The sequence below is a fragment of the Lygodium microphyllum genome, chromosome 10 (assembly GCF_053477565.2).
Source record: "Lygodium microphyllum isolate KBCC chromosome 10, Lygodium_microphyllum_v1.1.10, whole genome shotgun sequence".
NCBI lineage: Eukaryota > Viridiplantae > Streptophyta > Polypodiopsida > Schizaeales > Lygodiaceae > Lygodium > Lygodium microphyllum.
In genome coordinates this window covers 113,602,490-113,674,578 of record NC_141144.1, presented here as the reverse complement: position 1 = coordinate 113,674,578, position 72,089 = coordinate 113,602,490, and the positions used below count along the sequence as shown (strand labels likewise).

Here is a 72,089-nt window from a genome sequence, read left to right as displayed (position 1 = left end):
CCCTCCCTCATGCACTCCACCACTCTAGCTTCACTCCCTCTCACACTCCTCTCCCCTGCCTTGCATCGGCTGAGGGGGAGGGTTATCAATAAAAAAAATTGCACAAAATTTAACCATTATCCATTTACCTTTTCCCGTGAAGGGTGTTCTCGTGCGGCCTACGGGTTTTTAGCCTCGGCCTCCTACACTCGATGCGGTGAGGTGTTTATTGAAGCACATGGGGTAAACACTTAGCCACCAATATTATTCCATTGTGGGAGATTACTTTCCACTACTTTTGCGTGAGATGTGCAGGTTTTAGGGTCGGTTAATATTCCAGGCAAAAATATTACAGTATGGACTGGAAAACCTCCCTCTTATGTGCATCTCCGTGTCTTTGGATGTGAGGCATTTTGCCATGTGCCTAGGGACAAGAGAAGTAAGCTGGATCCTAAGAGTGTCAAATGTATTTTCCTTGGTTATGGAGATGCAGGCAAGATGGGTTACCGTCTCTAGGATCCGTAGGCGCGGAAAGTCGTTCGCAATCATGATGTAGTCTTCCATGAAGACAAGATGCATAGGCAGCCTGAGAGAGTTGTTGAGATCCGCAGGGTCATGTTTCAGGAGGAGATGAGAGCTCCCGCGCAGCCAATTGGATAGCCTACAGCTACAACAGATGCTCATGGTCAGGGTGTTGGACAGGCAACTGGGCAGGCAGCAGAGCCTGCCGTGAGATGGTCTACTAGAGACAGATGTCCACCTGATAGATTTCAGCCCTCGATGCATTATGTCTTGGTTACAGATGTAGGAGAGCCTTTCACTTATGATGAGGCTATGCGCAGGGGTGACAGTCACTCCTGGGAGAGGGCTATGCAGTCTGAGATAGACTCCTTGCATAAGAATGAGACTTGGGATTTGGTTTCCTTGCCTAAGGGCAAGAAGGCTTTGCCATGCAAGTGGATGTTCAAGCTGAAAAGTACCCCTGGACACCCCAAGCCGGCATACAAGGCTAGATTGGTAGCAAAGGGTTTTAAGCAGGAGCATGGTGTGGACTTTGATAAGGTTTTTTCTCCTGTGGTTAAGATGACCACCCTACGCTTGGTCTTGGCTTTGGTTGCTCAACTTGACTTGGATTTATACCAGATGGATGTCAAGACGCCTTTCTTACATGGGGACTTGCATGATGAGATTTATATGGAGCAGCCTAAGGGCTTTGCAAAACCTGGCAAGAAGCACCTAGTGTGCAAATTGAAGAAAAGTCTTTATGGCTTGAAACAGGCACCTAGGGAGTGGTATCATAAGTTTGATGCCTTTATGCAGTCACAAGGCTACAACAGGAGTGCTATGGATCCATGTCTTTACACGAAGAAAGCCCGTGATGGTTCTTTATTGATTTTGGTCCTCTATGTGGATGATATGCTGATAGCAGGGAAAGCTCATGATGAGCTAGATGTTCTTAAGGCTCAGCTCAAGAAGAGCTTTGAGATGAAAGATCAGGGACAGGCCGCTCACATACTTGGTATGCGCATTAAACGCGACAGGCATCAGGGACTCCTCTACTTGTCACAGAGGGAGTACATTGATAAAGTCCTTGAGCACTTCCACATGCAGGACGTAAAGCCTATTGGATGTCCATTGCCTTCTTATGTGAAGGTATCACAGGCTTATTGTTTGTAGATAGATGAGCAGAGAGCCAAGATGGCTAAGATTTCCTATGCATCCGCAGTGGCAGTCTTATGTATGCCATGATAGCCACTCGTCCAGATATTGCCTTTGCAGTTGGTGTTGTGGCACGTTGTATGGCTACACTTGGCAAGAAGCATTGGGATGCCATGAAGGGTATCATGAGGTACCTAAAGGGCACTGCAGATATGTGCATATGCTATGGCAGCCAGGATACAGGAGTCATGGGGTACACTGACTCTGATTATGTAGGACATGCAGATAGTAGGAAGTCCACTTTCGGCTATGTATTCACATATGCTGGAGGTGTTGTTTCTTGGATATCCAAGGTGCAGAAATGCACGGCCCTTTCTTCTACAGAGGCCGAGTATGTTGCAACCACTAAGGCTTGCAAGGATGCCATTTGGTTGGGTCGTTTGGTTGCTGACCTTAGTATTATTGCTATCCCTACACTGCATTCGGATTCTATGAGTGCTATTCAGTTAGCCAAGAATCCGGTCTTCCATGCGAAGACGAAACACATTGAGGTGAGGTATCACTTCATACGTGGGGTCATTGAGGACAAGTCTGTTGATCTTGTTAAGATCTTGACTGACCAGAATCCTATAGATTTACTCACAAAAAGCCTCTCTACAGAGCGCTTTGCCTTCCTCAGGAGGTTGATGGGCGTGGGATGAGATGACGTCTTTCCTCATCCTGTTGTACATGTGTACATGTCGTACTGTCTTTTCTTTTTTCTTTTCACTCCTCACTAGGGCAGATTCGCCTTTAAGTGGGAGGTTGTTGGGGTAAAGGTGCCTCTGCCTAGCCGCCCGTGTATTACTACATTGACAGTCACCACCACTGCACACTGCAGGTGGCGGGCGCCCGTCATCGTCACTTTATTCTTTATTCTTTTAGTGAAAGCTTGAATAAAGGAAGGCCCGGTCACACATTGTGATTGTTGGAGTTCCCATTTCTCGCCTCTCTCTTTCTTGCTCTTACTCTCCTGCCATAGCTCTCGAGTGCAAGCCTCAATCCTTCTCACCTTTCACTACCATTGCTTTGGCAGCATGCAAAGGCTGGAAATTATGGCAAATGGATGTCAAGAATGCTTTCTTGAACAGTGATTTGGTTGAGGAAGTATATATGGAGTAGCCTGAAGGCTATGTTCACCCAGACTTTCCTACACATGTATGTAAGATGAAAAAGGATTTATATGGATTGAAACATGCACCTAGAGCATGGAATGCTCAGATTAGCAATTATTTACAGCAATATGGATTTAGATTGGGTAATGCAGATCACAGTCTGTTCATGAAGAATACATATCATGAATATGTGTTTCTAGTGGTTTATGTAGATGATCTTATCAGCACTGGAGATGATGAAGAGGGCATTGCTGAAATTAAATCATGTTTACAGTCTGAATTCAGAGTCAAAGACCTTGGTGAACTAAAGTATTTTCTTGGGATTGAGGTAGTCTCTACGCCTCAAGGTATATGGTTGCTATAGAAGCAATATGCTCATGACATGTTATAGAAGTATAGTATGGCTAAATGCAAGCCTATGGAGACACCTCTCTTGATCAGAATGTCAAGCTACAGATTGATGTTGGGAATGACATAGAGAATGTGACCATGTATCAATAGATGGTGGGTAGCTTGATATACTTGACTATTACCCATCCCGACTTATGTTATGCAGTGGGGTTGAGTAGTTAGTTCATGCAAAAGCCTCGCAAACCACATTTAGATGTAGTCGGGAGGATCATGAGATATGTAAAGGGTACTATAGATTATGGGCTATTTTATGCATATGGAAAATCCCTTGACTTGATAGGGTTTATTGATGCTGATTAGGCTGGTTGTGCCTATGACAGGAGGTCAACCAGTGGTTATGCATTTGGATTAGGCAACAGTATGATCAGTTAGCAGAAAACTCTAAATATACACATTACTTCGTGCTTTTTAGGCATGTTTAGACTAGCACTTTGTGATAGTCTACCAATGTTTGGCATGTTTGGGCATGCAAATTGATCTCAATATGTTGGAAAATTTATGCAAGAGTATGAGAGAGAGAGAGAGAGAGAGAGAGAGAGAGAGAGAGAGATCATACCTTATGTTACTTGCATAAAAGGGCATGTTGGAGATCTCTCTCTCTCTCTCTCATATAAAAGGGCATGTGCTATTGCATGCATGCAAGTACACGTACATGCACATGCACATGTTCACGTGCACGTGCACACGCACACGCATACGCACATAGAAAAAGAGCATGCGCTAGAAAATGAGAAGATAGTGGCAAATGGAAGTCTCCAATATGAGTTGAGAGGGTAGGTTGGATAATCCTGTAGAAGGGCGTGCACTAGCACATGACAGGATAGTGACACCTGAGAAATTGCATAGAAGGGCATGAGTTGGCACATGAGAGAATAGTTGTAGGTTTCCTACAGAGGCTCTCAACCCTAGCAACAACCACATCTCATGCTCCCTCCCTCCTTTGCCTTCTTCAACCTCCCATCTCTCCACTTCCTTGACCTAAGATACAACACCTTCTATGGTTCCCTCCCCCCATAGATATGGAATTTCCTTGCCTTGTGTGTGGTTTCTACTCTCCCTTGTAGGCCAAAATCCCATGCATGCATCAAACATCCCAAGAGTCCTCCTCTTCTATGCTAACTTAACCCACCTCTAGCTTGATGTGGTCTCCTCCAATAATAGTAGAGGCAACCACAACATGACACCCCTAAGCCAATGCACATGGATATAGTTTCTTGTCTTAAATGAGACAGACTTGGCTAGCACTATTGCTAAGGATTTTTGGAAACTACCATCTCTCACAACTTGAACACTCATCACATTACTGAGTGACCACTTGGTTGCTAGCTCACTGCCTACATCCATGGTATCCTATGCCTCCCTTGTCACTGTCAAGAATTGCATGGTGGGGGGACTTGCTTGAGTTGTTGCACCAAACACACACCATACACAATAGAGGAAGCTCATTCAAAAACATAAGTAGAGAGATGGAGGTTGGTAGATCTTCTATCTAACATGCTACCAATCCAATTTGCAATTGTGTATCCAAATACCTATACATCCTTGCCTCTAACATGTTACCAATCCAATTTGTATTTGTGTATCCAAACACCTATACATCCTTATTTGCCTCATAAAAAATTCCATAATATAAAGTGGACTTCACATACCTCAATATGCATCTAACCACATCCAAATGAGGCGTTCTAGGCATCTGCATAAAGTAACTGACAAGGCCAACAACATAGCTTAAGTCTCGCCTTGTAATAGTCATGTAAATAAGACTTCCTACTATCGTCTTGAACATAGCAGGTTCTTCTATCTCATCCCCAAAATTAGTACTCAACTTCACATTTTGCTCCAATGGTACCGAAAGAGGCTTACATGCTATCATACCATACTTGGAAAACATATCCAAGCCATACTACCTTTGGGATAGCCATATATCGTCATCATATCCGATCACTTCAATACCACAAAAGTACTTAAGCTCACCCAAATCCTTCATCTCAAACTTCTCCTTTAAAAATTTGTTAACTTTAGTAATCCCACTATCATTGCACTTGTAATAGTCAAGTCATCCACATAGATGACTATGATGACCAAGCCGGCATCTCCCTTTTTCTTCACATAAAATGAGTGGTCAACATCAAAAACATAAAAGCCAATGTTGACAAGATACTCTTCAATCGTGTCAAACCATGCTCTAGGTGCTTGCTTTAGCCCCCATAGAGCACTTTCTTTAATCTACACACATATATGGGATGCTCTAAATCCTCATAACCCATTGGCTACTCCATAAACACCTCTTCTTGCAATTCACCATGCAAGAAGGCACTCTTGACATCCATTTGTTTCAAATACCAACCTTTGGATGCTTCCAAAGTAATCACACATCTAACAATTTCCATCCTAGCAACTAGGCTGAATGTCTCTTCATAATCTATGCCATATGTTTAAACATAGCCTTTTGCAACCATCCTAGCCTTATAACTACTAACTAAACCATTTGGATTATGCTTGATTTTGTAAATCCACCTACAACCAATAATTTTTTTGCCCTTAGGCAAGGGTACAAAATCCCAAGTCCTATTGGCTTCTAATGCAACCATCTCCTCATCCATTGCTACATCTCAATGAGCATAACCAACAATATCCTCAAAATAAGTGCGCTCAACATCCTCAACGGCCTTTATCATATAAGCATAATGGTGAGGTAGATAACCTTCAAAACTAAATCTTTTAATAGGGTATCCGACCCTGCTGGACATACATACCACTAGATCAGTTAATGGAGCCTTTACATTGCCATGTGCTCTCTGTATACCTAATGTCTTGACTAAAGGAATACCAAGCTCATCATCCAAACTCTTTGAACCATTGGAATCTCCATCAAATCCCAAATGACTAGTAGATGTATCATTACCATCCAACACTTTCTTATTTCCTTTGTCTTTACATGCCATGCTTGTAGATCCACCTGAAGATGTGGGGCTACTCCTTAGTCTCCTAGACCAAGGGCTAATTGTAGATATAGTGCTAGATGATATTTTTGGTCCACTAAGGCTTCATAATTCTTGCTTTTCTTTTTGCACATAACTATCATGATCATGACCATCTAATGCATCACCACTAGATTTATACTGACTGATCATCTCATTAAAAATAACATTCTTGCTCACTATGAACTCACCTATGACAAGGTTATAACAATGATACCCTTTCTACTATAAAGAGTACTCGATAAAAATACTTTTTTCAGTCTTTGGATCATCAAGCTTCTTCTTTCACAATTCATCTGGCATATTAACATATATAATACAACCAAACACTTTCAAGTGTGATATATTAGGCTTCTTACCTGTAAAGCATTCTTCGGGGGTCATCCCATAAACTACAACTATGGGAGTTTGATTCATAATATAGACAACAGTACAAATAGCTTCAAACTAAAAATATTTTGGCATATTCTTTTCAGCTAACTATCAATGCCCATGCAACTTTTGTAATGTGCCTATTTTTTCTTTCTGCAATCCCATTTTGTTGTGGGATATACGTGCAAGTGAACTATCTCTTTATCGCATGAAACCTCAAGAAGGCACTAAACTCATTAGAGAGGTACTTTTCCTCTTGATCCGATCTCAAGCACTTAACTTTCAAGCCTATTTTGGTTTCAACCGTAGCCTTGAAATTTTTAAAGTGCTTAAATACATCACTCTTTTCCTTCATGAAATATACCCACAACTTCCTTGAACAATCATCAATGAGGGTAACAAAATATTTGCTTACATTAAGAGATATATTTTGTGTAGACCCCAAAATATTTATATGTACAGTATCAAGTATGTTTTTACTCACATCTCTATCATGAAAAAAGGGTTGTCTTGCATGCTTACCAAATTGGCATGCTTCGCACACTCGTGAAATTCTGTACCTCTAAATGCGGACAACCTTGTAACTAATCCTTTGGATTGCATTAATTTCAACCTTTGTATATTTGCATTTCCAATACATTTATGCTATATTTCAATGTCTGCAATGACCACTCCTTTCCCTTTAGCATACATAGCAACATTCATAGTAGGAATTCTAGTATCTAAAGTGAACATGCGACCAACTTGCACTTATCATTAAAGTCTTCTACAAAATAACTTTTTGCATTAAATCAAACTTACAACCCTTGCTCTACCATTTGGCCAACATACATTAAATTCTTTGTGATTGATGGCACATGTAATACAACTGACAGATTGTTTGTCTAGCCATCATGCAAGGACAAGGTAATCTTTCTAATGTGTGAAATTGGATGGCAAGAATCATCACCTGTCTGCACATATCCTAGATATTGTAAATCATTTATCTCTTCAAACCATTTAGCATGACTGGTCATATTATTAGATGTACTTGAATCAACATACCATATATTACCATGTATCCCCTTTCATGTAATAGCATTCATCATATACTTCATAACAAACAGATGCTCATTTTTGTCTTCATTCTATTATGAAGATGATGCATAGTTTCCTTGTTGTAATTTATCACTGTGCATATTATCCTTCTTACTATAACAATGGGTTGCAGTATGACCTATTTTTCCACAATAATGGCAAACAATAGCAGAATTCCTAGGACCTTTGTTCTGCCATCCACCTCTTCCTTTATAGCTCCCTTTGCCTCTAAAGTTTCCATGACCTCCTAAAACCTACATTTTATTAAATTGTTGATTTAACCTGTTTTGTTGGTTATCACTAGCACATCCCATACCACACAGCCTCTTGAAGAGGATCTACAATGTCCCCTTCCTAAACTTGAGTAAAATGCTTGGATCTATTCACTATTTCTTTCAGATAAGTCAGGTTGCATATTGATCTCTTCGATAATCATGAGAGATACCAACTCATCAAAATCTAGAAATGGCTTCCATATATATATATATAAAAGTGACAAATGATTTTCAAGCCTTCTCATTATTAAGGCAACCCAAAGTAGATGAAACCAAATCATCATCATTAGGCATTGTATCAATTGCTGTCAAAGTATCTACGATGCTTCTCGCCTTCAAAACATACTCATTGACATACATTTTTCCTTTCTTCAAAGTATTCAACTCTTGCTTGAGTTGAATCTTCATGCCTTTGTATTTACCGAAAACATGTTTTCAAAAAATATCCAAGTTGCATGAGAAGTTTCTACATTCTTGATATGCCCCAACATAGTATTATCAATGATTTTGCACATAGCCAATACATCACTTTTCTGTCCTTTGCATTCTATTCTTTCCATGCCTTTAATTCATCTACAATTGTGCAAGGTTACTCAGCTATGGCTCCTTTTTTTCACCTAAAACGAACTCATAAAGGCCTTTCCCAATAAGAAAGTTTGTCACACGGAACTTCCATGATGGCCTTGGGAGGTTAGTCATAAATATATGCATGCATCACGTGGGTTCATGTGGGAGCTTTCGCTCAACCGCCAAGACCCACAGATCGCTTATTGTTTCAAGTGTTCCAAGCAACTCTAATGGCTACCTCTCACATAGCCGATGCACCATCGATCATATGAGTGTAGTGAGCTTACCTTGATGCCGATATGAGTTGCCCTCTCTTGCATACACCGATAGCTCCACGATCCTAGATGCTAGCTCAAGCATCCTCAAGTCCCCTCCCTCTCCAAGCTCCATTCATCATAGCCGTGCGCACGAGAGAAGAGAAGAGAAGAGAAGAGAAGAGAAGAGGAGATGGTGAAGAGCTTCATCCTCTTGATCCCTCACTCTCACTCACTCACTCCCTCACACCCTCACACTCCCTCTCTCAAGAGTACACACAAGCAAGAAGAGGAGAAGAAGAGAAGAGATCTTGTTGGCCATACACCAAAGAATGAGCTTCCATTCACTTTTTGAACTTTATATATACAAACCCTAAAACCCCATGGACGCCCATCCCTTTTTACATGACCGGCCATTGTGGAAGGTCACTTTTTCTAATTCCCTCTTTTTGCTTTATGCCCTAGGCCTATATTCGACTATTCTTTTACAAGTGGCACAGGAGGGAGCATGGCGCTCTTTTACAAGAGTTTTTGGAGTTTTTGAGGCGCCTTTTATTTAAAACTACGCTTTTGGCCCCGGCTTAGCTTTAGAGGCCGCCTGCGTGTCTTTGCTCCTTTTCCATATTCTTTCCACTTTTTCATTCATTATTCTGCCTTCTTGGCTTGGGGTTAACATTACCCCCCTTCAAGACGAGTGCCAGTCCCATGGCACTCTTGTTGACTGTTGGTGTTTAAGAGGCAGTTGGTGAAGCAGTCATGTAAACTCGGGTGCTCGTGGAAGCATGGTAGTAAGGTTGGTTGGAGAAGTCAAATGGATAGCTAGTGGTTGATGGGGGCCTCCGAAGTCAGTGGTTGGTTGCCTTGGTGATGCTTGAAAGGACAGGGTGCGGTGCTCTATCTAAGGAGGGGGTGTCTATCTTATTGTGTAGTGCATTGTGCTTGTGTTGGTGGAATGGGGAGTTGGGTCTAACCACAGGGTAGCCTGGGTGATATCCCATGCTTGGGGGCCCCGTTCGTGCAAGGGATGCAGTATGAGTAGCTTAGGGTGACAGGTCTAACCATAGGAGAGTGGACCTCCCTAGGTATGTCTTGCCCTTGACGGGCCCTAAGTGTAAAGTGGGGGAGCAAAAGGGGCTAGGGGGTTAGGGGCGGAGCCGGTCGACCAAAGCCACCGGGCACACCTAACTTGAGGACCCCTAGGTGCAGTGATTGTGCTTTATGTGGTGCTAAGTGCTTGTGTAAGTGAGTTATTTTGGTTATTCCATGTGTAATGTTCCACTTGCTCTTCCTTGGATTTTTTTTTTGGGTGGTATTACACTAGTACAACGACAGCCTGTACCTAATCTTCCTTATCTGATTCAGGCAGAGAAGGGGGTTGGATGGATTTGCTCAAAAATTGATGGCTTTGCATGTACCCTTTGAGGTTCATGCAGACGTGGAGGAAGGTGGTGGAGAGAAAGGGATGGTTGCACCTAGTGAACTGGCTGTCGTTCATATCCTCTAGGAGAGCTAGAAAAAAGGAGGGGAGAAGGCTAGCTCTCATCATTAAACGCACCATGGCGAAACTGTTAATGGCGTTAGGGTCAAAAAAGAGGGGAGGCAAGCCATGCTCATGTGGAGTCGGGTCCTGCTTGAGTAGTAGCTTAAGTAGCCTAAGATAATTACAGGTAGTTATAAAGGCTGGATTGGGACATGAAGAGAAGTCCGCGAGAAAACGCGTCATGGAATCATTTAGGCTTTCCTAGTAAAAAAGGAGGGCAAGCTCGAAGGAGGCAGCATTGGAGTTGTAGATGGTGGGGAAATCATGACGCCCATGGAGGGTGGCAACAAAATCCACACCTACCCTACGAGGATATGCCATGAATATGGGGTCATTCCTCTCATAGGGCAGGGTGTTACAAAAAGCCATCCAGGCGAGCATGCTAATATTGCACACTTGCCTCCTCCATAGGGGTTGGCAATTGTAGCCCTGTACAGTATGTGGTATTTTGAATACCTTGTCGTGCCAAAAATCTGCTTCCTCCATTCCCCACAGAGTGGGGGTCCTCTCCCTTTCTTCCAGCCATTTTTATCCCAGTCAGCTCTGCTAGTCGCGATCACCTCCTCCATCACCTTGATCGGTAGGACCCTCCACAGGCTGTTAGGAATGAGGAAGTTGAAGGTGAAAGGGTCTTTTTCATTTTCTTGCCGTTCCCAAATCACCAGCTCCATGTGGAATCCAACAGGGAGGTCATTGGGGTACGGTGGGAGGGGTGCGGACGGCTGCACGACTGGTTTGGCTCTTAACTGCTTCTTGGTTTCTTCAACTAATTTTCTTCGTCTCTCCCTTAGCGTGGTTTGTCTTTTCGAGGGTGGATCAATCTGTTGCTGTTCTTAAACATGTGGCAAGGGGGGTTGTGGGATTATCTCTTCGCTGGTTCTCCCCATAATGAATTCAAGGTCAGCCTCCTCCCCCTGTTGGTCTTCTAGTTGCACTCCTTCCTCAAAGCCCAGTGTATCCAATTCCTGGGGGTTTAGGCCAGCCAGTAGTAGGTACTTCCGTTGCTCTTCTAAGCTCAGCTTAACCTCCGCAGGTTGGGGTGACATCTGTAGCCCCGCATGTAGGGCTCTACATGCGATGCTCAATTTTTTATGCACCACCTCCAACGACTCCTTTTCCTCTAGCTGGGTCGTATCTTGAGGAAGGCTTGTTGCTGGGCCTTGAATGCTGTTTGGGTGGTGTGTGCTTTACTTTCTGCAAGGATTTTTTCTTTCTCCACCAAAGCGAGGCACCGCACCAGTGTCTTCACCCATTTCTTGTTCTACGCGGCCCATTCCTCTACTCTTTTGTTCATTCCTTCCATGCTCTCCCCCTGCTTCTGTGCCAGGGTTACGAGCTTCTGCTCCTGGGCTTTGAGTTCTCTGCTCATATTCTGGTGCTCTTTCCTTCCCAGGTGCAGTTGATCGGTCATAGACTTGATCTCCTTTTACTGTTGCTTCTTCTCTTGCTTTCTCTCCTCCTCTTCGGCGTTTAGTTCCTCCATCATTTGCTCGATGTTGGCAGTTTTCGCCTCCAATTCCCCATGTTGCATCAGGAGGAACTTGTATTCCCGCTGCATCTGCACCAGTTCTTGATTCTCATCCTCGAGCCGCTGTTTGTAGCTTTCTTCCATGTCTTCCTTGGCCTTTAATTCCTGCTTGAGGTCAAAGATCTATTGTTGTTGCATGGCTATTGTGCGGGTTTTCTCAAGCTGGAAGGCGGCTACTAACTCCTTTTCCACCACCAACTCAGCCAACCATCCTCTTTTCCTCCTTTGCCCTCTCCAATTGGGAAAGCAACTCGGCGACGTACTCATTGTAACTGGCTAGTGGCATCATTGTTGTGTGGGTTAGGGTGGTCGAAGCTTCCACTCTCGGATGCTTCTGGTCCTGTCTCGACTTGGCATCTGCGGGGCTGGTCTCTTTTTCCTCGTGGCCGTGGTTTCTGTGCTCTTTCCCTGGGCCATTTCTTTACTGATAAAATATTGCATCCAGGCCACGAAGTTGGAAACCTCCATGCTTGTGGGGAAGCTAGGGGTGAGGGTGGTTGGTTTACTGGAGGGTGCCAGGAGGGTGGGGATAGGATGGAGAAGGGCCTTTCCTTTGCCTTCAAGGACAGCGGGCAGTGCGACTTCTGGTACCTGCGTGCTAGAGCTAGGCCCTTCTTTCCTCAGCGGGCTCCAGGCTCCTGGATCATCAGCCCTGCACTCTTGCTCAATGGACCGTCATGTGGCTTCAGCCAAGTCCTCCTCCTCCTTCCTTCTTAGTTCCTCTTCTTCCTCTACAGCTCTTATTTGCCTTTCTTTTTCAGCTTTCCTGAACTCTTCCTCCAGTTTCTCCTTTTCTTTATGCTCTTCTCTTTTTCTCTTCTCAACCTCCTGTTTTGCCACCTTTTTAGCCCTCTTGACTTCTTCTTTTGTTTCTTCTTCTTCCTATTTCTTCTTCTTCTCCCTCTCCTCAGCCTCCTTGAGGGATTGTCTTTTTGCCTTTTCCAAATCCTCTTTCTCCTTCCTGCGGCCTTCATTCGGCTTCTTTTTCTTCTGCGCTGTATTCTTCTTGGGTTCCTTGGCCTGCTTTTTGCTCAATTGCTCTTCTTGCCCTTGCCCTTCCTTATCAGTCTTGGTCTTGTCGCTGGACCTCTCTTGGTCCTGATGAGGGGGTGACATGTCGGGTGTTTCTCCTTCCCCTTCTTCTACATCCTGCGTCTCTTTCACTGCCTCCTGGATGAGCATAGTCAAAATGCTTCCATAGGCAATGAATGAGTCCTTGGACAAAGCCTTCTTTCTTTCCGTGGCCCTGGAAGCTAGAGACTCTCCTCATGCGGGTGTGCTTCCTAAAGCCAGTGCTTTAGCCACCTGGTCAATAGTTTTGCACACATATAGAAGCATGGTGCAACATACAAAAGCGATTCACCTTCTCCTCCATTGCACCATCCATTCTTTTTTCTACCCCATTTCCAACCACCACATCTCCAGTCAGTCTATCATCATCGTTCAGCGACCATAGCATATTGTTGTCTAGATCCATCATTGGTAGCCATTGTGAAATATGCACTAGCGCCTTAGACACCAACCAACCTTCAGCCATGCTACCTTTTGGCCGAGCTTGTTGTCGCACAAAGCCTTTCAAGGTTTTCATGAAGCGCTCCAAGAAGAACATCCATTGTGTATGGACAGGTCCAGCAATCTCCACTTTATCTACAAGATGCACAAGAAGGTGGATTTATATCGTGAGTATGCTGGTAAGGTAGGTATTTCTCAAAGAGACAGACGGTCTCCACTGCTCCCCGTCTCGCGTATTCAATAAAGGACGTCTTAATCTCCTTCTGTGAGATCCATTGCACCAAAGTCAACAACCTGTAAATGACCCCGCGTATTTTTAGAGTAAGGCATTCTCCGATCACGATCGGTAGTACAAATTGCCACAAATGAGAAAGCATTATGAACAATGGCTACACTCCAAATGGCAAAATGCGCACGCCAATTACAATCCATTCGTAGTACAAAGCTGACATATCTTATGCCAGTCATGGGATTTTAGCCCTGATAATTGGTCATCTTTAGAAAATGCAAACCTAAGAGAACGCATCATATCCGTCGGAGTGCAGATAGACTTGACTACTTGCTTCACAATGCGCTCTTCTTTAGTGGATAAAACCCAAGGAGCGCGAGGTAGCTACATGTGACCATCAGCACTCAATTGGGCCAAAGTGCCTCCATCTTGCCTACCTCCTTCAAATCCAATCGTGCCCCTACAGTGTCTCTCTTTCCTGTGATGTGGTCCCATAGCAAGCTGCCCACATTCTTGAAAATATGCATGGGATCCAACAAGTGGTTGATCTGTGGGTCCAATATGGCAACTCGTAGAAAATTGAGAACCGTTGCATTCCGTTTGGATGTGACTCTACGTGGACCATTTTCAGCTCGTACCAACTTGTGGCATTCATACATGTCAGAGGTTGTCCAAGAAAACCTTCCTTGAGTTCATGACCCTCTGGCAAGAAAGCGGTGTGTCCTTGATATACCATCTTCTTCATGGTTTGTGACCTTCGGGAGTCTAATTGTGGCCCGCACAATGAACATGCATGATAACCTGAGGTAACCACCAACACCTCTATCCAGTGGATACAAATTTGAAAGAGATAAAATATAGATATTACCAACGAGAACGAAAGCCTATTTACCTGAGCGCTCTCTGAATCTCGAAATGTCATGCATCATCCACATGAGAATGGCTCGAATATTGGCGGACCATCGACCATCGCGCTTGCTCATATCTTGCACGATGACCCCCTCCTCCCACAAAATCTTAAGCTCATCAACTAATGGACGAAGGTACACATCCATATTTTTGACTTTGTAGTGGCCGGGAACTAGTAAGCTAAGGATGAGATGTCATTTCTTCGTAGAGAGCCATGGAGGGATATTGTAGTTGACAAGAACTATAGGCCACACACTGTAAGAAGTTGAGCGTAGACCGAATGGGTTCACGCCATCCATTGCAAGACCGAGCCGAAGATTCCTTGGCTCTCGGACAAAGCCTGGGAAGGTAGAGTCAATGTGGCTCCATGCGCATGAATCCGCTGATATTTGTTGAACTCCATCTGTGGACCTATTCTGTGCATGCCACTTTATCAAGCTCGCCATCCCGGACGTACGAAACATGTGGTTTATGCGGGGGATAAGTGGAAAGCGTCTAAGAACTTTTTGAGAAATTGCTTGCCCTTGCAAGTCCTATCGATATCTGTGAGCACCACACTTTGGACATGTCTCCATAGTCTCGTATTCTCCTCGAAACAGTATGCAATCGTTGATACATGCATGGATGTTGTTGTAGTCCATGCCAAGCTTTCGTAAAATATGTCATGCATCATCACGAGACTCAGTCATGGTATTTATAGGTGGCAATATATGATATTTCAATAACCTGAAAAAAAACATAAAACACCTTGAAAAAGCACAAATATTTTTAATAATAGTGTCGAAAAGAAATCAACGAAGCGTACGTACAAGGTACCTGAACAACTCGGTCACACTCACATCGCTCCACCCGTATTTTGCTTGCACACTTAGGAGTGCAAGCAGTGTCTTCAGGTGAGATACTTTGCATCCATCATATAATGGTATGGATGCTTCCTCTCTAAGCGGATCAGAAGTCTCGACATCCATGGGAATCAATACATCGATCATTGCCTCCATCTCAGGCTCCAAGATTGTAGGTAGGTCTGGATGGCTACCTGTCTCCTCTGGTATTGACGGTATAGATTGGGTGGTAAGTGGTGGATTAGCTCATGCACTCCATCTATCGCACGCCCACAAACTCTTCTAATTGGCCGCAAAGGGTGCACTCCTCCTTGGGACGAGACGTCACCTGCTTGGATAGAAAATTTGCCACCCACACCTAATCTTCTTGTATATGGTATTCAATTAGCTTGCGAGTACAATGTATGATTGATATTAACTTTTCTCACTGCTTGCTAAAAATCCGCAATCACCTGATCAATGATCTCAGGTTGAAACTCGCTAAAGCGCCGTACGTGTTCTATAGACAATTGACGTTTTCGTCTAATTGCCAGCTTGCATTGAGAGCAAGGACATGGGACACGCTGATTAAGATACACCTCGTGATCTTGAACAACAAGACTTTCATCATTTTCCATTTTGTCTACGTTACGACAAACAATTTGTTTTTGTTATCATTCTTTTTTTTATTTCTTAAATTATTCTCCTCTCCTTTCATCTCTCTCTCTTTTTCTCTTTCTTTATTATGTTGTATGTATTTCCTCTCCCTCTCTCTCGTTCCTTCTTCTTTTTTCTCTTCCTCCCCCTCTCTCATTTTCTTTAACGATCACGGCTACGACTATGATCAAGACCACGACCACGACTACGTCCACGACCATGACCACGACTACTTATATAGAGATGAAGAGAGAGACAAGAGTTAGGGAGAGAGTAAAGTTAGAGAAGAAGATGAGAGAAGTGAGAGAGGTAGAAATAGAAAGAGAGAGAGAGAGAGAGAGAGAGAGAGAGAGAGAGAGAAAATAGATAGGGGGAGAGAGAAGGATTTAGGGAGAGTATAGGAAGAGAGAAAGAGGGAAGATTGAGGGAGAGAGAATGGTTGAGAGAAGAGAGAGGAGAAAGAGAGAGAGATCCGACTAGAGCATTTGACACCCATAGCCAACACACCATGGAGAAAACAAGTACAAATTGACTACGACCACGACTACGACTACGACTACGACTACAACCATGACCACGACTATGACTATGACCACGACCACGACCACGACCACGACCACGACCACGACCACGACTACAATTCCCCTTTACCATTTACAACTCACCCACCTTCTCTCCACACTATTGCACACTACAATCTCTATGAGGGCATGAGATTGGGATCTCTACAGATACCAAAGCATGATCTGTAGCTTAATGGTCGCATATATACTACTACTACTCATGGAAGAAACCTTAAAATAGTTATTATGCTCAAATATATGCTTGTTAGAGCAGAAATTTGTTCCTAAGACTATTCTAAGGATGAAAGAGGGTTAATGATAAAAGATTATCCTTCCTTGCAAGTGATTTTATATTATATTTGTTAATTAAAATTGATAGTTGAAGATGAGTTTCCTAAGAGATCTTGTGGTGATGTTGTTTTAGTTTTTGCGAAGCATTAGAATGATGCTGTTTTAGTTTTTTGTATTTGTCTTTTTAAGAAGAGATTGATTTTTATGGAATATCCAAAGTTATTTTTGGATTTAGTTATGAAAAATGAATGTTTTTCTAAAATCGATAGGCTGATTGCCTTCGTTGTATACTTCTACAAAAGTTCTTGTGCCCTCATAGGTGGATATTTGGTTACACACTAAACCTCCCCCAAGGTTAGTGGCTAGATCCCTTCACCAAGGGGACAGTTTGAGCGTGGTGGAGGCTAGGACAAGCCCCATGTATGAGAGGTCTCTTTGTAGGAAGAACATTATGCTAGGAGGAGCAAGTGTTCTAGGGTTCTCTAACCATATATCCCTTAGGTTTGTTGAGGATCGGCCTAACCCCTATGAGCCTAGGATGAGCTTATTGTAATGTCTTATTTCCTTTTCTCTCTTTCTCTCCCTCTCTCATTTCCTCTCCCTCCCTCACCCTCACCCTCTCTTTCTCTCTTTCCCTATTAGGTTCAATGATTTTTCTCTATTTTTCTTTCTCTTCTCCCTCTCTCAATTTTTTCTCTCTCCTCTCCCTCTCTCATTTCCTTTTCTCTCTTTCTCTCCCTCTCTCATTTCCTCACCCTCCCTCACCCTCACCCTCTCTTTCTCTCTTTCCCTATTAGGTTTAATGTTTTTTCTCTCTTTTTCTCTCTCCTCTCCCTCTCTCATTTCCTTTTCTCTCTTCCTGTCCCTCACTCACCCTCACCCTCTCTTTCTCTCTTTCCCTATTAGGTTTAATGATTTTTCTCTCTTTTTCTCTTTCCTCTCCTTCTCTCATTTTTTCTCTCTCCTCTCCCTCTCTCATTTCCTTTTGCTCTCTTCCTCTCCCTCTATCATTTCTTCTCCCTCCCTCACCCTCTCTCTCTCTTTCTCTCTTCCCCTATTATGTTTAATGTTTTTTCTCTCTTTTTCTCTCTCCTCTCCCTCTCTCATTTCCTTTTTCTCTCTCCCTCTCCCTCTCCCTCTCTCATTTCCCTGTTATGTTTAATGTCTCTCTCTCCCTCTCCCCCTTCCTCTCCCTCCCTCTCCCTCTCCCTCTCTTTCTCTCTCATTTCCTCTCCCTCTCTCAATACACACGAATTTATATACCAAAAACAAGTAAAAGAGAGAGAGAAAACTCCCTCTCCCTCTCTTTCTCTCTCATTTCCTCTTCCTCTCTCAATACACATATTTTATACCAAAAATAAGTAAAAGAGAGAGAGAAAACTCCCTCTCTCTCTCTCTCTCTCTCATTTTCTCTCCCTCCCCCTCCCCCTCTCCCTCCCCCTCTCTTTCTCTCTCCCTCTCTCTCCCTCTCCCTCTCTCTCTCATTTCCTCTCTCTCTCTCTCTCTCTCTCTCTCTCTCTCTCTCTCTCAATATACACAAATTATACAAAAAACAAGTAAGAGAGAGAGAGAAAACACAAAACCAAAGCAAGAATGGACAATGCACTCACCGTAAAGACTCGAAGAAGGGTTTGGCAGCTCCTCTTTGCGACGGCGGCTCCTCTTCGCCGTCCATACACCTACTCCTCTTATTCATGAACGACGGCGGTGGTGGCGATGAGAAGCTTTCTTTCTCTCTTTCTCTCCCTCTCAGCAAGATGGTCGCTCTCCCTCTCGCTCTCTGTTTCGTGAATGCGCGAAAAATGACGCGCTCGGGTTTCGGCCCGCGTTTTTTTGGTCTAGGTACCGTCGCTATTTGCATCGCTAACTGCGACACTAATAACGACACAAATAGTGATGCCGCCATTTATTGTCGCTAACACCCGTCACTATAGGTTCATATCCTTGTAGTGAGTGGTGTAAATTTTTCCCACATAAAAAGCACAATCCCTTTTCTTTACGCTCTCTAAAGAGGTCCACTAGGATGAATTCTTGGCTCCCTTGGTTGCCTTGGCATGAAGCATTATTTGTTCTATTTTCAACTTGTTTTATGTTGCTTGCTATCCAAAAATTTGATCATTGTTTTGAAGTATTAAATGGCAGGTAAGTGGGTATTTTAGGGTTGTTATGAGGCACATTACTTTCCCTGTAAGCATCTCCTTGAAGACTTGGTCTAGCTACAACTCTAGCTACTGCTCTTTATGTCCAGAACTATGTTGAAATCCAATATCCTTCTTATATTTATCGGTATACATTTTAGCCAGCTCTATTACCTAAAAAAGTGTAGTATGCTTTTGTGCCATTATATTATTAAATAAATTGGGCTCCAATTCATATATATATTTGTGTAATTTAGTGTCATCAAATAACACTTTCCACATACATAGTCAATTTGAGAAATCAATTTGTGTATTCTGTCATGGACAAGCTACGTTGGTCTAGTTGGTACCACCTTCTAGCCAAATGCTCCGTCTCAATCGAAGAGACAAATACTTGCACCATGTGTGCCTTGAAGTCCTCCTACCCATGGATAGGCTAATTTTCACACCTAACATTGCCCCACCAAGTATATACAAAATCCTCAAGATGGAGAGTTACAAAAGTGAATCTTTTGCTCATTCATATTGGGGTAGAGATCAAAGTAGGATTCCAATTTGGCTATCCACTCCTCTAAATCTGATGGGGATTGCCCATTGTATTTGGTTAGGATTCAGATCTCTTGATCATAAGCACCTTGCTAGCCATTCAAGCCATATTGTCCATTATAAGCATATTGCCCATTATATCCATGATATGCATGCTGCCCATTGTGGCCATGTTGCCCATTATATCCATGCTACCCATGAGTATCACGTTGCCTATTTTGAGGTTGAAATCTACTCAAAAGTGGGGGTTGACTTCTAATGCCAAGCTGCATAGGGAAGGCACTCATCACCAGCTCTTCATTGCTATTAAATGGTTCACCCACTTCAAAACTGTTGATGGGAAGGCCTATACTCACAATAATATCAAGTTGCAAGTGTACATTGGTTAGGTGGGGTGGGATGCCTTGAATCTGCCTTGAATCAGGCTAAGAGTTGTAATCAGAAGGTGGAGTGGGCTACCTTGATTTTTTTCTATCTCTACTGTCTTTGTCTTATGAATGATTAGTGGCCATTTGAGAGACAAGCGATGTGAGACTATCTAAGATTTGTTGGGTCTGAGCTTGAGCAAGCATGGCTTGTTTGTCGGAAAGAATTATTTGCTCAATCAACAAATCCATCTTGGAGAGGTATCTCAGTGGGCCATATGATTGATAGGCTTATCTAATTTTGATACCACATCATTATGCTTGGAGACCATGTCATTAGGCCTCAATGCATGGAACGTCTCATGTTGGCATATGATTTGTTTTGGATACACATACACGACACTTATCACACTCACAGCACCATATTTTCAGTTTCTAGTTTTTAGCTTTTCATTCAGCACTTTTATTTTGGATAGCTGGACCTCATCAGTTGTATCACAGTTTGTCTCATACGCCAGTTTTGGTCTTTAGAAGACGTTAATATAACTTTCTTTCTTTCTTTTCTCTCTCCCTCTCCCTCTCTTTCTCTCTCATTTCCTCTCCTAAACAAGCAAAAGAGAAAGTGATTTAAACCTTAAACAAGCAAAAGAAAGAGAGAGGGAGACTCACTGATGAGATATGGCGAGTGTGGGGCGGCTCCTCTTTGCAATTAAGGCTCCTCCTCTCCTTCGCGTACAATGGTGGCGGCGGCGGCGACAGTAAGTCTTCTTCCTCTCCTTCTCTCACGACGGTCGCTCTCTCCCTGGCTCTCGCTCTCAAAACACAAAACGTGCAAACACGAAATAAAGCCGCGCTCAATTTCGACCCACTTTTTTCCCTGTGGAGCGTCACTATAAGACTTCCCATTCAAGTGACTCTTCCTCAAAGTCATCCCCATTTAGCTCTTCAACTGTAGGCTCTCTAGCATTAGTAATCTCTCTCTATAAGTTACCCTAAGCCTTGCCTTGCCTTTGTTTCATGCCATTATGGGTGTAGTTAGCTAGACCCATTGTCAATAAATTAAGCATAACTTTTGATAGCCAACTCCAAATGGAGTACTTTTTTATTCAAATCTAAGAGGACAAAATCCTCTTTGAGATGAGCTATCAAGCTTTATGACAACAAGTGTTTAGAAAATTATGCAATGCAATTTCTATTACTAGGAGGTGGGCAAAGTTTTCGTCGGGTCTAGTTGTGTATCCCTTTAGGGTCTTAAGTGATAAGGGAGGATCGCCTCTCTAATATGCTACTTTGCTCTAGCCACCTTTAAGCATGCTATCACAAGAGATGGATCACCATATCTTTCACTCTATGCAAGCATCATCACTAGTTCTCCGACACGAGAGACATTCTACTTGCCAAGGATTGCAATACCAACAAGACATGACAATGAGGATTTTTGTAGTGAATCGATCAATGACAAGAAATGTACATGTTTGCAAGGATGTCTAACATATTCTAGAGCATGATTGGTGTGAAGTAGGGTTGCCTTTGGTCTATTTATTGATAAATAATGTTTACTTTATAGATAGGATTGGAGGAGCAAGAGTGTTGCTGGCAATTGTAAAAGAGCGGGATAGATGGGTTAGACATGAGGTTAGCATGGGGAAAATACATGATCATACTGATGGGATATGTATGGTGTCGAGAGACTTAGTTAAGGCATTGGTTATTACATAATTAAGTCTCTTTACCTTTCTCTCCAACTGTCATGGCTTCCTTTCTTTCTCTCTCTCTCTCTCTCATGTTATCACTTTTTCTCTCTCCTCTCCGTACTTTCTTTCTCTTCTCTTCTCCATCTCCAGTCCTCTTCATCACAATTGGTATCATAGCACAATAGTTTGGGCCTTTTCTTTCTCTTTTCTTGAGATCTACTTTCTTTCAGGATAGTAAAACTGTAGTTTATTCAAGTACACAAAGGTATTACAAATAAGTCGGCAACCTTATTGAAGGAGAAGCAAAGCTATGGCAAGAGCAAACGGCTTATTTGGAGGTAACTAGGCTAATTTAGCAAGTCATCACTTTTAGAGGTCCCAGGTCTAATTTGGAGCTCCGAGAGTTAGAGGAAGTCTAAACCTCAGTCACTTTTCACAAGAAGACATTCTCTCTCTTCTCCCCAAGCTGCCATGGATTCCCAACCAAGAATCTTGTAATATCTATCTTCCTCCTATTCCAAGGCATCAAAAGCATTGAGTAGGGGATTCTAGGCATCATAAGCTCTAGATCAAGCAGGGGGATGACTAAGATTGATGACTTAGTCTCTAGGCAACCCCCTAAATTTTGTGGCAGCTAATTTATGTCGATGTCCCTACATAAATCAATTCCATCTCCAACACTAGTCAGTAGCTATGATGCTTCTCAAGGCTTTCCATAATCATCCTACTGCCTCTTGCTCAAGATTTTGGTCTCTCTTCTTCGACCTTGGGACCTTTCCTTTTATGAAACCCTAAATCATAGCAAGTAGCCATAGCTCATGGCTTGAAGCTCTCTTGTTCCTTGAGATTCATCAGCCTCTAGTCTCTAACTGGTGCACAGATCGGTCGCCGTATGCGTGCATAGTGAGCGCCAAAAGGTCCCCAAGAACAAAAGAACTCTACTTTTTACACAAAAACCAATGAAGAAAGCTTGCACGACATGAACAAGAGACCGCTTGGTTGCAATCTCCCCCCATGCCTTGTGTGAGCGCTCCACAAAGCATGTATTTTATATATTATTCATCTTCAAGCTCAAATAATAGCCCAATTTACAAAATAGCACGCTTTAGCTTTTGAGTTTGCTTTTGTGCCACTAAAGAATTAAAGCTAATGGGCGCCCAAGAAGTCAAGCGGTACCCAAATACAATGTCCAATACAAGTATTTAAAGCGTGCGCCCACGCGCATACAAAAATAATAAATAAATATCAAGCGCTTTAATAAATAAGCGCGACAAAATATAGGCGCCATGCCTAAGATACGCGCCCATAAAAAATTGACGATAATTTGAATACACGCTATCCTCCAATGCTTCCCAATGTCACCTCTGCTCGCTCTACACATAAACTGAAGCATTCACAATTGTTAGAAAAATAACACAATTAAACCGACAAAAGTGAATACCTAGCAGTCTTCAGCTACAAAAATAAATTGATTAGAAATCAATCCTAACCTTAATTTATTACGAGTGTGCACTCTAAACTCATAAATGTTTATTAATTTAAATATGTATTTTGCGGAATCACCCGCTACGGAATCACCCACGTACACATAAAATTAACAAAACGCTCGAAAAGGATAGGCGTCCCCATCGACTTTTCACACAAAGAATCCACTTTGTGTACGAGCCTCGATAATAAAATTTTACGGAATCCACCGCAAAACCTCACGGAATCCACCGTGGAATATGCCTCTTGGCATCACTAACACTCCTCCACAATGGGTCTGCTTCAAGAGCCAACATTGCATACATTGAGGAGGATTCAAGCATCAAGAAACATTATGGGATTAATTCTTGAGGAACCTTATCAAGAGGGCTAATCTTGATGAACCGAACACTCAAGAGAGTTGAAGACCCTTTTCCATTGAAGCTCCACCAACCTCCAAGTGCTCATGACTCTCCATTGCATGGGATTGGACTTCAAGGAGCAATCAATTATCATGCATGAAGCTCTAGTTTGGTCCGAACTCCATTAATGGGGTAAATCATTGAATTTTACCTAAGATTCACCCAATTCACTTTATTAAGTACTCTCTATTCATTGAAATGGAAAGATTTCAGTAGCCAATAGATCATCCCACCCTCTAATTGCATTTGTGCATTGAAGAGGATTAATTTGTAATGAGAAAATCCATGTAGCCATATGTTCACTAATTATCCCTGATCATTATAAGTTCATTGTAAATCTCCTAATCAACGGTTGTCCAACTCGTTGTGTTGATTAGTGAGAACCCCAAAAATTTGTAAAAAGGGTAAGTTGGCATTCAATGAGTCATAGGATTGCCAAGGTAATCCCTCCCCATTTACCTAGTTGTTTATTCCATGCATCTCATGTAAATCCCAAATTTTATTTCCTATCAAGTGTACTTCATGCTAGTTGCTTAATTAAAAACATATTGCCATGTATACTTCGGTAAAGGAAAATGTCAACGCTAAGCAAGATGGTAAGGCATATATATATTCCTAGGCCTTTTAGTCCTAAAAGTGATCCACATGTGTCTCTACACTTGTCTCCTCATATTACCTAAGAAATTGTATCACCCCTTGTAGCTTCTCTCTACGTAGTTTGGCTACTTCCCTAAGTTGAGGGCTTTTCATGCTTGCGGTCAATATATAGACTCTCATTAGTATCTAAATATTGTTGGAAGGTTGCTCTCTTGGCTTTGGTGGATCTTCATGAATCAGAGAAAGATCATATTTGGGATATATCTTCTTCCCTTATTATAGAGCTTCTCTCTTACTTAGAAAAACTTATGTTGTAGTCATGTCAAGACATTTTAGGATAAAGGGTCCCTCTTTACTTTGATCCTTGCCCATACACCATGTTCAGTGAAAGGCTTATCCATCACCCTAAACACGAAATATAGGGGAACAATGTCACTAAGTGGTGATTCCCCCTCCTCCAAATCTATCACTCAAATTTGTATTTCTCTCACTTTCCTCCTTTTTTCATTTCCCCATTACCTTGGGTACAACAAGGTCTTTAGTTCTTGCATTATCTCTCTTGCCCCCTCCATCTTTTTGACCACTTGACCTATTTTGCCTTTACCTTTTTTGGAAGCTCCTCTCGAGTCTTCATAATCTCATCAAGGTCAATCCACATGTATTGCGAGATCTCCCCCTTATCCATGCTGCTCCTTGTTACTTGAGGGCTTGATATCTTGCCCCTATAAGTGGATTAACAATTCAAAATCTTTGATCTTTTGATATTGTTCAATCTTAGATATTTGGTCAACGAGCTTTTACTATGAGGCTTGGATCTTTTTGTTGAACTCTTGCATGATTCGATGAGTGCTACATCAGCTTGTTTTTTGTGCTTTAGTATATCCTTTCTCATTTTGATATGTATTTGTCTACATTCTTGGTTGCACTCTTACTTCTAGGTGATATTCTTCTTCATTTTCTAGTTTTCAAATTGTAAATTTTGAGAGAGAGAGAGAGAGAGAGAGAGAGAGAGAGAGAGAGAGAGAGAGAGAGAGAGAGAGAGAGAGAGAGAGAGAGAGAGAGAGAGAGAGAGAGAGAGAGAGAGAGAGAGAGAGAGAGAGAGAGAGAGAGAGAGGAGGAGGAGGTGGTGGTGGTGGTTTAACACAGTAGAAACAATTCGAAGTTGCCCATCAAACCCTTAGATGCCCCTAAGGAGAGAGAGGGAAGAGATAATTTAGAGAGAGTGATTATAAGCTAGTTGTTGGCATGCATGATAACTTTCCTTGTATTATTGCCTCACCAGAAGTGGCATAGCATTTATTGTTTGTCATTTTTAGAAACATGCTTATCATGGTCATTTCTTTCTAACTATTCGAAATGTACCAATATAAGGATTGAAAATGATAATTATAAATGCATGGATATGTTCATACATACATTTATTTAGTGCTACTTCAAATTTGAAGCGAAGTTTGATTCCTATCAGAATGTAGTGTGTGAATGGTGAAATGTGACAATTGTTATTGCAAGCACGATATTCACATGTGCACACTGTGCTCCTTTCCCATTGCATCTTGGATGGTATTGCACTTATTATTAGATTGTTGATTGTTTGGATATTCTAAGCTTGCATTCTTCTCTTATTATTAATGTTGTTGTTCTTATTAAATCATATGATATCATCAAATAGGATATAGTACATACATCCATGGAGGTGATGCTAAATGACAGACGGAGGTATTGTTCTGTGGCTTTATTGTTCAAGATTTCCATTGTATTCTTACAGAGTCATAACAATCAAGCACACATAAATACATTATTATTTCCTACATTATTATAGAGTCTTAAAAAATGATATTTTGCAAGGATGCACAAATGCAATTATTGATTAGCAACAAATTATTGATAATCAAGACAAGTGGTTGGTGGTTGCTTATCATGTTGAAGGCATGCTAAAAGGGTACTCAAGGCCTAAGCCTTTTTCAAAGTCACTCATTGGTTTACCTGGCATGTTGCCAGTAAACCATGGTTAAATTCAATTTCCCGTAGTGGCGCAAAAGCTTAATCCAAAGTTAGGTTCTTGCCTTGCTAGCGTAGGTAGAGGGGTTCTACCGCCGGTAGCCGGTAACTCACGGCCCCCACTGGGCGACCCGCAACTGCCGGTGGGGTGCGCCGACAGCGGCCCTAGTCGGTGGAGAAACGGGTGAAGCCGGTAAGAAGGGTGACCGGCCAAGGCGGTAATGATCTTCTCTCTCAATCATCACAAACATAACCTCTCCCCTTCTCATTTTCTCTCCCCCGCTCTCCCTAAGCTGTGGCCATAGCCAAGCTGCGTTGAAAGCCTTTGTGCAGATAGGGAAAGCTAGAAAGCCTTGTCAGCAGACAAGCTATTGCCGTCCGCTGATCAACCTGCTCCATTGGTTCACGCCTTGTTGCCAGCCATCGTGTCGACGAATGGGGCAAAACTAGGGTTATTAATTGGCAGACTCGGGGACATTCCTGCATTATTGATCCATTTGAATGGAGCTTGATCATCGGGACTGGATTCTTTCTCAATGGATCATTTAATCACGATCCCGGATCATGCTCTTGTTGAAAGGTAAATACCTTGATTGATAATCATTGCGGTAGATAGTGTCCGGTATCAGTCTCGCACGCATTATCAAACACAGTATTATATGCCTGGAAGAAATCACATACACGCTTACTATGGGATCGGCATTTGGCCAAGAGCAAGAGAACAGGTTACATTTTGATTTTTCAGGTCATGGTTGTCTGATCATACGGGATATGGAATTATTGGATTGAAGATCAAGGTTCGGATTCTGGAGGACGTTCTGGTTTGGACTGTGTAGTGCCTATGCTTTGAAAGTGTGCAGCCAGTTTTCTGATAGGCAGCGTTGAAGTGTAGTTATATTACAGGTGAAATCATGTCAATGCTGCTAGGAATGAGAGGTCCAGGTCGCGATAGTGAGGGGCAACCAGTGCGGGAAAGCATTATTCAACAGCCTGGGTCATTCTATAATGGCAATCCTTCATCATCTATCTGGGGCAATAACCCCCCCACACCTCCAAATTGGCGAGATTCCTCGCCAGCTAATGGTGTTTTTCCTTCGTCTACTTCAACCTCAGTGTCTGTCTCATCGTCATCATCTGTGTGTGGTTCTAGCATGGAACATCAGTCGCACTGGCAGCAAGTTGTTTTCAATGCGACTGGAGAGTTAAAGACGGAAATAGATAAACCTAAAGACAAAGATGTGCCTACCACAAGAAGAGCAGCAGAATTCATGGTAAGGCAAGATAGGCCAGAACAAATATTTGGTGCAGCACGACCATCCATATTTAGCACACCGATATCTCCTTTCAGCTTTGGATTTCCTCCTCAATCTAGCTCTATAAACATTCCAAAGTTGAATGATGGGCTGGATGCATCTCAAATTGCCAGCAACCATAGGGTTTCTCATGAATCCCTTTTTGAAGGAGGTGGAGGATATGTCTTTGAGGCTTCATCAGGGGCACATAATGCCCTTAAAAATCAGAATAACTCATCTACAAGGATCAGTCCAGTAGTGGAGTTTTCTGATCAAGGTTCCACAGCTTCATATTCCATGGAAAATCTGATGAAAGATTGGGAGTCAAGGTTACATCTGCAGAGGGGAGTACCGAACAATCTTGCTACTCCAGCGAACTTGCATCACACATTCAAATTGACTGAGGAAGACAAACCAGTGTCATTGGAAACTAAGCTACCTAGTGCAGCATGTGGGAAAGCAGTGAAAAATAGCAGACCTAGTACTGATAATGAAAAATTATGCACTGCTGAACCTACAGCCCATGTGAAAGCGGATGATGTACCAATAGATGTGGGTGGATCACAAGCATTACCTGGTCAGAAGGATGGCAAGGGGGTCTTTGTTTTTGGTGCATCTGGAACCAATGTGAGAGCTGGGCCATCACAGCAGAAATTTTTGAATCCTTCTGGGGCAGGAGGTATGTCAAAGTCACGATTTGGCAAGCTCAAGAAACACCCCACTTTCACAAAAGGGAAAGGAGCAGGCATAGGTGGAGCTACTGGAGTAGGACAAGCAGCTCAAGAGGTTAGTAGAGATGGTTCTCCTCTTTCAAGTGTGGGAGCTGATTTCAAGGACACCTCACCTTATGATGATGAATGTTCTCATTGGTCAGAGCATGACATTGGGGCTACACATGAGTCACAGTCCACATCTCATCGGTCAAAGCCAAAGGTCACTTTGGGCCTTGGATTAGACAGGTCAAGTATGCACTCTGCAGGTCATTTCAACAGAACATATAGCATAGGAAGTGATGATAACCATTCTTTTTACAGTTTGAATGCAAGTGTTTTCATGTCTTCAAATAAGGATAACCAACAAGAAGAGCAGCTGCATACAGTTAGCCAGCGTTTGAATGGTTGGCATCCTTTTCTCCAGCAAAGTGACCAGAATTTTACAGGTGGTGGCAGCCAAACTACAGAGGCCATTCCAAATCTTACCAACCTTAAGACAACATGCAGGCCAGGAGTGGCAGATGGTTTTGTGGAACGTGAAGCCACTGATGACCCACTTTCAGATGAGAGCATTGCCAATGTGATTGCTGAAATGGCCAAATGTGGGTCCCCTTTAGGAAAGCAGGAGAGGCCAGGAAGTTCTCTTGAGACATGTACACAAGAGGGGAATACACAATGCCCTAATGAAGCATCTGCTGATGGGATTAACTCCTCAGAAATAATGTCTGCTGAGTCAAAATCTTACAGCGAGTTTTCTGTTGAAGAACTTCGACAACGGATTGCAAAACTTGGTGGAGCCGATCCAGTAAGACATGGGCAGAAAGAGGATCAGGATGCAACTGGGGGCCAGAACAATGCTACATACCCTTTCGTGTTTCGTGCTTCCAGGCCATCCAAGGCTTCAACTCATACTGTGAATGGTGATTCCAATTTTGGGCCTGATCAATTTGTTCCTACGTTTTCATCAGTGAACAGAAAAGGTGAAAATGTCAATGCTGCAGAGTTACACAACAGAGACAAAAATAGTAATTTTGAGAATTTGCAGGGGCCTGGTGCTGGGTCAGCAACCTTTTTTAATCCACCCACTACTCCAATGAGCTTTGAAGTAGGCAGTAATGAAAAGGGATCATACAGTGCACAAACTCCGTTGTTCAGTTTTAGTAACACATCCCTTGCGGGAGCGTCAGTCTCAGGCTCGCATCCAAACTTAACTTCATTCAATGCAATGCAACAAGCTTCATTTGTGAAGCCTCACAGTGAAGCTCCAGTGGGAGAGTTTGCAGGTCCTCCTTCTCCGGAATCGTCTGCATCAGACAGTTCACCCCCTAGAAGTGAACAATGGTCAACAGGAGATGGATCATCATTTGGCGAACGTCGGCATTTTGAATTCAGAGGGATCAGCAAGGGTGTTCACGGTGGTGCATCCATTGGAAAAAAAAAGGCCCGAGTGTCCTCCACAACTAGGAGGCTTGGCAGGCGACCTACAAACAAGCAGAAGAAAGGTGCCCAAGGAGGTTCATATGCAACTCCTGCCAAAGAGGGTGCTGGCTCTCCCATGGATTTCTCCCCTTGTGTAGGGGAAGCTGTACCACATTCAAAGTTGGGTTTATCTGATGCAGACGTGGAACAAGTTTGGGATGGATGGGTGCCTTCAGCTGAGAGTCAAGGTGTTGAAGAAGTCAGAGCTGCAGCTGCTAAGTTAAGTCTAAATAAGGAACAGGAAGAGGATCAGGCGCGACATCAGGAGTTCAGATTCACTGGAGATCCAACTGGATGGTTTGAATTTCCATGTCAGAGGAACCCAAAATGGAAGAGAGCAGCACGAGAAGAAGGGCAGAGTGCAAGCAATGTGGTGGGCAACCTGTGGGCAAACAATAAGAATGGGAAAGAGGCTGAGTACCCTTTTATCACTACATCAAATGCTGATGCAAGCAGTCAACATGGCTTCATTTTTGGGAGTGATAATGTCCGCTCTTCTTTGTCTTCACCCATGCCTTTGAAACATTTTTCCTTAAGCCAGGTGGAAGTAACAAGAGAGTCTGGGAAGTATCCCGACTTTCATGGGGAAGCAGCTCCAAACTCAGTTACAGGTGGGCCCAATGCTCAAGGATCAACAGTTTTTAGCAGGGTGTCTGAGCTATCAGTGTCAGCTAATCAAGGACCTTTCCATGGCTCATCAGTAAAGGGTTCTGATGCATATGGTGTTTTTCAGCAGTCTGACTCTGGGACACCTTCTAGTCCTAGTGCAATGAAAAGTGCAGCAGCGGAGCAAGTATGTGAACGGTGGCGTTTAAGGTCAGTGACATTTAAAAGCTAAGGTTGTTCAAAAGCCGAAAAGGTCTTTTAAAAGTTGTGGTTTCTAGCTGTCTGAAAGTACATGATTTGTGGCTTATGTTAAAAATCTGCTAAAATTCATGAATTACCTAAGCAGGGGAAACAAAGCTTATGCAGATGGGGATTTCCCCAAAGCTGAAGAATGCTATTCTCGTGGTGCAAGCAGTGTCTCCCCAAATGAAACGTCGCAGAGCTGCATAAGAGCCTCTATGTTGTGCTACAGTAATCGTGCAGCCACACGCATGGCTGTTGGTAGAATGAGAGAAGCTCTTGCTGATTGTATGCGAGCCATGGTTGTGGATCCAAATTTCCTTCGAGTAAGAACACGAGCAGCCAGGTAATTATGTTTGTATACAACAACATCAACTTAATGTTCAGGCTGTTGGTTCAAATGTCTATTTAGTAAGACACTTACACTTCTCGCAGTTGCTATTTAGCACTTGGTGATAGTGAGGCAGCTGCAAATATGTTCAGAGAATGCCTGAAACATGCAAAAGAGGGTACCAAACCTGATGCCAAAATTGCAGCAGAGGCAATGGAAGGAATAAAGAAGGCTCAGGTATTGTTGTGCTCTGTTCAAGGGCTTCATGGGCGACATGTATGCTGTTGAGGTCAATGACAGCTTTAAAATAACTATGTTGATAGACGTGTGATCAAATCTGATAGTTTTCAGTTAGTTAGTTGTGGTGAAGGCATGCCAGTGTTACTACTGCCTGGCGGATATTTAATGTGTTCCCCCAGCACTTCAGAACACACCTATTGAAAAGAGGGTTAACATTTTTAACCAAGTTATTCAGCTAGAATGTGATTGTAGTAATTTATGCTTTGCAGCATAGAGTTTATAACAAATTTGAAGTAGTCCGATTTTGACATGCTTGATTCCATGCATTTGTTGGAAGACAGATTTTCTAATTGAACATCGTGACATATTTTGACTTATTCAATTTCCATTTCTCTATTGGCTAAAATACAGCAAGTAGATGATTATTCAGTCAGAGCATTTGAGCTTCTGCAAAAAGAAAACTCTACAGATTCAACAGCTGCATTACGCTTGCTCAATGAAGCATTATCAATTAGTACTTACTCAGAGTTTCTCCTGGAGATGAAAGCACAAGTTTTATTTTCGGTGAGTAAGGAGATTGTGTGATGTTGTTTGTAAGCTTGTTTAGGCAAAGATTAGATTGATGCTGGAGAGATTTGGATAATGGTGCTAATTATTCTTTTGCAGCTTCGAAGATACGAGGAAGTTGTCCAGTTGTGTGAACAAAGTCTGATCTCTGCAGAAAGAAATCATGGTACTGCTGTTATCGACCAGCAAGATGCTATTTCAAATGAGGCATCTTCAAGCATTGAGAATGCACTGCTTAAACTTTGGCGTTGGCGGATGATTGGCAAATCTTTGTTTCATCTGGGCAAGCTGGAGGAGTCACTTGATCTGCTTTTGAAGCACGAGGAAGGGCTTTCGACCTTAAGACCTGAGAAGTAATCACTCAATTCAGTCCAACACTGTGCTGTGCATGCTGTGTAAAGAAGCCTGTAGCAGCACTACAACTTTTTGCAATGATGTGTGCATGACGTTTTTCTCATGGTTGCTTCTTCATACTGAGATTTTGTTATTTGGTTAGGGCTGCAAGCATAGAGTCTTTGTCTCCACTTGTGTCTACCATCTCTGACCTATTGCGCCATAAGGTTGGTTGCGCCCCCCTTTTGTTTTTTACATTTCAATTACCTGGAAACTGAATTTTTTGTTCCTCATCTGTACATCTAAGTCAAACTTTCTCCAACAGATTCAAAAAAATTGATATTTGAATTTCTTCATAATGTCAGATCAACATTCAAAACTGTTGCATGAAAATTCTCACTAGTGTCTGTGGGTTCTGCAGGCTGCTGGAAATGAAGCTTTTCAAGCAGGTAAACATTCTGAAGCAGTGGAGCATTATACTGCAGCCTTGGCCTGTAATGGGGAATCACGCCCTTACAATGCAGTGTGCTTTTGTAATCGTGCTGCTGCTTCACAAGCTTTGGGTCACATAGCTGATGCTATAGCGGACTGTAGCCGTGCAATTGCTCTGGATCCGAGTTATCCTAAGGTAGGTTGATCCATGGAGAGGTCGTAATTCATTCACTGCCTCTAGAAAACTTATCAAAGTTATCAAATTGACATAATTTCCTGAAAATAAATTTCCAAAAAGGGTTTGTTTTTAATTTACAACAGAACCTGTTTGGAAATACTTACGAATATCAAGTTTGATCTCTTGGAATCTGAGAAACTATGGCCTAGAGATGGATGTGTGAACAATAATTGAGTAGGGTTTCTGCAAGATTGTAAGAGTCAGAATGAAGTTTGGGGGCAAAAAAAAAGTAGTTCAGTCTAAGAACTAAATGTATCTACAGGTGAAATTGGTTCTCTGAAACTGAATTGAGGTCTGATAATTGAACACTTAGAATTTTCCTGTGCATAATTGTTAAGTTGGTTTTTGTCTGTGAAAGTTTCTGACTTCTAAGACGCTCAGGTAAAGTGTTTAAGTAGGTGTAATTTGTAAATGTAGACTGAAACTAAGGTATGGACCGTGGAGCCTTATGGGATCAGCTCAACTCTCAAGCTAGATCCTTTCTCTTTACAAGTTTGCAGGATTTTATCCTTATGCATGTTCGCCGGTTGAAGACTGTGTGGAAGTATGGAAGAAGCTTACCTCTTTGTATTAGCACAAGACATTTGCCCACCAGATTTCCCTTGAGAAGAAGTTGTGGATGCTCAGTATTGATGACTCTTCTTCCATGAAGGAGCACCTCAGTAAGATGGAGGACATGAGGGGTGAGCTTGGCTCTCTTGGTCAGATGTATCCTCTGAAGACATGGCTATGATTTCTTTGACTTAGCTACCATCTCCTTGGTTCGATGTCTTCTACACCAACCTTATCTTGTGTCACGAATTCTTCATGACAAAGAGCTTACTATAGTTGCAGAGGCTCTTGCATAGCACATTTGGCATTAGGCTATGTAGGAGGATCTCGATTCTATCAAGCATAATTAGACTTGGGAGTTGGTTCCACGTCCATGAAAGCAAAATACGATTGGTGTGAAGTGGGTCTATAAGACTAAGTACCTTGTAGATGGTTGAATAAAGCTATGCTTGTTGCCAAGGGTTTTGCTTAGGGGGCAGGTTTGGACTATTTTGAGACTTTTGCACCTATAGCTTGGATGCTTACTATTCGAGCTATCTTGGCTCTTGCAACCCATCACTCTGACTTGTTTATTAGATGGATGTCAAGTCTGCCTTCTTGAATGGTGTTCTTGAGGAGATTTATGTTTCACAGTCTCACGATTTTCTTGTGCAGAGGAAGGAGGACCATGTCTACAGATTGCAGAATGCCTTTTATGGCTTGAAGTAGGCTCCTAGAGCTTAGTACCGGAGGATTGATCGATTCTTTCTACAGAGTGGCTTTCATCAATCAGCTCATGACCCCAACCTATACTACCAGGTTGAGGGTGATAGGTGTGTTTTGATCATATTGTATATGGATGATCTTATCATCATAGGGAACTATGCTCAGGAGGTTGATTGGACTTTGGAGATTTTGAGACACGAGTTTGACATGATAGATCTCGGGATCCTACACTTCTTCCTTGGATTGGAGATCTATTAGACGGGAGAGGGCATCTTCATTTCCCAACATAGGTACATCTCGGAGTTACTCTCGGAGTTTGGTATTGTTGAGTGTCAGCCTATTTCATGCCCCATGCACCCAAAGTCCAAGCTTTTGGCAGCAAGGGACTCCCTTATAGATGCCACTTGTTATAAGTGTCTTGTTGGCTCCCTCATTTGGCTTATTCACACTCGGCTGAATATTTCTTTGTGGTGGCTTTGCTATCTTCTTTCATGAAGACTCTCGCTTAAGAGCATTGGAGAGTGGCTTTATGCATTCTTTGTTATTTATAGGGGACTCGATTCTATGGGATCATGTATGTAGGGGGGTTACTCTTTCTGGTTGAGCGACTCTAATTGGGCATGTGATTTGGATCTAAGACAGTTCACTACAGGTTATGCCTTTCCCTTGGATTGAGAGTTATCTCGTGGAGCAGTAGGAAGTAGCCTACTATGGCCCTTTGTTCTATAGAGGTAGATTATTATGCATTATGTTCTATAGCTATGAAGGCGGTTTGGCTTCGCCACATGTTGGTAGAGATTGGTTTTCTCTAGCTTGGACCTACGGAGTTGTGTATGGACAACTAGAGTGCTCTAGCTTTGGCGAAGAATCCTATGTTTCATGCTCGCACGAAGCACATTAAGGTTCAGTATCACTATGCTTGAGAGCGGATTTTGGATTCTGAGTTAGCAGCGGCCTATTGACCCATAGAGGACAACGGAGCGGATCTCTTCATGAAGCCTTTACCCCAGGCTTCTATGCTTTATTACATGAGGTTTTTGGGTCTTCAAACACTCCCTAGATCTGAGAGGGGGTGTTAGCCTGCCTATTTTAGTCATGTCAACTTGTCATCTCTTGGTTGTTAGCTCTTGTTAGAGTCTATTGAAGACATAGGAGCTTTGGTAGTTATAGGTGCATTTCCTTCAATTGTCAACTTTATGTGTGCATTTCTAGGTCAATTTTTACTTTTTCCAGTTTGCCTCCACCTATCAGACATTGTCCTTGCCAGTTGGGATTTTTTTGTGGCCACTTGATATTTTTTTGGCATTTTTTGTAATATGACTGGTATTAAATGCTGGTCGGCCAGCATTTATAGTACTCTCAGGGGTAGCTCGATCAGTTTTGGGCATTTATGGCTGTATATGGCCAGCTAGCCCCATTCCCCCCCCCCCTTCCCCCCCCCCTTCCCCCCCCCCTCCCCCCAACCCGGCAACTTGGCAATCACTCACTCTCAATGGTCTTTTTTCCTCCATTGGTAGGTGCAAACTCCAATACTTCGTGCTTGGTGTTGCCATTGTCATTAGCCTGATTTGGTGCCCTTTTTGATGCTATGGGCTACATGCAATGACTAATCAGTCCATCCTCTTTGTATTAGCATTCTTCATCAGTCAATGTAGTTTTCTTCCTTTATCTTTTACGGGGTGTGTGTGTATGTGTGTGTGTTTCTCCCTGTATTCATGTTTCTCTTCCATTGCGCACTCTCACAAGTCATGCATATAATATGTTCACAAGACACGAGTGTATTGACATGAGAAAGTTATGAACTTTTGGGAGCAATATTCATAATGGATAGATTGCACTTAGAAGTGAGAACACCACCTTAAAGACCACTCGATTAGGATTCTTTTGTTGAGAGTAGTCATTTCACAGCTTCATGTGCGCCCAATCTGCTAATGCACAGGTGGCTTTTTTTGAGTTTATCCCATCTTTTTGTTTATAAAAGGAGGGTTATGGCCTCATTCTTTGTCTTGTACATGCTTAATCGTTGATTGTGGGGAGAGGGAGCTTGTGTAGTGTGTGAGCTAGCACTCAACCATTGTTCTCTTGATTATCATAGTGGATTCCTGTTTCTGTTTATGAATTGTGTATTACCTGTTGCTTTGTTCTGCTATTGCTTATTTCTCTTCTAACATGTATCAAATGTTTAGGTTGCTTGTGTTAGAATTTGCCAATTCTATGGGCAACACCTAATGTTTCATTTAGTTAGTTTACAGTGTGAACACAATTAAGCTAAGGATGATTCTTGTGATGAACATGCATTAATGAGCTCATTTTTAGATGATGATACGTTGAGCTAAAAACTCATTACATCTTGATTAACTCTCTAAAATAGTCCCTAAACAATAAATTACCATAAGTTTTATTAAAGAGGGAGCGGTTCTAGAGAGTTTTTGTGTTCCACATGCAAAATCTAATTTGGAAGGATCATTCCATGTCTATAAATAGACAAGTGGCCCACCATTCAACCCCATCCTTGTCTTGCAAGTTTTAGCCATCAGTCCTCTTCCATTAGTTGTCCAATCCCCAATGGGTGCTACTATGTGGTCTATAGTTGTTGTCTAGCCTCCCATTGTTGCTAGTGATTAGCTTTCATCTTCTACATCAGGTCGTTTTTGTGTTTTCAGCACTTTTCTTCATTAGCCTTTGCTTCGACTGGTGGTTGCTGCATTTGAGATCCGTCTTTGGTGGGTGACACACATCACCACCTCCCTCAACCCACTCCCATCACTCCCATGAGAGCCATCGGCTGTTTTATAGCTCTTCCCTTGAGTATATTGTATATTCTCTCATTCATTTACAACATTGATTCATTCACTTCAGAGTTCTCTTTCTTCTTTGTTTACATTTGTGTTTTTGCGTTTTGAGTTTTGTGTTTTGTGTCTTGTATTTTGCGTTTAGGGTTTGAGTTTTGCACATCATTATCCGAGTCTTTGTGTTTTAGTCATGGTTATACATTTTGTGCTCCCTTAGTGCAAACCCTAGCATATCTTCACATGGTATTAGAGCTAGTGCTCTTGTAAAGAGTATCTTGTAGATATTGTGGAGGCTTAGTTTTGTGGGACTCGCAAGGTACATGAATGACACGTAAGTGATTCATAATGTCTTAGACACCTTCTCTGGATTTCATGATGTCTTATTGGGCTTCTCCATCATTGGAGACTGAGAAGACATTATGGACTCTGTAAGGAAGACGACACTCTATCTTTACCTTCACCTTCTTTTTCTTCTTTTGTTCTAGATTTTAGTCTCTTGAGAGAGGAGTTTGAAGAGTACTTGTACATTATGTATAGTTCAGGTTATGCCCCTCCTACCAGCTTTGTTATTCCATTTGGACCTGTTGGTGCGGTTGGCCTCCTTTTTGATCATGGAGGATATATGACATTTGGGATGACTGGTGACCAATCTTCTTTATCTCAGCCAGACCGAGTGTTAGGTTCTTGTACTCCCTTTGAGTCATATGAATCAAAACCCTCCACTGTTCCTCCTTTTGGCGTGTAGGTTCTGGATGATTTTCTATATGTAAACTTCAATAGAGGGGGCTCTCAAAGCAGACATCTTTCATTAGGTATATCTACATCTTATGTTTCATTTAAGCATGTAAACCACTCTTCTCAAATACGTCCCATCGTATCCTGTTCTAATCCACACCTTGATATACTCTCTTCTTCATTCCAAAACCTTAGATTATACTCCAATACACTAGGAGTTGGATCCTTCGTCTCTGCTCCTAGCACTTTTTCTTTCTCCATACCATCTTCTACCTACCCTCACTTCACTATCCCTTTGCACCCTCATACATCGTTAGGGGAAAATGCCACCCTTTAACATTGTGCCTTTCACATTCTTGCAAGTGAGCACTTCTTTTCACTCTTGCAGAGAGCTGTGATGGACATCCCCCTCACTATCCCCAATCACTTACCTTCCCACTTATTGACCTTCTAGACCTAGGGATTTCTATCCTTTGCTTATGGTGCGTTTCCACACACTCCATAGGTCACTTCCATGCAAGGATTTCCATCCTCTACCCCCTGTGTCTGTCTCTCTCCTCCATGGGCTCCTCATGCGGTTACCATACCCATGTCCAATTAGTTCGTACCCACATTTGGATCCATTGTGCACACTTCTTGCATGCACGGTGGGAACTCTGTGATTACTTTCCAAGTGTACTCCACTCCCCCACCCTATCCAACCTACCCCCATCACCCACCTTTTTCGTCCTACACACTACCACTTCTGTTGCTATGGCCAAGATTGCCTTCACGGATAAGACTCGTTTTAAGTGGTCAAATTCATGACTTGGTCAAACTTCATGCTAGAAGTGCTTGAATTTCAAGGACTTTAGGATCTCATTATTGGTCTAGAGCCTATGTTGGACTCTCAATTAGCTCACCGTGAGTACATTTGTGAATTGAGAGTCCGCAATGCCATAGCCAATGTTGAGTTGATGTAGTTGTTACTTTGTGAGTTCCATTCTCAATTATAACATTTTCCCCTCGCATTTGTGCATTGGAGTCATCTCATTGACCACTATGTGACGTGAGATCGCACTCGGTGTATCAATCTCGATTTTGAGCTTCAGGAGTTTTACAGAAGGGGATGATCTGAAAGTCAAATTGACCGAATATTGGCGGTTACTCGTTGAGTTCGCTAGTATTGGCTCTCCGAAGTTGAATTAGGACAAGGTGACATTCTTTTTGTTTCCTAAAAAGTACTTCCACTTCATTCAATACATTATCTCATTGCCCTGATTGCCGACCTTTTATGAGTTCAAGTGTCAATTCTTGTGTCCACAAGAAATCATCCACAATCTTATTTAGAGAGGGGTTTGGTTGCCTCTTCTTCACATCCTTGTGAGAAGTTTGAGGCTTTTTGAAAGTCCTTGGACTTGCTACCCCTTGATTGATTTTTCTATGCTTCCACCGCATTGGTACTGTAGGGGGGGTGTTAGGATTTGCTAATTCTATGGGCAGTGCCCAATGTTTCATTTAGTTAGTTTGTAATGTGCACACAACTAGGCTAGTAAGTTCTGTCACCACATTTAGAGTTAGTTTTAGAGTTGGCTAACTTCAATTGAGTTAGGGGTTTTGGTCTACCTTAGACCTAAGGTTGTACTTTCATCTTATTACTTTTAGTTCAGCTAGTACACTCAATTGTTTTAGCTCACATTGTCTACTCTCTCTCTCGTTTCTCTCTTCTCCATGGTAGGTTTAGTTTCCAATAGCTTGATGGAGTGTTGCCTCGATATATTGAGTTGTAGGTGTTGAGTGTTTGTGCTACACAGGCCAACTTGTGTGCTTGCAAAGCACCATTGACCTCTGTACTTTTGCAGCCAGCTTGCATACCTGCTGTAACTACACTATTGACCTGCATTACCCTTGCGCTCCATTGGGGTGCGTAATGCATTTGCTGATGCTTGACATTTGGTTTCTAGCTTGATGTCTAGGGTTGCAATTGTATTTGCCTTGTTTGTTGCTTTTTTTGGTGCATTTGTTTTGTTGGCAGTCTTGTTTGTATATTGTGGTTGCACATCAATTTGTTGTTTGCACATCCAGTTATTGGTTGGCATTAGGCCGTATCCTTTGGTCATTATCCTTGTCTGCCCAAGTTGCATTGCAATCGATGCTTTCTACTATTGCTCTTGTGTCACATGTGCTGTAGTTGTTGCTGCGTTAATCATTAGACACATGTATTTTGCCTGCTTTTGCTTGCATTTGTAACATCCATTTGAGGTTGTTTCACGTGCTTGCTAGTCATTTGATTGCTTTGTTGTGGTTGTCCACATGTTGATGTCACTTTTGCATTGCATTTGTCGCACATGCCAATGATTCATTACTTCTTGTTCTTGAGCTTGCAGGTGTTCACACTCCCTCTTCTATTAACTCTACAGAGGTAATGCGTTATAACTTATTTCCTTTCTCAACCTACTAATTCTCTTGTGATTAAAAGATTCATTGTTTTTACCTATACCATGGAGTTGTGGTTGAGTGTTTCACAATGTGGCGAAGTGGTGGTTATGCATGTGAAGCAAAATAGAAGAAATGGGTGCTGAGAAACAATAAGATTTGCAAGGAGAAGCACAAAGTGTACGGCAAACACTGTGACAAAGGAACTTAGAAACATTCAAGAAGAAAGATGAACGATGAACACTGAATCATGCTGATACAATGGAGCCAAGCTCGGAGATGATCGAACTATCCTAGCTGATCAGCTGGTAGCACTTGGAAGGGATTTGAATAGTGAAGGGAGCAAAATGCAGCCCTTCAGGCAGAGGTGTCGATGGCAAGATAAAGAGTTGCTCTATGGAGGGAGCAAAATGCCGTCCTTTGGGCAGTGGAATGTTGGAGTAGACACTGGGAGATGAAGGATAGTAGTAGAGGGAGTGAAACATAGTCCTCAAGAGCTATTGGAGATGAAGACCATGCTGAAATCTCTTTGAGATGAGTCAAGGTGACTACTAGGCAGCTAATTGGAGAAGAAAACACAAGAATGTCTGATGATGATCTCTCCGTGTGAGTAGCTGTAAACAGATGACTGCTGGGCAGCCCATTAGGAGAGGAGAAAACACAAGAATGTTTGATGATGATCCCTTTGTGTGAGTAGCTGTAAATAGACGACTGCTGGGCAGCCCATCAGGAGAGGAGAAAACATCGATGTTGGGTTGAAGAGGGTGTAGCTTGCTGTAGACGGCTTGAATCTGCTGCAAACGCAGCCTCCAGAAGGTGGCGAAGATGACCTCTAGAATGAAGTCGTCTGTTGGTGTGGTGTCACGATTAGTTGGACAGCACATGACGTGAGAGATTTGCTAGGGTAGGGGTGTGGACAGTAGTGGTAGAGGGCTGAGGCTGATAGTGTGATGAGTGAATGAGCTGATGAAAAATGAATAAGATGGAGTGAGGATGGATATGCAGTCAATAATGCCCATGCCTATTAATAGGCGCATGAGCACACACTTAAATGACTTTGGTTGCTTAGCAAGGGGCTGTCATGGTGTCACATTTGAAGAAAAGAAATATGGGAAAGACATGCCATTGCTCCGTATGATGGCACTTGTGGTCATGCTTGATGGAGGATGAGATTGCATGGAGGTCTAATAACATCTTGGTTCACTTGGGACCCATCGATGTCTTGAGGAGACGATACTCGCATCTAGTGATGCTACATACCCTCATATGGTCCTTAGCTAGAAGAGGCAAGTGTGGATTTGGGCATGTTGATGTTTTTTCTGTTCGGTGGACTTGATGTGTGTCATTGAGTTCACATGTTTGGAGACCCCCAAAACTTGGGTTAGTGTGTCGAGCACCAAGTTCAAGATGGGATGTGTGACATGATGTGTTCATGTGGTCTCACATGAATGATGAGGGGACATGAAGGCATGTAGGTATTCTCTAGTGTAGGAATTTTGGTGTCACTACGTGCGATCCATGGAGCTTGTGGGACTATAGGAGTGCTCGATGACTAGCTTGACTACCAACTTTAGAGAGGGATAGTTGCAATGGACTTCTTTTTTAGGGTGCTTTCTTTTTGAGGCACATCTAGCCTTGATGACGTTGGATTCTCCCATGGTGCATCCTAGGTGTTCTTGTTATTTGCTTGTTCCTTGTCCTCCAAGGGAGGGTGTTAAAGCAGGGAATGTGTGTGAGTGAGAGAGAGAGAGAGAGAGAGAGAGAGAGAGAGAGAGAGAGAGAGAGAGAGAGAGAGGTGCGTGCACACATGATGTGTACGTATGTGTGTATACATGTGCATGTAAGAGAGATTTTTGATTGACAACGTAAATGAAACAACATTTTTAAAGTACAAGTGAAAAACTTGTATTTGTATGTGAAAGATTGACCTATGTTAGCTAAGTATAAGAAAGTGAGAGGATGTGGAAGGGGAAGGGGAGTGAAGATATAAAAATGGAAACAAAAAGTTGATTAGGTTTTTTTCTTAGAGAGAAATTACTGAAAAACTTGCTCTAGCAGACTTGTGACCAGGGAACAGGTAGGGAATGGGCAGGGAACGTTATAAAGGGTCAGCAAACAGGAATAGTTGTTTTGGGGTTTTGGGGGTGGGGGTCCTGGAATGCATTCCAACTGTTCCTTTGGGCTAGAACGGCCGTTTCCTGTGTCTCTGCAATTGACTCACATGAAATCCTGCTAGAGGAAGATTGCATCTTGGTTGTGGCAACCAATTGGTCAGGATGGCAATCTCCAGCCTAGGGAGAAAAAACCATATTGGGAATAATTGGTGATCCAATGTCCTCATGTTAGTCAAGCCCAATGGTAGATTTGTATGTATCTTTTACTTTGTATCAACAAAATTTTCTCTTTGTTGCTCCTTTTGATGTGCACGAATTGGCTGTATCCAAAGACTCACATGGCTACTCAAACGGCTCTGCTATTCTCTTATCTTTTGCCTACAGATGGCTCACCATGCCTTGTCTAGTCGGTGTGCATTTTTGGGCAACCAATTGGTGAGGATGACAATCTCTCAGCCTAGGGAGAAAAAACCATCTTGGGAATAATTGGTGATCCAATGTCTTCGTATTAGCCAAGCCCAATGGTAGATTTGTATGCACCTTTTGGTTTGTATCAACAAAATTTTCTCTTGGTTGCTCCTTTTGATGTGCACAAATCGGCTGTAAGTTACTCCAAAGATTTGCATGGCTAGTCAAATGGCTCTGCCATTCTCTTTCTTTCGGCTAGTTAAATGGCTCACATGCCTTGTCTAGTCAGTGGGCATTTTGGGGCACATCCCCAGGGGTGCTTCTCACCCCTGGGCCCCCTCTATCCATCTTATTCACCCTATAGTATACTCAACATTGACACTCCAATTGTGATGGCCAAGAAGGTCTTCAATGACAATGTAAAGCATTTGGGGGTCATAGGACTGCATAGACATGGACAAAGGGTTGTCTAGGAGAGAGAGCAAATTGCAGGGCAGAAGATTGTCAAGTTTTGTGTTGTTGGGGCAGCAATTGCTAAGTTGATGACATGGCAAGACATTAGAACTGAGCTGGGCTGCTTTTTAGTTAAGGTTGTGAAACATTAACGGCTGTTGGCTAAATTGATTTGTGGGCCTATTGAAGGGAGGAGTTGTCATTATCATCATCGTAAGAGAGATTATGGATCATTAGAGATTGTTAATCTATTGATTGTGATCATCATCGTGAGGATCAACATTGTTTTCTCTCGTTCTCAGGAAGATGTGATTTGTAGTGACCAAGGTCTTCTCTTGGCAAGCCATTATTTTTGCCTTTGGGTTCTCTTGCCTTTTGAGTGTTGTGCAATTTGTGATGTCAAAGGTGGTGATATTGTAAGATTCATAATTTCATAGTGGATGTTTTAGTCCAATTTGAGATACATGCTTTAGTTCAATGTGACAAATGACGTTAGATACAGGCTTTAGTCCAATATGACAACACATGCTTTAGTCAAATGTGAGCTTTTAGATGTTGACTGTTTTTGCATATTGCTTGGTGTTCTATCAAACATGCAATGCCCATATTTGTGCATTATTGGAGTGGCACGAGCAGATTTCCTTTGTTCAACATTTTTTCTCAAGAATGTGCTGCTGTTCTCATTATACAATCATGCACAGAGACTGTAGTGGAAATGTATTGCACTAAAAAATTATGTAACTGCATTTTGCCACTGCACGAAAGTCAGTCAGTGTAATGGAATTGCATTTTACCACCAGGAAACACACTTTTGAGCTTATGCAATTTGGGCCTTATGTTTATCAGTTGTTGGCTTGTGTAGGCAATATCGCGGAGGGCCACATTGCATGAGATGGTTAGAGATTATGGACAAGCTTGCAATGATCTTCAAAGACTTGTCACACTTCTGGAAGGTTACCAATCCCACGGGAAGAACAATCAGTCAACCAGAGTGGGAGCGCAGAATCTGAATATGCAAGATCTTAAGCAGGCTCGTGAAAGATTGGTGAAGGCAGAGGATGACATGAAAAAGGGCTATCCAATCAACCACTATTTGATCTTGTAAGGGTTTGAATTTTTGCAGTCCTTTGCATGGTTCAGTGTTGTTATTAAATATCTGGAGATCAAAAGGTTTCTTACATGGCCCAAGCCCTAGTGGGTGTGACATCAGGTGTCTTTGTTAGCCAGTCATAGTCATGATAGGATCATTCTTACATCTCCTGCCTTTTGGCAATCCCACCATGAAATCCATAGAGATGTCCTTCCAATGTACATGGGGATCTGGCAATGGCACTATCTTCCTTGCTGCTTTTTGGTGTCAAGCACTAAAGTTTGACATGCGGGAACACTGCTTATGTATGAGTGGATTTCTTGCTTCATCCTTGCCCTAAAGACATGTCCTATTCAACTTCTCTCCATTGTTGGCTTATTCTTTATGAAACCAACCCGGCTTTTTATAGAAGGGTCGTGCAATGCTAAAATGCACTGATTTACAGCAAGCAATAAAAGTATGAAATAAATAATAAGTCTAAATTGAACCACTTTACCAGTTTGGGCTACATTGTCCTCAAAAAATTTGAGACGAGCTGACACCTTATTGGCTCCAAATATTGGCGCCCCTTGTGGTATTTCTTTTCATGTTAATTCCAAAATCCCTATCACACAACTAAGAATTGTCCGAGCCAATTCTTCAACAACATTTGGAATAGTAAGCTGCCCTTTGTAACCAGCAACCATCAAGCTCAGTTTACCCCTTGATTGGATGCACAACTGGGCACAAATTAAGTCAAGAACACTTGCATGCAAGTCTCCAATGGCCAATTGCATCAAGCCTCTAATTATCATTTTTTTTGTTGCATGCAAATCAGCCCATCTATAGGTCCAAAGTATCACCTATTCTATTGTCCATTGGCTGAATTTATATTGGCAACCTTTTTGAATCATTGAGGCACACATGCACACATTCCAATGCTGCCATGCAAAACTAATCCTTGTTCGTTACACATTGAGATCCGCAAATCAGCAATCACAACACAATGAGGTTCAAATTTGAAGCTCTAATTCTTTACCAAATTGTACATGTATCAAGTCTAGATGAGAGAAAAGAAGCAGGAGAGAGAAAATTCTGGGTATAACCGTGACCAATGTAAAAAATCCCCAAAATTTCCCCTTTATTTGAGCACATGTGGGCACAAATTGGTCTTCTACACTTGCATGTGAGTTATCCATTATGTAGATGACCGATGCTTCTCATATTTTTTGTAATTTCTTAGAGTTCTAGCAAATTCCTATGTGGCTTGTCTGAGATTCGAAGACGTACTTCTTGACATAGCTGAAAAACCCTAATGTTTGCTGAAATTAGGTTTGCAATAGGAGATTAGGGCTGATAAAATTTAGATGTGTTGAGGGAGAAGAAATGAGCAGCGAATTAGAGAAAATAAACAGTTCTATCCTACACATGGGTGCTCCAACTCAATCTGGCCAATGAGGGCCTTCTAGTGCAAGCCGATGCAGTATGGCAATCCAATAGCGATGGCCTCTACATACATTTGCATATCACTGAGATGGATCCGGCCACAAAGGGCCAACACAACCAGTTTTAGCAAGCAAGGGCAATCAAATCCGATCTTGCTAGGCAGGCCTCCTTCCTTCTCCACACCCTTTCCATGCATGGTAGTGCAAAAAGGAGAAGGATAGGCCATGTGGTGACAATGGACCTTGCCATGAGAGCATGGCAGCACGCGGATTCGAAAAGAGTGAGGGTGTCCTTTGCAGGTGCATTCCTGAAGATCCATGCCAAGCAAGACATTTCAAGCAAAAAACGCAGGTCCAGAGATGGTGTGATGAAATGGGATTGCATTTTTTGTGCCAGGCAACATGCTGCCTTTGTAAGGAGATAGTTTGTCATGAAAGGAGTTGCAAAGTCAAACCCCTTGATTCTAGTTGATTTGGGCATCTAGAAGATGATCAAGGTGTGACGTGGGGGACTCATCGACGTAGGCGTAATGGATAGGAAGAGGAGGTCCAAGTAGTATGCTTCCATTCGATGGGCCACCATGACCTCCTCCAACAAGGCGTCAAAGAACAATCCAGATACCAAGAGTCCATTAAGTAAGAAAGGTTGCGAGGCCGACACCACATGTTAGCATTGGTATATCTTCACGTGGCGAAGGCAACACCATGCGGCTTGTAAACAAATCTTGAGAGCATAACTAAGTAGGGGCATTCATATAGTTGTAATCACTTTTTTAATCTACTTATGAGTATTGGGTCTATTCTTGTACATAGAAAATCATAGTAGCCACACAACTCGAAGTGGCTTCGAGTTTTTTGTAGGGGGAGTGGGTATATTGGGGGTACCTTTCTCTCGAGGCTTGGCTCTCCAAGATGTGTCGTGGCATGGGGCCGTGGTGCATTATGCTTGAGCATGTTTAGGTGGCTCGGGGCCTCCACATGGAATATTAGAGTGGGGATGGTGAGTGCATTCAGTGACTAGTGAGGGAGATGAGCTTCGGTTTTGTGGGGCGAGAGGTGAGTGAGGTGTTGTGCCATAGTGAAGGGTTTTGAGGGTGCGTCCTTGCGTGAGCACCATAAAAGATCCGGTGACATGATGAAACTTCTTGCTTGTTGGGGGGAGGTGTTAAGGTGGACTATTGTGATGCATTGGTGCTGTGCCAGACGTGATACCGTGTCGTGTCGACCTCTGTGCTATGTTATTGTGCTTAGGTGGGTTCCTATCCCGAAGGGGGAGGTGTGACACATTGCATCGTGTTGGGTTATGATGCTGTGTCGACTTGAGATGTCGTGTTGAGATGGTCTGTGACGCAACTTGCGAGGCCAAGATTGATGGGGATCCGTAACCTCTTTTGACTTTCCCATGAGAGAAATACTCGTAGTTGCTCTACTCTTCCAGTCCTAGAAAGTGTTGTAGATTGATTTCTCCTCCATTGTCCCTAATAGCTCATTTGCTCTCTCTTAGCCCACCACTCAATTCTCCACTCTTTGATCTACATTGGGAGAAACAAAGTCCAATCCAAACTAGACATTTGAAAAATTTCCATTTGCATTGGGGGCCTCCACATGCAAATTCAAGCTGTATAGCCTTTTGGCCTTGTCCTCATTAAAATAACATTAAATAGTGCCTAGCCTCAATTTTAAATTCCTAACCTCTTTGAGCTTGAAAGCGTCTAAACTTTCCACAAACCTTAGTCCAGGGCATTAAATCACTTAAATCTCTAATCCTCATGACTTCAAAAATCATTTCCGAGGGGAAATTCATTGTCCTTGACTAAGATTTGACTTACGCACCCCATTGGCATTTGTTGAGTGTAACTTTTGCCAATGTCCCCCACTGCCTAGACTAGGTTTAATTGCCACCACGACACATGTTCAACTTAATCTCACATGTGCACCTCACACGTGCACAACTTAAGTGTCCAAAGTATAAAAAGGATAAAGTATAGGAAACTTACATTCACCCCCTCTACATTCAGTAACTTTGAATCTATTATCCTCAAAGCATTTGAAACCATTCTTTAGCCACAACTATGTACGTCATTTTGCAATGGGACCTCTTGAAGCAGAAACTTGAAAGGTCTCTGAGTGTAATGTCCCCCCCCCCCCCCCGGTGATGCTCTAGGATGCCTTGTGAAGGACCTATCGATTATCATGACTCTCTTGAAGAGTAGATGAAACCAGCCTTCCTTCTCAAATAAGGTGGTAATTAACCCGATTAATCAGCAAATTGAGTAAGCAATAAATTCACAAATTTGAAACAAACACTTAACCCTTAGATTGGAGATAGCCAACACCCGGTTGGCCCCAAAAATGGCACCCCTTGCGGTATTTCTTTTAGATTGTGTTCCTTTAAATCTATAGTACACAGAGATGTAGGCTAATCTCTCTACAAATTTGAGTATTTCTGGTTGTCACATATGAGCAGCAGCATCAAGACTCAATTTGCCCATTAATTACGGTGTATAATTGGGTCGAGGACATTTGTATGCGGGCCAATCTAACTGTGCATGAGTGATTCCCTTTAGATTTGCTGTAATTCCTTGAACTCCAGCAATTACTTTGATCATAGGGTTCCCAATTTGTGGGCATGCTTTCCAAGGTGATTGGTAAACCCTAAATTCAACAGAAATTAGGGTTTATGACAGGAAATTCAATAGTATCCTCTTCAGTTCTGTTGAGAAGAACTGAGAACTTGACAGAGGAAAGAGAAGATTCTCTAAAGAGAGAGAAAATGATTGGCCTAAGGTTGGAGATGTTAGCCTGCCATTTTATCTTGTGAGTCTATCATCTCTTGGTTGTGACCCCCATTAGAGTCTGACAGAGACATTGGGGCTCTGATTGTCGTTTCCACTCTATCTAGTGTGATTTTCTTTCTTTAGTTAGCTTTACTTGTTCAGTTCCTCCATCTACCAGGTGCTTGTAAGTTTGGGCAGCCCGTGTAGGCTGTGGTCAGCCCTCAATTGCCACAATTTCCTTGAGGCTGCCATGTCAGCATTTTTTGCTAGAGTTCTACCAAGTGCTTGTAAGTTTGGGCAGCCCGTGTAGGCTGTGATCAGCCCTCAACTGCTGCGATTTCCTTGAGGCTGCCATGTCAGCATTTTTTTCTAGAGTTCATGCAGTCGGCCAGGATTTATTGCAATGGGACTGCATATTTATGCCTATTTTAAGGCAGGTCGGCCAGTTTTTGTGGGTGTTGGGTATATATATAGCTCACTTGGGCAGTAGATAGATTATTCATCTTCTGTCTTTTGCAGATTGCTACTAGCTGCACACGTTGTCTCCGTCTCCTTCACCGACTCTGGTGCTGTTATCATTTCCAGCTTGATCTGGTCCTCTCAGTGATGCTTTGGGCTGTGTGTAGGGATTGATCAGTCCATCATTGTATTCAGCATTCTTTCTAGATCCAGTGCAGATTTCTCTTTCATTCATGCTGTCTTTTCTCTTCTTTTCTCATTGTGTTCATGTTCCTCTTCCATTGTGCACTCTCACAATAGAACGGCCCAAGCTGTTGTGGCTTGTTGATAGGAGCCACAAAATAGCTGTCATTTGTTGTTGCTAGCCTCCAGAGCAGGTTGCCTGCTGCCCTAGGCTTGTAGGAGCTGCTTTTTATACGATGGGTGCTTTGATTCAGCAAACAAGCAATCTCAGCTGATGGAAAACACAATAGCATACAGTTATTTGTTCTATCAACGAACAGAGGAATGTAAAGATAACTGTAGGTTGTCGGCTGCCTAAGGGGACTTTGATTCGTAAAAAAGTTGCTTCATCTCAATCAACAGAGATAACTTTCATATAATATGCTTAGTGACTCCTTAACTGAATAGAATTAACCATGCTTCTGTAGCATGCCCTTTTCTAGCTTTTTTGCATGTATTCTTATTCCCAAACTACTTTCGCCCTTGGTATAAAAATCCTTTATCTTTGCTGAGTTCAACCAAGAAATTGTTGTGTGCAGTAGAGCTGCTCCCACTTGTTTGGAAACCTTTTGAACAATAGTCACCTGTAGCAAAATTGTCCCCTCTCAGCCTCAGCCAGCCCCCAAATTGCCCAGATAGGCTTGCATGGCAAATATTCTCTCCTTTTGACAAGTGGCAGTCTTTCCAATGCAAGACTCACCCTCGATTGAATTTGCAGCAATTAAAAATTGTGGAAAAAAAAATCCTCGTCCTGCCCACAAAATTGATCACTGCCCATCCACTATTTAATGTGCGAGGCCGTTTGAACTTGAAAGTCTTTCTAACCTTTGATCATTAATCTTACTAGAGATTTATTTATCCCCTAGACAGGTATTGGCAGGTTACTGTTGTACAGGTAGCACTCTCAGGCACATCTATGTATCTCCTATTTATCGGGTCAAGACATCAAGAGGCAGTCTACATGTCATTTCCAGCTTTACTGGGCAGTTGGGCAAGCTGTGCAGGTTGCCATGTAGCAGCCCCACATTAGTGCATAACATTTTATTCATTATTTTATTCAGTGATTACTTTTTGGCAGCATTTGGCTAATTTTAACTGGTCAGCCTGATTATTTTATGTATATTTTTCTAGCCTATTTATAGGCATCCTGCCCTAGTCATTCTTCACTTGTCTTTTTAGTTGGTGAGAGAGATCCGCTCATGAGATAGATTTGATAGCCCGCATATACATTTGTCCTCTTCTCTTGTGTTCATTTTCTTTCAGTCCGTTCATATGCTTATGTATTCACTGCACTTTGGCATGGTATTAGAGCAACGTTGAAGGGTCGATTGATTGTGGGAAGACTTGAACAAGAAATTTCAGCGAAATAAAAGTTTACTTTTTCAGCGTTCGGAGTTCAGATGAATAGGTAAAGCATGGGAAAGGAGCGGGGTTATTGTATTTTGCAGGTTTTTGTTATTCATGGAGGAGAAGTCAGCCTTTTGGAAGAGATTTTGAGTTTTCATCGCCTCTAGTGGTTGAAACATGTTTTGGACAAGGGGAGGAAGCCCTAGCAAGTACTGTTTAAAGAGTTAAGAGGGGGCTGCCCTTCTTTTTGTGCAGGTTATTGAGGTGACAATGTCTTTTGAGATTGATGTGGAGTTTCAGGCTATTATGGACTGTAAGGTCTTTGTGTTACCAGCTCTTCCTTCCAATCAGAAGCTCGATGGGGAGAATTACTACATTTGGCGGGTAATGTTGCTTTAGGCTATTATGGACTATAAGGTCTCTGTGTTACCAGCTCTTCCTTCCAATCAGAAGCTCAATGGGGAGAATTACCACATTTGGCGGGTAATGTTGCTTGCCATCTTGGAGTCCATAGTCGTGATACCTCCAGGGAAAGTTGAGTTGCTCAAGATACAAACACATTGAGATAAATTGAATGATTGCATCCACTCTTTTCTCTTGCTCTCTTACACTCTAGTCGTTATAGCTCACATTGAGCATTTGATCGTTGCTCGAGAGATGTGGCTTGAATTATATCAGCTGTCATGAGGACATGTACTTTTGAAACCTCACTTACCATGTGGATTAATTTTTAATCACATGATTAAGTAAATGTTGTACATGTGAGGTGTAACTGGGGTTAGAGTAAATTTACGAGCCCGGGACGCGAGAAAATCATGGGGTATCAAAGGCAAAAGTTGTGATAAGTTATGTTGCACATGTACCTGGTATTTGGTGTTAATTGTTGGCCTAGGTCATTCATTTGGTCATAAGTGTCAGTTGTGACACTAGAGATGTGGCGTTTAATGGTACTTAATGCTGATCTAATGATCAAAGATGACACGGAGAGACTCGGGAGTGGTGTAGTGATGGGGAGTGTGAGGTTCGAGACACTAAGTGGCTGTTAGTAGCAGTGAGAGTGAGAGTGAGAGTGAGATAGAGCAGCGTAGTGGAGAGAGTGAACACGATTTTTGGGTACAATGATGAGTGTATGACTTTAGGTTTTTAGATAGATATAAATATGAAAGTACAAGTGCTAAGGGTGTGTTCACACCTGAGTACATTAAAAGACATGAGGGCCTTTATTTCCAACAACCTTCCACCTAAAGGCAATGTGTCTTAAGAGGAGAAAATAATAAGCTAAGTCTAGGTATGTACAAAGTTGAAATACATATATCTATTCAACTCCCATCATCTGTTGCGGCAATGAGCAAACCGCTCTGTTGGAAGACCCTTCGTGAGAAGGTCTGCAAGATTATAATCTGTATGCACTTTGACAAGCTCAATGCTCTTGCTGTCAAGTACATCTCTAATGAAGTGGTACTTCACCTGTATGTGCTTTGTCTTTGCATGAAAGACAAGATTCCGTGCTAGCATGATAGCACTCTCGACTGTCACAATGGAGAACAACTAAACTCTGTAATGCCAAGCTCTCCCACTAGACGTGAAAGCCATAAAGCCTCCTTGCATGTCTCAGTGGCAGCCACATACTCTGCCTCTGTAGTAGACAATGCAACATACTTTTGTAGCTTGGAGATCCAAGAGACTGTTCCTCTTGTGAAGGTAAACACATGCCCAGAAGTGGACTTTCTGCAATCCGCATGACTAGCATAGTCTGCATTCGTAAAGCCAATAACAGATGCCTTCTGCTTTCCAAAGTAGATGCACAACTCCATTGTGCCTTTGAGGTATCTCATAATACCTTTCACTGCTTCCCAATGCTTTTTACCAGGGTTTGCCATGTATCTACTAACCACTTCCACTGCAAAGGCAATGTCAGGACGTGTAGCAACCATAGCATACATCAAACTGCCAACAGCTGAAGCATATGGTATGTTGGCCATTTCAGCCTTCTCATCATCAGATGTAGGGCTATCCTCTGCACTGAGTTTTACATATGGAGGCAATGGAACCCGAATTGTTTTTCCCCCCTCCATATTGAAACGTTGCAAAACCTTGGAGATATACTCCTGCTGAGATAGATAGAGTAATCCTTTGGACCTATCTCTGAGTATTCGCATGCCAAGAATGTGATTTGGATCACCAAGATGCTTCATGTCAAAGCTGCCATGAAGACTTTGCTTTAGTGAGTCCAAGGCATGAGTATCCTTGCTAGTAATCAGCCTATCATCAACATATAAAACCAAGATAATCAGGCTGCCATCTGCTGTCTTCTTGGTGTACAAGTAGTGATCCACTTGACTTATATGGAAACCTTGAGACTGCATAAATGTATCAAACTTATGATACCATTCTCTGGGTGCTTGTTTCAGCCCATACAAATTCCTTTTGAGTTTACATACCATCTTCTCTTTCCCCTTTTCCACAAATCCTTCAAACTACTGCATATATATGTCTTCATGCAGATCACCATGTAATAATGCAGTCTTTACATCCATCTGTATGAGCTCCATATCTTCAACTGCAACCAAGCCCAAAATGGTTCTCAATGTAGTCATCTTGCTTTGTACTTTGGTGAGGAATCAGAAGTGACCTTCATCTTGTAAACCCATTTGCATCGAAGTGTTTTTTGCCCCTTAGGCAACTGCATCAAGTCTCAAGTGCCATTTTTTCAAGAGATTCCATCTTTGACAACATGGCTTTATACCATTTCTTGCTGTCCTGTCTCTCCATTGCTTCCTTGAAGCAAGATGGTTCACCACAGTCTGTCAACATGACATAATCAGCCACATTGTTTGCACCAGAAATGAATTCGTCAGGTTGTCTAGTAGCCCTAGACGATTTCCTAACCCAATGATCATTGTTTGCTGGCTGTTGAGCATTTTCATCTAGTAGCCCTAGACGATTTCCTAACCCAATGATCATTGTTTGCTGGCTGTTGAGCATTTTCAGCTTGCTGTCCTAGTATTTCAGCCTGCAAATCAGTATTAACAGCTTGCTGTCTTGGCTGTTCCTGCACATGTAGTGGCTCATTATCATGGGTAATAGTTGGTTGATCACTTCCAGTATTATTTTCTGCATTTATAGGCTCATTTACAGCAGGTATTTGCTGCTGTACAGTGGGCACATTTTAATGTCCAAAAGGTATTTCTTCTCGGAATACAACTCCACGGACCTCCTCAGTCTTTTCTGGCTGTTTATGCATGCGATCTTCTCGGAAGATAACATCATTGCTGCGTACTACTTTCCTTTTCTCGGGATCCCATAATCTATATCCCATTTCACCCTCGTTACCATAATGCATTCATAGGACTTTGACTCAAGTTTGCTGCGTTTTTCTTTACGAATGTGCACAAAAGCCTCGCAGCCAAACATTTTCAGGTGAGCATATGAAGGTGGCTTGCCTGACCACGCTTTTTGGGGAACTTCCCCCCCAAAGACCTGTTTGGTGACCGATTAATCAAGTGTAGGGCTGTCATAACAGCCTGTGCCCAAAAACCACGGGGTAATGCAGCATGAGATATCATCGTATGGACCTTATCTTGCATGGTCTAATTCATACGCTCTGTAACTCCATTTTGGGATGGATTATGAGGGGCAGTGAGCTCCCTCTTTATCCCTTTGCTGTCACAAAATGCCTAAAAGGCCTTGTACACATATTTTCCACCATTGTCAGAGCGAATATACTCAAGTGTCTTATCTATGTGATTTTCAGACAATGCTAAGAAATTTTTAAACTTGTCAAGCACTTCATCCTTGCTATGAATAGGGTAAACCCATACTTTCCGTGTAGCATCATCGACAAAGGTGACAAAATATTTCTTTTCCCCTAAAGATAATCCTGGCATTTGACATACATCAGAATATACTAACTCTAGAGGAGAAGATTTTAGCGAAAGAGACTTTTTATGAGACGTCTGTGCATGTTTACCATAAACACAATGATCACAATGCTCAAAATCAGCATAACGAAGACAAGGCAAGTAATCCAAACGAGAAAGCACTTTCATTCCAGTTTGACTCGTGTTCCAACCAGCCATGCCACAAAGAAACACTTGGCTGCTCGATCACGGCAACAACATGGTCATGCATATTAGATACATGAAGTGGATACAAAGTATCACTCTTGCAACCTTTGGCAATAACCCTAGATCCCTTACAAATCTTCAATTTTCCATCACCAAAGGTGATATAAAAACCATCGTCATCTAGCTGCCTTGTGCTAATTAAGCTCTTCTTGAGTTGAGGTACATGCCGTACATGCTGATGTGTGAAGATAGAGCCATGCTAAAACTGCAACTGCACACTGCCAATACTTGCAATGTCACATGTATAGCTATCCCCAAGATGGACAACACCATGTTGACCCCTTGTATAGGCAGAGAACCACTCACGATGAGGGGTGATATAAAAGGAAGCACCTAAATCGAGAATCCAAGTATGCATGTCATTATCTGTATCTGCAAGTAAAGCATGTGCACCAAAGTGGGAAGAGACAAAGAGTACGTCATTCCCATTGTCACTGTCATGACTGATTACATTCACCTCTTCAATTTTGACATTGCTTTTCTTAAGCTGACTCTCTTTTTTCCCTTCCTTGCTGTGATCTATCTTCTTGCCCTTTCCTTTCTTTTTCTTCCATTTGTAGCAGTCATGTTTAAAGTGGCTCTTCTTGCCACAATGATAGCATTCAACATCTTTGCCATGTGATTTACTGCGTCCTTTGCTATCAGATTTGCCTTTCTGCTGTGATTTTCCTCTAGTATGCAAAGCACTAGAAGACTTACTGGATGCATTGTTATGCTGATTCATTTCTTCCATGAGTAGAGCACTCTTTACATCAGTATACAAAAGAATCGCATTAGAATTGCTCATAGCAGTCCTGAATGTATCCTAGCTCTCTGGAAGAGTGCAAAGCAAGAACGGAGCCTTAAATTCTTCATCAATCAAGAACTTCAAGGCAACCAGCTGGCTGAAAATGGAGTTAAACTCACTCAAGTGAGTAGACATTACTGTACCCTCTTTTATACACAAATCCATAAGCTTTTTCAGCCAATACACTTTACTCACGACACTCTTGTGCAGAATCCAAACCTTCAATGTTAAACAACAAGGCATCAGAAATCAATAGCTTGATGGTTGAGCGTGCAAGCTTGTTTAACTCATTCCAATCATCCTGTTTAATATTTGTGGTTTTGCCCCTTTTGTCTTAATCGGCTTTGCCTTCTTCTTTTGCAACATGATATTGTAGCATTGTTTTTGCCAAACTGCAAAGTGATGTGCTCCTTTAAGTTTCTTTATGTGCATGAGATTACTGCTATTAGTGCTGCTAGCCATGATTTTCAGCCCAAATGTGACAAAAAAATTCAGCAAATGCAGGCCCAAACTGTCACACAAGTGACCAAGGTACAAACAAGTACCAATTAGCAATAAATGATCACGTAGAAGCAGAAATTTCAGATCTGTAAGTAAATTTTCAGAAGCACCAAACCATGTGCTATAGTATTCCACAACTGATTACAGCTGTTCCAAGGGCAAATGCATCGCATTACATGAGAAATCCCAAATTTTAGCTGTAATTTCTGTTGTAGATGTACCCATGGGCATAAAATTTGACTCTCACGGTCAAAAGCCCCAAAATTTTGTGCTCACATACATTTGCATTGTCTCTGACATGCATAGAATATGCCAATTTTACCAAAATAGAGTAAATTTAACAAAATCCCCAAAAATTTCAAGTGCTAGGTGTCCAAATTGCATGGAATTAAACCCGTATGTACATAAATGACCAAATGGCGCACAATTTTTTCCCAAACTGCAAAAGCCCCAAATTGCACGGGATCCAATGTGCATCAATGTCGAGAAATTGGGTAAGTTTCAGCCCAATTTTTTGCATATACATGAAAAGCCCCAAGTGTCGGAGGCAAAATGTCACAAATTCCTGCAATTTTTGAGATAGATATCACTGTTGTGTCTTGCTCGTACCAAATCTGGAAAAATCCCCAAATTTCTCAGGTCCGGTGTGCACAAATTTAAGTGAAATTGAAAAAAATTCACTAAATGTGAAAAGCCCCAAAATTCCCGTGCAAATGTGCACACGATTTTGCAATTTCTGAGTCAAATTATCCAATTTTGCGTTAAGGTCCCCAAATCCGGAAAAAACCCTAATTTTCCAAGAGCAAATGTACACAGATTTCTATTTTGTGTTTATACACACGAACGTCTAGTAGGGAAAGTGAAGAAAACCCCTTCTTTTTTTTGATATCAGAAAAAAAAAAAAAAAAAACGTTGACGACGATCCGCCTTTGGTTATGGATGATCTGTCCTGTCGAGCATGTCATAGCTTGTCTTGTCGGATCGCCAATCACAGCCCGTCCCGTTTATCGCCCTGGTCCTTCGTCGCTTGCCGTTCGTCGCCTGCTCGTCTCGTTCGTCGCCATGGTCCTTGGTCGGTTATAGTTCGTCGCCTGCCCCATCGCTAGCTCGTCAATTGCCTTCGTCAGGCACTCGACTGATAACTCCAACGATCAAGACACTTAGTGGCTGTTATCAGCAGTGAGAGTGAGAGTGAGAGTGAGAGAGAGCAGAGTAGTGGAGAGAGTGAACACGATTTTTGGGTATAATGACAAGTGTACCACTTTAGGTTTATATATTTTTACACACACACACACACACACACACACACACACACACACACACACACACATATATATATATATATATATACAAGTGCTAAGGGTGTGTTCACACCTGAGCACATTAAAAGGCACGAGGGCCTTTATTCCCAACAAGTGGAAGATGCCTAGCCAATTTGATTATTGGCCAGTTAGATTTTTTTTTGGGCACCAGTATAATTATTAGATTAAATTTTAATAATTAAATGTTGAAAATTAATATTTAATGATGGATAATGTTGGGAAAACCATTTGGGAAGGCTGCCACTTGGCAAACTTGCCCATACAAGCTGGTAAAAGGCTGAAAAAGAGGAAAAACGAGATCATTTCTTGCTGTAGCAAATATGGGAGAGTTGTGAGTAGCCATGGCCAGCTTATTTTTAGCCATTGCAGCCAGCCACGAGTGAGTTTTGAGGAGGCGATTGCAAATTCGGACCCTCCATAGCTGGGTGATTGCATCCAGGTACAAGGTGACAGCTGATCTGGATGTCTCAGCTGTAGGCGACAACATTTAATGCTGTTGTGGCAGGGCAACAGCTGCATTTGACTGATTTTCAGTTATTCTTCACGACAGAATTCTGAATTTTCTCTCTCTACAGCTTTCTCTCTCATCTCCCAGCCATTTCATAGCCTTGCTCTAAAGATCTCAGCATTTGGACCCTTGGAGGCTGAGAAATTGCAAATTTCTCTGTTGTAAATCCTAATTTATAGCAAAAATTAGGGTTTAGTAGCAACCTCGAGTGTGCCAATAATTGGAAGCTCCAAGACTTGGATTTTTCAAGGCTGAAGGTGAATTTCAGCTAAATTTAGGTGGAGGACTAGCCAGCCATTGAATTTGGGGCATTTGCATCGTCTATGAAGTGGGTGAAGGCCAATTAAGTGCCCAAATCAATGGGCAAATCAGATTGAAGACTTGCTCGTCACTTTGGATAGCAAGGGGAGTTTGGATTGTGAAGGGAATTGGGAGAATCCCATTGTAAATCAACTTCTTCTTCAATAAATCTAAACAAATACCGAAAGAGGTGCCAATTTTGGGGCAAATCGGGTGTGCATTGTCCAAGATCACTAGGTAAATTTGTATTTTCAAATTTGCATTTATTGTTTGCTGCTGTAATTAAGTTAAGGATTTACCGCCCATCCATGGAAGGAAGGTTGGTTTCATCCGTTATACAATTGGATGTCCGTTATGAAATGGGTATCTTTGGAGGTACAGATGCGAATGTTGAACCTGTCCAAGTCCACTTCCATGGGGGAGCATGTTAATAAGCTTCGCAATTGCATATGTAGATTTAGGGCTTTCTATTCTGTCTCGATTGCTTTATGGTGGACATATACTCTTAAGTGGGAGGAGTTGGTTCCGATGGTCATGGACCCAGAAGAACAATTCAAAGGTCAGAACGCTCCCAAGTTAGAGGTGTTGACAGGATGGCTTTCCAATAGAAGGGAAGAACAACAATAAGAAGAAGAAGGATGAGAAGACCAAGCAAGATAACGCCAAGGAGTCAACTTGTCACATTTGTGGCAAGACAGGTCATTGGAAGGAGGATTGCCCTAACAAAAGGATAAGGACATCAAGGAGAAAACTACGAAGCTCTCAAAAGTGGTGGCTACTCCTTCATTGGCCGCCTTCCTTCTCTTGAAGGTGATTGAGGATGCTCCTCTAACACTCTCTGATGCAACGATGTTGGCCCCCCAACCTCGTGAGTGGATTGTGGATAGTGTGGCTTCTTGCCACAAGAATCCTTCAGATGATATTGCTTGTATGCATTTGATACATGGGCAAATTCTCATAGATGACAGCTTGTTAGTCCCTATCAAAGGCAAAGGTGATATGCAACTTATTCCCGATGGGCAAGGTGGTGCCCACGCATTAGAAGTTATGTATGTGTTGAGTTTGGGTTATCTTCTTCTTTCAGTGAGCAAGATTTGTGCTTTTGGTCTTATGGTCGAGTTTGATAAGGACTCTTTTCGAGTTCTTGATGGAGCTTCTCGACGGGTTCTTTGTGCAAATCACAAGGAGTGTTAGCAGTCATGTTTGTAATGCACTGTTATCTCTTGCTTATGAACCTTAGTTTGAGTCAGATGGGGACATTAGGAGCTTTGACATGTTTGTCATGTGCTTTGACGTAGGAGGTAGCTCATTTTAGAGTTTGCATTTCTTTTTTTAGTTGGTGTTTGGCACTTGTGCAGCCCTAGATGGCTGCAAGCTGTGCCACATCAGCAATCACCAGCATTTATTACTGCCACATCAGCAGGAGTTGTTGCTAATAGCTTGTGATGCCATGTCAGTATTTTATGCAGGTTGGACAGCATTTATGGCCTTACGTGTTGCTGGTCAGCTAGTTTCCAGCATATTAGGCTATTTGTAGCTGTGCCCAGTTGGCTGGTCATTCGTTCACTTTTTGACACATAGGTGCTTTGTCAAGTGGCTGCAGTCTTCTCTGTCTCTATCGTGGACAGCAGGATGTATACTCTCTATCTCTGTCGTTGTCATTGTCACTGTCTCTATCGCTGTCGAAGTGTTGTTATCATTATTAAGCTTGATCTGGTGCCCTCATTGATGCCTTGGGCTGCATGTAGGGACTGACCAATCCTCATTGTATTCAGCCTTCTTCTTTGTTCAGTGTAGATCATTTTTCTCTTTCTGCTCTCTTCTTCTCTCTTTTTCTCTCTGTGAGTGGGCTGAAATGCAAGGCAAGAGAGCACAAGGACAGACAGGTTTCAGACGAGGATATACCACACTGGACCATATTCCCACACTTAGAGCCATTATTGAGGAGGGTTGAACCCGAGACAAGAGGATCTATTGTTGCTTTGTAGACTTTTGCAAAGCTTTTGATACAATGCCTTGTACATGCATCATGGAGAGATTGCAGGACATTAGAGTACCAGAGGGTATACGATGGGGTGTCTATGCATTATATGAGGCAGTGATAGGTCATGTACGAGCACCTAGGGGGCTATTAGAGAGGATTGACAGTACCATAGGATTGAAACAAGGATGTCCACTTTCACCCACATTGTTTGGTCTATATATAGATGAAGTGTGTGATTACATAGACCGAGGAGGAGGAGTTGGAGCTAGCGTGGCAGGGGTGTTGATACCGATATTACTGTATGCAGATGATATTGTTCTCATTTCAGATTCCCCGGAGGGATTGCAGCGCCATCTAGATGCTTTCCACATCTTCTGTAGAGATAAAGACCTCGTAGTCAACCTTGGGAAAACCAAAACCATGGTTTTCAATACTTCAACATCATGGGTTACTAGATCTATGTACCAGTTCACATTTGGGGGAGACATACTGGAGCATGTGAGGAAATATGTCTATTTGGGAGTCACCTTCTCTAGCCCTCGTTTTTCGTTGAGAGGGGCATTAGAGACACGTCTGGCACGTGGATACGCAACACTAGGGGCATTCGAGAGTCAATGTGCTCACATACAGTTCCAAGAGCCCTGCACCAAACTCTGGTTGTTTGACACCCTAGTCACACCTACATTACTATATGGAGCAGAGGTATGGGGTTGCAACTTATACCACATGCGTCTTAGCCCACTCACTGATCAGATTGGAGTAGAGAGGGATTATTATGATGGTTGGGATAGCATGGAAATGCCATTGATCATGATGATAGCACGTATGATTAGGAGTATGCCCTCCACCCCACATCCCATTGTCAGACCAGAGCTAGGGGCAGCACCTACAGTTACGGAGGCACTCTTCAGGGCAGTGACCTTTTGGCACAAACTATGGGAACGTCCACGCTATAGATACTCTAGATTGGCACTAACCTCATCTAGACAACTAGCAGCAGGAGGCGAGAAGAATTGCTGGTTTTCATAGATGACTATTTAGATGAGCCTACATGGTTTGGATATTGACTATCTTCCACCTTTGGATTATGGCCTTGACTGCCCTACACTTTCTCTCAGCCGATCAGAGTTGAATCAGGTGATCAGAGCTGATATCTTGAGGATTGAGATAGCAAGGACATGGATCCATCCACCACTTCCTCTAGGATTGAGGATGGAGTTCTACAAGAGTCATTTCTTGTGTCTCTCTGATGGTGGTTTCACTATTCGGCCAGCATATATGGACACCCATCTCTCCCATAGTGTACGGGTTGCTATTGGACAGATTTGCACCTCCTCACATAGGCTTCAGATGGAGACAGACAAATGGACAAATACCCTAGTAGAGGATAGGACTTGCCAGCTTTGCGGTCAAGACCCTGAGACAGAGGAGCACTACATATGCAGATGAAGAGTATACTATGATTTACGAGGACGGTACCATTGCCTCTTCTGTGATGGGTTTGGACTCCTTTGTTGCATCATGGAGTACAAGGACCAGAGATGCCTAGGTCTCTTCCTCCTGGAGTTCAAGAGGGGCCGAACTACACTACTGCGAGATAGGAGGTCAGCTCACCCAGAGGGACACACATAGAGAGCAGTGACAGACTTGTTCTACAGAGCCAATCCTACTGACACTACCAGCCTAGCAGAGACAAAACCACCTTGCCAGACACCTTACAAGCCACACCGTGGCACATTGGATAGAGCCATAGCGCGACGAGCCCGTCCACCAGGACCACGTCTGAGGAGGCCACACCACAGTCGGATTAGAGCCATTATCATGAGACACCGCAGACTCACCACTAGGTATATCAGTGAAGCAGCTAGGGACCGCATCATAGCTGAGATCATGTGCAAATCTTGAGATAAGCTATAGCCCATAGTCCCCACCACACTTTTGTACATGGTTCTATCAGATTTGGTTCTCCTTTCCTTTTCTTTCCTTTTCTTTTCTATCGATGGAACAAGACTATACATGGTTCAACCCTAGTATAGTCCCATCGTATAGTTATTTTCAGTATTGTTTCATAAACCACCCACTTATTTGTAATGTTATCTTTTTCTTACTGGTGGGATGACATTAGACATGGATGTACTTTAGATTTTGTCTCATAGGCCACATTGACCTTATGTAGATATTAATATATCTTTCTTTCTTTCTATGTTCGTGATTCTCTTCTATTGCGCACTCTCAAAGAATGGAATCTACAAGATGTGGATGCCATCTACCTTTACTTCTCTTCTTCTTTCTTCTCAAACTTAGATTGAACTATGGCATACTTGGTTTGGCCACCTAAACTACGAGTACCTTCGGAAGGCAACTTGTGGTTAGCTTGTGCATGGATTGCCAAAGATTGGGCCCTGGGGTGAGCCACCCACCATGTGTATCTTGCATTCTTGGCGAGCAACATAGAGATGTGATTCCTAGCAACGCTTCACTTAGGGCTAAGCAGTCCTTGGAGCTTGTTTCAATGGACTCATGTGGACCGATGCTACCGAAGTCCCTTAAGGGAGTTTATACTTTATGCTAATTGTTGATGATTTTAGTAGAATGACTTGAGCATATTTCTTGAAGCTGAAGTTTAAAGCTTTCTCACACTTTAAGGATTGGTTGATCTTCAAGGAGAATAGGTCTGGTAGAAAACTCAAGGCCTTGCATTCCGACAAAGGAGGAGAGTTTGTCTCTAATGAGCTAGCCAGGTTTTGTGTAGATCGTTTGTTAGAAGTATAGCATGAGAACCCTATGTAAGAAAGGGTGCATGAAGGAAGGTGAGGTGTGAATGGACGAGAGGACAGGCAAAACCCTAAACCTAGCTTCCAATGGCTATATAAACAGTCCTAGGGGTCACTCTCATTGTAGAAGAGAGAGTGCATGAGTTGTATTCATGAGCAACTGAATAAGCAAGATCTTCTTTGTGAGCTCTCTTCACCCTCTTGTACACTCCTCCATGTTGCAACTTTGATATTTCAACATGGTATGAGAGCCATCTTTGATCCATTAAGCTTCCCTTAATCCTATCTTAGTTGAGTGCACAAGAAAGGGTCATTCTTTTTCTTAACCTCTCAACCTCTATAGCCGGATCTAGACTAGCAATCAGTGGAGGACCTGGTAAGGGAAAAGGAAGGCATATTAGCTTCCAATTTCTTCTGATGATTTCTTTCCAACCTCAGGGCATAGGTGCTCATCACTTCAAACCGTTTTATTGGCCATTCAGAAGAGTAGCATTGGCGTTTTTCCCAAATCGACTCAAGTTTCTACAGTGATGGATTTTGTAAGCTGATGCGGCTTGTAGAAGGCGCAATCCCCTTGGCTACCATAGGGCATTTGTAGCCCCCCAAGTGGGTTATCTCCACCTAAAAGGGTTTTGAAAAATTCCCTTACTATTGGCTATACACAGTGAAACCCTAATTGTAAGTTTGGTTGGCAACCATAGCTAGAAAGCTTCAAGCTTTCTCATTTCAACTTTAATCATCTTGGAAGTCACTAACAATGATTCTAATAATCTTGGAAGTCATAGCTAGAAAGCTTCAAGCTTTCTCATTTCAACTTTAATAATCTTGGAAGTCACTAATAGTGATTCTAATTATTGATTAATCTTCTTTGGAGTTTATCGTAGATCTCAAAGCTCCATCTTAAGGTTGGACACACTTGGTGGACATCATTAAGTCGATCAAAAGACCAACATTTCACACCTCAAGTGAGGCATAAACTGTGAGATGAGTGCTTGTAAGCACTAATGCTACATTTCTCAGTCATTGCTTGCTGATTATAATAAGAAATTTAAATGTTAAGTCTGAGATATGAATGCCATTTAGCATTTTACCGCAGTCATTAAGTGCTCCTCTCATTAAGTGACATTGTAACGCCATGTGTAAAACTATAGACACATAGACCATTTTCCTCTCAAATTGTTATCTTGCTGATTTTTTAATCAGTTTTTTAAATCACTTTTCAGCTTGTTACTCATTTGGTTTAAACATCATTTCATTTACTTTCACTCTTATTGTTCGCCTTGTAAAGGATTAGACATTTTCATTGCCTTTGAAACCTCGCTTAACATGTGGATTATTTTTTAATCACATGGTTAAGTAAATGTTGCACATGTGAGGTGTAACTGGGATTAGAGTAAATTTATGAGCTTGAGACTCGAGAAAATCATAGGATGTTAAAGGCAAAAGTTGCTATAAGTTATACTACACATGTACTTGGTGGTATTTGGTGCCAGTTGTTGGCTTAGATCATTCATTTGACCATAAGTGTAAGTTGGTGATACTAGAGAAGTGGTGTTTAATGGTACCTAACGCCAATTTGATGGCCAAAGATGACATAGACACACTTGACAATGGAAATTTCCTAGCCAATTTAATTATTGACCAGTCAAATTATTTTTCAAGGCATTGAAATAATTATTAGATTAATTTTCAATATTTAAAGATTGAAAATTAATATTTAATCATAGATAACGCTGGAAAAACCATTTGAGAAGGTTGCCACTTGTCAAAAATACCCATGCAAGATTGGAAAACGTCTTTAGAGGTTGGAGAGAGGCATTTTAGTACATTCAGAATGCAAGAGAGAGGGAGGAGATACTTCTGGTCTGATTTGCAGCCATTGGAGGACCTTCTAAGGCAGCCAAGGGCAATAGAAGACCAATCGATAGCAGGTGACAGCATCTATAGTCCTGTTGAGATAGGGCAGTAGCAGTAAATGACAGATTTTCTCAAGTTCTTTGCATCTACAAGCTATTGAGATAGAGTAGCAGGAGTAGATGACAGTTTTTCTTCAGTTCTTCTCGAAGAATTTCTAGATTTCTCTCTCCTCGGCATTCTCTCTCACCTCCTAGCCTTTCTACAGCCTTGCTTTGAAGATTACAGCATTGAGATCACCAAAGGCTGAGAAATTTCAGATTTCTTTGTTGTAAACCCTAATATGTAGCAGAAATTAGGGTTTAGCAGCAACCTTGAGAAGTGTGGCAGAAATTGGAAGCTCCAAGACTTGGATTCAATAGGGTTGAAGCTGTTTTCAGTCAAATTCAAGTGGAGGGACTAGTAAATCAATGAATTATGGGGCATTTTTCATCTCCATCAAAGCAGATGAAGGCCACTTGATTGCTTGCATCAAGGGTCAAATCAGATTGAAGACTTACTGGTCATTTTGGACAGCAAGGGGAGTTGGAAAACCGAAAGGGATTGAGAGAATCCCATTGTACATCAACTTCTTTTTTAATTAAGTTAAATAAATACTGAAAGGGGGGTCGATTTTGGAGCCAACAGGGTGTCCATTGTCCAAGATTATAAGTTAATTTGCATTTCTTAGTTTTCTAATAAATGTTATTGTTGTAACTAAGTTGTAATTAGGGAATTACCACCCATCCACAGAAAGAAGGTTGGTTTCATAAAACCTCAAATCTGCGAGTTTGATGGGAGAGACTTTCACCCATGGCAGGTATTAGTGAAATATAAAATGATGGAGAGAGATTATTGGCCCTGCATCGAAGGGACCAAGGCCATTGACCCATCCTATAGATGTGGAAGATGATGAAAGAGCCTAAGTTATATGTTGCACTGGGATGAATCCTTAATCCACCACATTGATCAACTTGCAATTGCAAAGGAGAAGTGGGATGAGCTCGAGAAATTTTATGGTGCAAGAGGAAAGAACTACAAAATCTTCCTCAAAATAGAGTTCTTCAGCTTGAAATACAAGCAAGGAGAAGACTTTGGAAAGTTCATTTCCCACATGAAGGAACTAATGGACCAACCTGCTTTAGTCCAAGCTCGAGTTGCTAAAGAAGATGTCATTGCAATACTTTAAAAAGTTGTACAGAAAGTCTTTCCAACTTTTATAACTACTCTAACAAATGTACCAAATCCTACACTTAAAGGTGTCATTTAGTCCTATTTGGATGAGGAGAAAAGAAATCAAAAGGAAGATAGCACTACCTTAGCATCTACCTCAACAACCCGTGATTAACTCTTAGTTCATATCGTTTCTACTAAATGTTCATTTTGCAATAAAAAGAGACATATTGTAAGCATTTGCTACAAAAAATATCCAAGCAAGATGAAGTGCAACAAATGTAAGCAAACATGATATGAAAATTAGGGTTTTTGCACTTTTTAGGGTTTGCGAAAAATTGCTGGCAAGGTTGAGAGTATGGTGGGTAGAGGTGAGAAAATAAGGGGCAGAGCTGAAAATAGTAGTAGCTCCTCCAAAACAGTAGCTCCTCGAGTTGCGTATTGGATTGTGTGTAGGTTGCAAACAATAGCAGCTCATTCTTTTTTTCCTTGGACAGAGAGCTGGTTGACAGTAACAAGACCTTAAGCGAGCGGCACCAGCAGCTGACAGTGGCTGAGCTGAATCCGTGTATAGAACTTGCTTTGATACCAAATATTGGAAAATGACAGCCAGCTATGGAGGAGAGTAAAGAGAGACAATGTGAGTGTGCTGAAGCAAAAGAGTAGAGTGTACTTGCTGAATTGAAAGAATGAGAATGAAAGGTACAAGATAGGTCTAAGATAGACCTAGTTCTAACCCTAAGAGTGGTGACACAACTTATAACTTTAGTTGGGTTCACACTAAGAATTGAAAAAGAACTAAGGACTAAAACATTGGGCATTGCCCATAGAATTGTCAAATTCTAACTACTACTAATAAGGTTTTCTAGAACCTGAGATTGAAAGTCCTTTTGCTTGCAAGTCATAAGTTTTTAGGGCCAAGCAACTAAAAGAAATCGATCATCTTTCTATAATCGGTTGTTGGCTATACAATAAGAATGGTGTCATGATGTAATGGTTGGTGAAGGAGAATAGGAGACTTTGTAATTATATTAAGAGCTTTAGGCATGATGCCACAACAACTCTCATTGTCATTTTGCATTGCTCTTTAGTGGCTTGAGCTCTCTTGCCTTGTAGTAATTGGATTGGTTGTTCATACTAGAACACAACATTATTGCGTTGGATATGCTCAAGCTCTCAAGTTTATAGTAAACTGTGACACAATATATTTTGTTGATTTCTTTGTTTTGAGGGGAGAAAGGTTATTTGAGAAATTTAGTCAATAGGTGGGCCGAAAGAAAGAACATTTTTAGGGAGTGAGAAAAAGAATATGAGAGAGAGAGAGAGAGAGAGAGAGAGAGAGAGAGAGAGAGAGAGAGAGAGAGAGCCCAAAAAAAATGGATGTAGCTTGGTGGGTTAAGTCGGATGCATGGTCATTTAAAATAGGAATGAGAAAGAATGGAGATTTAAACCTAGGATAGTTGGTCGATAAAAGAAGTGGCTTACCACTAAGGTAGCCACTTGATTTGGAAAGAGAGAGAGAGAGAGAAACATTTTGCATAACATCTTGAATGTCCAAATGGGGATAATACACACTACACCAATTGGGAAGTGGTGATGATTCAATCGGATTTGGAAAAGGCATTCAACAATCTAGAATGTTCATTTTTGGTACAACTTATGTAAAAGATGGGATTCGTCCCTAGAATGTGTCGTTTGATTGATACTATTAGCTTAGATTCTTCTTCCAAAGTTTCACTTAACTGTGGTGTTACGAAACCTTTTGCTCTTTGGTGATCTGTCAGACAAGGCTGCCCTTTGAGCCCTTTGTTCTTCGCTCTGGCCACATCTTGCTGATGTTGTCACCCTTGGCTGCAAATGGTGATGTAGTTGGCCCCCTTTCCTTCAGAAGAACAGTTAGTTGGTCAAGCTTGGGCCAATTACACCTTGATGTTTTTGAAGGTTGATGGCGATAATATTCGTAAACAAATGGAAATGTGGGACTTGTTTGCACTTGCTTTAGGGCTCCACATTAATATCTCCAAGTCTGCTCTTGTCAGCTGTACAGAATGAGATCTTCAGGCCTTGGATTGGCAAGGAGAGGGGGTGACTAAGGGCACAATTTTCGGGCATTTGGGCTATACGTTGGGGTAAATAGTTTGACTAAGAAGTTATTTGAGTGGATTTCTACACCTGTTGCAAACACGTTTAGTGTATTGGAAATTGCAAGCATGGCCTTTCCATGTGCACTTGAAAGTGGCTATTCAATTCATGCATTGGAAGAAGGATTTTGTGCAATTGGGAATCTCTTGGATCTCCTGGAGTCATGTTTATACTCTGAAAGGAATTGGTGGAGGAGCTGTTTTAGATGTGGAGACACACATGATTGCCCTTCAGTGGTTTTTGTTTCAGGATTTATGTGCTGGACAGCAGCCCTAGTTTTCCATAGTCTAGTTCTTCCTTGAACAACAAGGCATCTTGCATGGAAACACTAGAATTCAAGCTTCATGGTGGCATGTGATTGATGCTGAGGAGGCTCTTTGCCTCAAATCTTCTATGCTCTTGACTCATTTGGTCCATGCTTGGAGAATGCTATTTGTGAAGTCTTCTTGGCTGGCTCTGAAGGCAAGTGGTCTCTAAAAGGGTAAGGCTTGGTGGAAATTTGTCATGATGGTGGGCTGACTCAATAAAATTGTGTTCAAATACAAAGTCTTTATCTGGAGAACACTGGTTGGAGGTCTTCCCCTTGCTTCTACACTCAAAACACCGTATTTCAAATGGTTGTTGCTTGTTTTGTATGACAAGCGCAGAAATGACTCGTCATCTGTTTCTTTCTTGTCCAGTGGTGATAAAGATTTGGTCTCTTTTGTCTGCTGCTTTGGTCTTGAGTGGCTGGGTCCTCCATGCTTCCTAAGGATTGGGCCTTTGGAAACCCCAAATTGCCAAACTCTGTGGAGCTACATGTGAAGGTTGTTTTCCACTTTCTACACTACTGGGGTTGTTGGCACACATGGACTGCCTGGAACACCTTCATTATTGATTCTGCTTTTGAAATACATAGATATGTTGCCCGTCTTGAGTGTTCTCCCTAGGCGTGAGCCGCTTCCTTGGCGCACAGCAGTTTTTTCGGTCTCCCTGTCAGTCATATAGACTGTTTGTAATTGTTTCTTCGGTCTCCTTGTGAGTCATATAGACTGCTTGTGATTTTTACTGTACATCTGAACTAATGCAATTACTGAGAGAGAGAGAGAGAGAGGTGGGGTCGAAGAAAAAGTAGTAGAGGACGATGGGGAAGGAGGAAAAGAACAAGATGATGGCCAAGAGAAGGGAGGAAAAGAGTAAGAGGTTGGTGGAATAGAAGTGAAAAGGATTAGAAGGCTTGCAAGGAGAATAATGAAAATAAACGGCTAAGTGCATTGATCTTTAAACTTGTAGCTAGGCTAAGTTGAGATGTTGCAGGATTCTATCTGAATTTGCAGCTATAAATGTGGTTTAAGTGATGTGTCCAAGGGCAGGAAATTATGTATCTGAAGGAGAAAAGAGTGTTCTCTGGGCATTTCTGCAAAAATTTGCTTCTTGTAAAATTGCATCTTTTAGAAACAAGCAGCTTTCAATTTGGTGCAAGTTTTAAAAGTAGAGAGGAAGATCCTGCGAACTTGCAACAATCTCTGCATTTTGTCAAGATGGTACAATGCACATTTCAAGATAGTGAATTCAAGTTTCAGTTTCATTATTTTCTGGCATTTTGGTTTGTGTGCTGTGCGCTAACTGATTGAGTGTTGCAATGAAAAATTGGGCTCTCCCTTAAGCATGCACATGAATGCTGGGCTTGAACAGTATTTAGTGAGAGACACTCAATCCCAATATAGAGGGGGTTGTTCATGAAATGAGCAGTTAGCTACCCTTAACCTTACTGACACAGTTGCTAGATTGAAACCCACTCTGCTGAGTGGTGCAGTGTCAACTTTGTTTATTGATGAGCTTAAACTTTAGAGAGCAGTATTGATTCAGACATATGCATCTGATATAATGATGTTTTTCTGATGAGTCCTCTACAATTCTGCAGAGGAGTAGATTCTTCATGCTCTGCTAATGAGATCAAGAAGGCATACCGGAAGGCAGCTCTTAAACATCATCCAGACAAGGCAAGTTTGGCTGGCTAATTTGTTTGTTTTCTTCTTCAATTTTCACATTTGATATGGGGGTAGGCTGCATCCTGTACAAAAAGCTAAAATGGACGAGGTTCAGCTTTGAGTTGAGCTTAAAACCTCTGTTGACCTTCATATACAGTGGTCTAACAATATATTCTGCAGGCGGGTCAATTTCTGGTGCGTGGTGAGAATGGAGATGATGGAAACCTCTGGAAGGAAGTGGGAGAAGAGGTGCGCAGGGATGCTGAAAGGTTATTTAAACTGATTGGTGAAGGATATGCTATCCTATCAGACCCAACAAAGGTTTGCCAGCATTTTTTTGTTTTTGGTGGGGGACAGTCAACCCATTTTTATAGTACTATGTGGCTGAAGCTCATTGGATCATCTTCTATCCTGCAGCGGCTTCGATACGATACAGATGAGGAGCATCGTAAGCTAAGGGCAAAGAGTGGATCTAGTTCAGTGTCTAGCACCTCTGAGGGGTATCGTTCCCAGTATGAGAAAACTAGTCGGCGGCAGCGAGAGAGGTGGGATGCATGGAATGGCTATACTCAATATCAGCGTTGGCAGAGTGGGCCAGATGCAGCACAACCAGATACCTATGCTCGGAGGAGCACATATGCTGCAAATGGTTCCAAAACTGGTGGAACTGCAAGTAGAGCTAATGATTACCTTTGGGATGACATATAATGTATGCTACAATCAACAACTCATTCCAACAGTATACTGCTCGCTACAAATTAGTGGTGGAACTGGGAGTTATTGACTCATTTCTACAACTTTCTCTTGGGGTCAATGCAATGTAAGCCAGTGGACCATTAACTCATTGAGTGTTCCTCTTTACCCTCTGGCTTTATCGAGTTTGTGGAGTTGATTGGCATTGGCAGCTAACATTACAATACAAATTAAAGGTAGCGTTGGGACTGTTCAAAGTTGTAAAATGATATTATATGAAAATGTAAACAGAGTTTCATGAACTTTGAGATAAGGAATGCGATGTTTCTTCACTGAAGTGGCTTTGCCACTTTTTATCCAGAGGATAATGCGAATCATACACGTACTCCTCTCAAAGCCTGCTGTCTAGCAGGCTTTACATGTATCCACTTTTGTGTACTGGACATCCAAAAGCACTTGGGCAACATATACCAAGTGATTTTGGTTTTGGAGATTTTTTCTGGCTTGCAAGTAATGCCGGAGGTCAATTTATCTCTGGAGGTTACAGGTTGTCATGTAATTACTACATTCAAATGTGGGGATTGAATTTTTTCTGTTTCCGAGGTCCCATGGTTTTGAATGAACACATTGTAATTTTGTCATTACTTCAAATTCTACAAGTGTTTTGGAGATGTTGAAGGCATTTGAATATCATACTCTGGCTTGTGTGTTTTCTCAAAGTAGGCTTTCAATTATGAAAAATGATGTGTCTTCCTTTTTTACCATTATCAATTTCCTTAATTCTTTCTTTAAGCTGGCTTGGTCACATCTAATCGCTTTAACAGAAACATAATGATTACATTGATAAAGACTTACATACCAAGCCCAAGCTCATCATGTTTATTAGTGAGCTTTTTGCATCAGCAGTTTCCTCAATGCAACTCTCAACAATATTGAACATCCAATAAATCAGTATGGCTTTAAGATATACAATATTTTCTACTTGCTTGGACAAACATGGTACAACCCCTAAACTTGATGTTGGATTTGCATGCATTATACACCAATGATGCTATGCACATACTAGATGATTGATATACATGGCACAACAAGAACTATACGATGATAATTGTCTCAAATATTGGTAAAGAGTCTATGTAACAACAATAGAGAACCATACAAGAAAAAGCTAGCATATTGATAAATAAGTCATTGCATATTGTAGCAACAAAGAGTACCAAATTGATGTGTAGGAAGCAAATGATGGCATTATAGAGAGTAATCAAAACAATCACGAACATTACATTGAGGATGCTAGGATTGAACATTAACCATTATGAAGTTAGATTTAGAAACTATGTAATCAAAGCAACAATGATTGGCTATATAGCAACAAGGAGTACCAAATTGATGTGTAGGAAGCAAATGATGGCATTATAGAAAGTAATAAAAACAATCACGAACATTACATTGAGGACACTAGGATTGAACATTAACCATTATGAAGTTAGATTTAGAAACTATGTAATCAAAGCAACAATGATTGGCTATGTCAATGCAAGTTGTTCATTGTAATTACTTGTCTCATTTGGCCTTTTTTTACATGCTATCTTCCACTTTTGTTTGTCCTAGAAAGGAAAGAGTAGTTTCCATATCTTGAAGTTCATCATTAGTGATGCAAGATATGTGGCCCATTACAATTGCACTTAAAAAGCTGTAGAAGCATGTACTTGGTTCAAGTACTAGTATAAGAGGGACTTCTTGTGGGGTGTTGTGAGACGGCCAAATAGTTAAAAATGGAATATTTTGATGTCCCATGGTGCATTTGAGCTTGCATAGTAGATTTTTTAGACGTGCGATTTTATTCAATCTAAGGTAAAGGAACCAATAGAGTGTTGTCTAACAATTATCCATTATGGCTTTTGTTTCCAAGTGAGAAAACATTGGGGCATTTTGATATTTTTATCAA

The 72,089-nt window shown here is 42.0% G+C and overlaps 1 protein-coding gene across 1 annotated transcript; it reads left to right on the top strand.

Moving 5' to 3' along the window:
- Positions 1–26,266: 26,266 nt before the first annotated feature.
- On the top strand, positions 26,267–70,738 carry LOC148030455 (uncharacterized). Its single transcript, XM_087686778.1, has 12 exons — positions 26,267–26,583; positions 26,749–30,303; positions 30,440–30,679; positions 30,769–30,901; positions 31,316–31,468; positions 31,571–31,824; positions 31,968–32,031; positions 32,226–32,432; positions 43,511–43,749; positions 69,382–69,460; positions 69,629–69,769; positions 69,866–70,738. The coding sequence occupies exons 2-12, from the start codon at positions 26,915–26,917 to the stop codon at positions 70,154–70,156; spliced, it is 5,190 nt and encodes a 1,729-aa protein (XP_087542904.1). The 5' UTR covers positions 26,267–26,583; positions 26,749–26,914; the 3' UTR covers positions 70,157–70,738.
- Positions 70,739–72,089: the final 1,351 nt, after the last annotated feature.

Excerpts from the sequence above, each read along its gene's own strand:
- LOC148030455 (XM_087686778.1), top strand. The coding sequence starts at position 26,915 with ATGTCAATGCTGCTAGGAATGAGAGGTCCAGGTCGCGATAGTGAGGGG. Across the intron at positions 30,304-30,439 it reads TGTGAACGGTGGCGTTTAAG|GGGAAACAAAGCTTATGCAG; the intron begins GTCAGTGACATT and ends TTACCTAAGCAG. Across the intron at positions 31,825-31,967 it reads TCGACCTTAAGACCTGAGAA|GGCTGCAAGCATAGAGTCTT; the intron begins GTAATCACTCAA and ends TTATTTGGTTAG.